This window comes from Eumetopias jubatus, unplaced genomic scaffold (genome assembly GCF_037043125.1).
Source record: "Eumetopias jubatus isolate StellerSeaLion01/CBP00866 unplaced genomic scaffold, mEumJub1_p1.0 scaffold_4, whole genome shotgun sequence".
Classification (NCBI taxonomy): domain Eukaryota; kingdom Metazoa; phylum Chordata; class Mammalia; order Carnivora; family Otariidae; genus Eumetopias; species Eumetopias jubatus.
This window is the reverse complement of record NW_028274810.1, coordinates 26,321,437-26,393,525: the sequence shown is the minus strand read 5'-3', so window position 1 is coordinate 26,393,525 and position 72,089 is coordinate 26,321,437. Positions and strand designations below refer to the sequence as shown.

The 72,089-nt window shown below is 36.6% G+C and overlaps 2 pseudogenes; one reads left to right on the top strand and one right to left on the bottom strand.

Moving 5' to 3' along the window:
- Nucleotides 1–21,403: 21,403 nt before the first annotated feature.
- Nucleotides 21,404–23,669, bottom strand: LOC114208067 (RNA-binding protein EWS pseudogene; annotated as a pseudogene).
- A 22,189-nt stretch (nt 23,670–45,858) lies between these two features.
- LOC114208082 (bifunctional 3'-phosphoadenosine 5'-phosphosulfate synthase 1-like) lies at nt 45,859–47,830 on the top strand (annotated as a pseudogene).
- The last annotated feature ends 24,259 nt before the right edge of the window (nt 47,831–72,089 follow it).

Below are 72,089 nucleotides of genomic sequence, written 5' to 3'. Positions count from 1 at the left end.
CAACTACCTTAGGAAAACATAAGCTTACCCTATTATCTAGAAATTTCACTCCTGTATTAGTATACAGGTATTTAGAGAGTGAGAGAGAGAGAGAGAGAGAGAGAGAGAGACTGATTTATATGAGAAATTGGCTCATGCAATTATGCAGGCTGAGAAGTCTCATGATCTGCCATCTGCAAACTGGAAACCCAGAAAAGCCAGTGGTATAGTTCAGCCAGAATCCAAAGGCTTGAGAGCCAGGAGGGCCAGTAATGTAAATCCCAGTCCAAGGGCAGAAGAAGATGAGATAAGATGTCCAGCTCAGTCAGTAAGACATGCAAAAAAGGTATGAAATCCTCCTTCTTCCATCTTTCATTCTATTCAGGCCCTTCGAGTAATAGACAATACTTGCCGTGCTGGAAAGGGCAATCTACTTTACTGAGTCACTGATTCAAATACTAATCTCATCTGAAAACAACTTCACAGACACACCCAGAAACAATGTTTAATTTGGGTACCCATCATTCACACAACTTGACACAGAAAATTAACAATCACATGTACACTCCTTTGAGAAAACTCTCAAACATGTACATGTACAACAAATATTCATAGTAGAACTATTCACACTTGGCTAAAAGTGGAAACAACTGAAATATCCATCAAGAAGAAAAGGGATAGAAAGGAATAAAACATGGGATTCAAGAGAGTGGTTACTATAGGTGAAGGAAGACAAGCGGACAGAATGAGAGAGAACTATATATATAATTGTAAGTTATAGTCAATTTTCTAGTTTTTAGTTTGGGAATTTGCTTTATAGGTGTTTATTAGAATATTAGGGAGGGAGAGAGAGAAGGAAGTAAGGAGAGAGGAGGAGAATGAGGGCCTTTCATATTCAATCATGAGAGTCAGGAGCCGAATATATCATATCAAAGGAAATTGATATGTCATCTGGAAATTATTAAAAATTTTAGGGTTTGTGTATGAAAATAATGTTAATGCAATTTTGCCATGTCTTTAATACCTCATTTGAAATTAAAATTATTTTTAATTAGCATATCCACAACCACAAATTCGATTAGCTTCTATAAGCCAATGACTCACAAAATCTGTATCTCCTGTCCAAAATTTGCTTGTTGGGCTCCTTAATCTGTATGTGGAAAGAATGACACACAGTAGCCTGGGGTTTAATATGGGTTGTATTTCATATCTTGCCACCTACTGGTTTTATCATTTTGTTTAACTTTCTTAAAAATAACTTATTTGTCCTTTAAAATCTCCTTTGATTACTATATTCCCTTACATATTTAAAAGGATTACAGCCCTGTAATTGTCAGATCCAGAAACCTCTCTCTCTTGTAAAATCATATAATGTCAATAACATCTACTGATTTCATTTCCTAAATACATATCATATGCCTACTATTTCCTCTCTTTCTCAATGACTTATTCAAAGTTAGTAAATAAAATTAAACTGATTTGGTGATTTTATTGAAAAATCTCAACACTGGGAGAACTATCTATATATCTCTACCTATCTATCTATATAAATAATTATAATAAATGATGACAAAAATTCCACAAAAATGGTTAAGATATTTTAAAATTTAAATCTAAATATTTTGTCTTATTGTCAGTGAGACTATTTTATTGATTTAGGTATAATACAAACATTTTTCTCTACTTTTCATTATATTAAACTTATAATGAAAAAACTTTTGAGAGACTACAGAGAGAAGAAATAATCAAAATGTGAATTATAACACATTATAAAACAAAAATTATCAGGCTATTATTGTTAAACAGATTATGCTTCATCAGTCTTTCCATTAAGGCAAGAAAGACATTTAAGCATCAGGTTAGAGTGCAATGTATATGAAACACCTTCATTGTTGTGGTAACAATGAAAATATAAACAAAATAAAAAGCATGCTTTTCTATGGGGATTGCAAAGAATGCTAAGTTCAAGAAAGTCTTGATGAACTAAATTCCAAATGCCATACTTGGGAACAGGTACCTGCTCTCTGTACAACTGGATGAAGGAATAGGCCCTGCTATTAGCAGACACGTTAATGGGACAAGGAGACAAGATTAGACAGAGAACTTGAACAGCTTTTCTGTAGGAAAAAGGTACAGATTGCATGCAAAATGACCTAGACCAAGAGCAGAGAAGGTTGGCGGAAAAATTATGCACCTTTATGCAGCACCAGAAAAGGGCACGGATATAAATAGGATTTGGCAAAATACTATGATGTAAGCAGCAAGGGAGATGGGCATACAAGAAACACAAAAATGCTCCAAAGCATACCTCAAAGCCAGTCCAAATAGGACTTTTTCACTGCTAGATGCAATGACACCTGCCAAACTGGACTGGAGTACAGTCATCATACAAAAGGATAGGAAAGATAGTGAGGCTTTGAGGAGGCTACCCAGGACAGGCTTGCAATTGAAGTACTAAGAAAATGGACTATGGGTATTTCCAGAATTACTTTGGAAGACATATCATCATGTCAGCTACACGAAGCACCCCAACAGCTCTACACTTAAGAGATAAAGACTGTTCATTCAGCAAATATTTGAAGGCTTCCTGCATACACGCCACTTAAGATTATCTGGTGACATTCATATGGATTTGAATCTCAACTCCACTATTTACAAGTAGGTGTGTCACTTAACTTCTCTGTGATTCTGCGCTTTCTTTTTTTTTTTTTTAAGATTTTATTTATTTATTTATTTGTCAGAGAGAGAGAGACAGGGGGAGTACAAGCAGGGGGAGCGGCAGGCAGAGGCAGAGGGAGAAGTAGGCTCCCTGCTAAGCAAGGAGCCCAATGCGGGACTCCATCCCAGGACCCTGAGATCATGACCTGAGCCGAAGGCAGACAGACGCTTAACCATCTGAGCCACCCAGGCGCCCTGCTCTTTCATCTATAAAAAACATCCTTCACAGAATCATTGTGAAGACTAAATGACCTAATTATTAATTAATTTAATCATTATGAAACATCAGGCAATCCCAAATTGAACAACATTCTAACAAAAATTTGACCTGTCCTCTTTGAATATATAGGTTATGAAAGACAAAGAAAGATCGGGTTCTATTCCAGATTTAGGGAAATAAAGAAACATGACAGGGGTGCCTGGGTGGGTCAGTCAGTTAAGTGTCCGACTCTTGATTTTGGCTCAGGTCATGCTATTAGGGTCATGGAATCGAGCCCCGGGAATCTGCCTGAGATTCTCTCTCTCCCTCTTCTGCCCCCCCCGCCCCGCCCCTCTCTTCACTCTTTCTCTCAAATAAATAAATCTTTAAAAAAATGACAAAGGCATGGAATAGATTCCAGACCAAAAAATGTGTGGGTTTTTTTTGTTGTTGTTGTTTTGTTTTTGCTTTTGCTTTAAAAGCACCAGTAGAACAATTCACAATAGTTGAAGAGCGATAGATTTGATAATAATATTGTACCTGTAATGTAGTTCTATAAAACAATGTTCTTGTTTTTAGGAAATACACACTGACTTACACAGTGGTAAAGGTTTTTGGTTACCAAGTTCCTCTCAAACAGTAAAATTTAATATGTGTATTATACTTAATATCTAGAGTTACCAGCTCTTTTCTTTAAAAGTTAACATTTCTACACTTCCGAATGATACACATATTTCAGAAATCTTAAACTCCAGTAATTCCAATTCCATCTTGTCTGTCATTGTTAGTTATCATTTTTAGCCCCAAAAGTGGAGATTACTATTACTGTTTACACAATGATTATTTGTTTAGAACAACCTACTCATTTTTTTACATTTACTCACCATTCTTTCTTTCACCCTACATTATTTTTCTGGGATCATTTCCTTTCTGCCTTAATTAACCTTTGAGAATTTCCTCTAATCAGTATATGGCAAATTCTTGTCTGAAAAACATCTTCATCTCAAACACATTCTGGAACCATAATTTTGCACAATGCAGAATTTTACATTGACAGTAATTGTCTCTCAGATATTATTTCCCTTTCATATGACTTTTGATAACTATAAGAAAGTCAGCTTCTACTATAATTGTTCTTCCTTGTTAGATTATTTCTCTTTTTCCCTCTGTGGCTAATTCTAAGATTTTCTAATGTCGTTGGTCCTCTACAGTTTCACTCTAATGTATCTAAATGTGAATCTCCTTTTATTTATCTTCTTTGGGTTTCATTTTTGATTCTTGATTCTGATCGTTCAGTCTGTAACCAGTCCCTATGTCGTCATTACTATTTTGCCTCCATTCTCTCTACTCTTTCCTTTGGAAATCCAAATAGATGTATCTTTGAATAACTACTCTTATCTCCATGGCTCTTACATCTTTCTCATATTTTCCACCTCCTTTATTTCTCTACTTTATTTGACAATTTTTTCTGGTTAATCTGCCATTTAACTAATTTGTTCTTCAACTATCTCTAATTGCTGTCTAAACCACTGATTTCATGTTCAGTTTCAATTATTATATATACTTTTTCATTTCTAGGAGTTCCATTTGATACCTTTTACAAAGGTACTGCCTAATCATTTTTATGGTTTTTTAATTGTTACTCTTATTTTGGGCCCACATTTTGCCTCTTGAATAATTTTTAATATAATCACTTTGTGTTCTTTATTTAATTCAAAAATTTGAACTTGGGAGGTTTAGTTCTCTTTTATATGTTTTTCTTGAACTCTTTCTCTTACCTGGTTTCCCTACATAATTTTAATTTTGGTTTGTATAAGAGACTTTAATCTATAAGTATCCAGAGGAGTGTGAATTGAGGTATAACCTGCTAAAGAGGGTATGTACTTCTTCCTGCCAGGCATTCTGGGCATGAAAAACCTAAGAACACTTTAAAATTATTTTTTACTTGAAATTTCTTGTATCACCCAGGCAGTGTAAGTGCAAATGCCACACCTTCATAAGTGTAGGACTATGGGTATAGATTCTCTATTTGCAAGTGAATGGATTTTGGTAGCCCTCATTTTCAACAAAGTTTTTGACTTTCAAGGGTCTGGATTTCAAGAGTTCCTACACTGTACTTAGGTGGATCCAAGGCCTTGCCTCCTTTATGGTTTTTTTTATTTTATTTTAAGATTTTATTTATTTACTTGAGAGAGAGAGAGAGCAGGAGCAGGGGAGCAGAGGAAGAGGGAGAAGCAGGTTACTCACTGAGCAAGGAGCTCAACATGGGGCTCTATCCCAGGACCTCAGAATCATGACCTGAGCTGGAGGCAGACGCTTAACAGACTGGGCCACCCAGGCACCCCTCCTTTACATTTTTTTAAACCTCAGAATGTTTCTCAAAGCAGGCCTAGCATTAGTTTATGCTCATCACGCTGGTGGCCATTTCTCTCCACAGAATTTTCCTGCTATTCTTTTTTTGCAAACTCAGCCAGAATATTTGACTTTTCATTCTAGTACTTTCAGTTGTTTGGTAATAAAACTTTTTCAAAATATCTAAACCACCTTATTATTAGAAGCAAAACTCAGAATTGTTTTAATCGCAGTTATATTTATGTAAGGTGTAGAGTGCTTATTCTCTTCAACTAGTTCATGACTGTCTTAGTCGGTTTGGGATACTACAACAAATTACCATAGACTGGGTGCCTCAAACAACAAATAATATTTATTTCTCATGATTCTGGAGGCTGAAAGTCTGAGATCTGGGTGTCAATATGGTTGGGTTCCTGATGAGGGCTCTCATTCTGGCTATGGCCTCACATAGTGAAGAGAGAGATCATCTCTCTCGCATCTCTTATTTATAAGGGCACTAATCCCATTTACGAAGGTTCCACCCTCAAAATCAAATTCCTTCCCAAAGCCTCACCTCCAAATGCCATCACAGTGGGGATTAGGGCTTCAACATATAAGTTGGGGAAGGGGAAGTGCAGGGGACACAAACATCCAGTCTATAGCAATGACCCAATACCATCATTTTCTGACAAAGGACCCTCTTTTGAGTTCTTATTTATTTTTCTTTCATTTTATTTATTTGTTTATTTATCTCCTTTCATTCTCTATCTGCACTTCAACTTTCTTCTTTCCTAATGGCCATTCATTTTAAAGTGTTTAAAGTATAATCTTTCATCTTTAGGTGTACTTGTAAAATATGCAACATTATTTTACATGCATATGTTTTTAACTAATGACATTAATGCTATTACACTCAACTGACTTGATTTTTACTCTGTCAACCCAAGCTGTTTATATGGTCTATCATGTGAGTATACTTCCATCTGTTCCTTTGCCTCCAATTACTGAATAGCATTTTACAGTGAGAACTATTAGTAGCATTTACCTAGATTGCCTCCAACTCCCTGTTACCACAAACAATATTGTAGTGAATACTCTAGTGCATGTTTTTTAATGGACACATGTGAGAATTTCCCTGAAACATATATTTAGGAGGACACTGCTGGGTCACATTTATTTATATTCCCAATTTAGCTAACTACTAACAGATTGCTCTTTAGAATGCCTGTGCAAGTCTACACTCCCAGAATGTGTATCTTTACACCTTCAAAGATTTGAGGGAAGCATCTTGTCTTATTCATCTTTCTATCTCTTACAATTTGCTCAGCACCTGTCATATAGTCTTAGTACAATATACTTATAAGCTTCAACCAGAAACCTAGTCCATAGAAATATGAAAAAAATTGTTTCTAAATGTTTAATACTAACGCCAACATTTAAGACTAATACTAAAGTAACACTTTTCATAAAATAAACACATAGTATGAGCATTATTGCAGTTTTATTTCCTTTTAAGCTTAATAATTTTGTTTTAGCTCACATTCTAATGTAGAAAAATTACTATCACTATTGCTTTCTTTCCTCTATCATATTTCTATGGATGACTTACTGACACAAGTCTTTTTCATATTATACCCAGTTAAAAAATCGTCTTAAGTCAATAATTCAGCTCAGTTTTCAAACTACCCATGCCTCCTACTAATCTTTATGTTTCATTATGATGACTTAGTTCTTCAAAGAACTTTGTTTTCTTCACTGGAACCAGGTGTATTGAAGTTGAAATTGTGTTACGTAAGAAGAGATATTTTCAATTCAACTTATTTACAATGTAACCTCTAATCTTGACAACATTTCTTGAAATACTGTACTTTGGAAAACTTGTAGCTTCAACTAGGAAAGCTAATGTTTTCCCCTCTCTAGATTGGTACAACATATCCCAGGTTTGGGGCAATAAACATATACGTCCCTGTTTCAAAGATATTGTTGCTATTGCAAATTGATGTTTAATAAGATGTTCTGTATTCAAATACTCCATTTTTATAAAGTTTCAGACCATAATGCTCCTAACAATAATGTGTGATTGAGATATGTAGAGACAATTTGTAGAAAGAGCAGTTTACCATTCACTTCTATTTCCTTTAAGATATATGCTTTTACTTTGTTTCTAGATGAATTTTTTTCTGCATACTTGCTATAGTCATCTTCAATTTTACAATCTTTGTCACAAAGTAAATGCATTATGATATCTTGTGCTTTTATGTGGCACTTTTAGAGCTTTTCATAAACATGAACTACTCTATACCCCCTGTGATTAATAGCTGGTTCTTATTCAAACTACCTGATTAAGTCTCTGTTGGTAAAATAATATTTTGTTGATCATAGCTTTAGTCCCAGCTTAAAAATTATCATTTCAATAAAATTTCAATTTCAATAAAACCAAGAGATCAAAAATGCTGCCTGAAATTATTCAAGTTTTTCTTTTCCAATATAAAGAAGAGATCCATCTCTACCTTGTTGTCAAGTATGTCAGAGTATATAATGATACTGAAAAAGGTTAGATAGACTACTGACTTAGAGCATAGATTCAATTGCTGGACTAGAAACCCAAAATAAAAGTTATTTAAACATGACAGAACTTTACTTCTCTCTCATGTAACAAACTAGACTGTAGCATCCCAGTGCTGGTATGAAAGCTCAACAGTGTCAGAGACCAGACTTCTATCTTATTGCTCTGCCATCCCTAAGATCTTGCTTTCATCCATGTAATCAAGGAGTAGACACCATGATATCTACATTCCAACTGGCAGAAGGGGGAAAAGAAGGAGGAAGGAGAGAAAAGGCATGCATCTTCCTTTGAAGGTCATGATTCAGAGGCTGAATATATCCAGTCAAATTCCTTTGACCAAATTTAGTCATGTGGCCACACATAACTCCAAGATAGACTTGAAAATGTCTTTATTCTGTGTGGTCAACTACCCAGCTAAAATTCAAGCACTCTATTAAGATAGAAAAAGGGAAGAATTGATATTGGGAAGTACATCCATATTTTCTATACACTGTAACTTAATTTCAACTTACATTCCCTATTCAGAATTGACAACACTTAAAGATGTATAAAAACAATCCTAACATTTTATTTACAGATGATTAAATAATGAGTTTTCCATTTACATGAAGATGCCATTTGTCAGTCACATACCTCCCAGATTTCCAACGTAGGGGTAAAGAGAGATAACAATTTTCTATCAGTGGAAGAACAATCCAAGTGGATTCAAAACTCTCATTTTTTATCTTCCAATGTTATCTTTACATTACCTAAAAAGGGGGGGTCTCTACCTTTAAAATATAATTGCTGTGCTATTCCTTATTTGTGGGTGAAACAGCTTCTATTTTGTGCCCAATGAGCATGATGCAGAAAAGGAAGTCTAGGTATTTCTAGACAAGTCTTGAGCAGGAGCAAAGCTCAGAAATGCAATTGGCAGGATGCGGGAGGAAAGCGTAGTTCTAACGGTATAGTATAATATAGGCAAGAAAACTGATGATTACAAACTCCCCATTTTTTCTCCTGTTAATGCTGTTAGTGCTCACCAAGACTCCCTTTAGTGGCCTAATACATCCACACCCTAACTGCTGCAAGCATTGGCTGCTGACACTCACATCTGCAACTTCTCCAGAAGACTGCCTTTAGTTGATAGCAACTTCTCCAGTTGACTGCCTTGCTTAGAGACGCCTAGGATTTACCCCAGACCAGGGCCAAAAACTAGCAGGGGATTTAAAAGCCTAGCCTCTTGCCTCCAAGGTGGGTCAAACTCTAATGTGATATACTCTCCAGAACTTCCATAGGATCAGGCTTGAGTCTAGACTCCTCCTAGAAGCATATCCTTCTTTACCTACTTTCCCTGTTTTCTCCCCCTCCAATAAATCCCTGAGATCCATCCTTCAATAATCCCTTGCATGAGAATTCCCATCTCAGGCTCTGCTTCTAAAGAGGCCAAATGAAGAATTTTTCTTTAAGTAGGCTTAATTTTCTGTTAATGTGAGATGTAATCAGACAGACACAGATACCATGCTCAATCCATGTCATTACCAACTACCATTCTGAAGAGAAACATCCACATATTTTCACTAATGATTTGTTCATTCAGAAAATGGATGTGAACATTATAATACAGACAAACATAGCTTTATTTAATCTTTCCAAGAAATATTTTTAGCCATAAAAGATGTAGTTAGTTACATGCCTAACACTAGTCAATAAATAACTTTGATAAACATATACAATAAAATTTTACCATAATGTTATAAGGAGAAAAAATTAATTACATAAAATGCAGTCATGTTTTCATGAGGTTAATGAAATGACATAGGTGAGCCGACTTCCAAGAACAGGGGCTAATCTCTGATTATGATACTGTATATCCAAATTCATATTATTGGAAGGTTTATTATTGCAAGTTGCCACTCTATGTGACTACTTGAATATTCTCAAGGTCCACAAGATAAATTTGGTCCTGGAACATCTCAATTCTGACTCTTGCATTACATCTAATGTTCAGTGTCAAGTTTACCAGTTTATAGGAAAAAAAATTTATTTTTCAAAAGCTCATAAATGTAAAAATTGCCGAGTTTAACCACATAGTCCAAAATTTTAGAATAATTCTAAGAAATATATACGTACTTACAAAATACTATTCCATACTTTTTATTGGGCATTTTTAATTTTAAACAAAATCCATTTCACTTGAAACTAAGTGATATTGATTCAAGAGATACTTATTAATTCTTGAGATTTGCATTCCAAAGACAAACACAAGAATTTAAAGTATGATTCTGGTTACTATTCACATCTCTCTTAAATGTCATATCTTCCTGTCACTACACAATGAGAAACCTCATCTACTTCTTGGTTTTGTATTCCATCTCTATGTTTTTGACTCTCATGCCATTTGTACAGCTTCCCTTTTTGCCTGCAACATTAACATATTTACTTATTTGTTCAATCCTATAAAATAATTTCAGAATTGCTACACCCATAGCATTACCAAAAACATACCGTGTAAGTAAAATTCATAATTTTTCTACAATTCTCTTTATCCTTAGAGTATATCCCTCTGATGACATATAGTCAGAATACAGCATTCCAAAGTTACGTGGATTATTTTTCTTCTTTGTAATTAATGAGATACAAATTTATTTGGTTCTGCTTGTCTTCAGTACCAGGTTTCTTTTCTTCAACCTTTTTAATTTTTTTGAATTTGCAAAAACACATGGCTCAAAATCAAAACTATATAAAATATATACTCAGAGAAATCACAGATCCCTATTCCTTCCACCTAATTCATGTGATAATCAGTATCATTATTTTCTGGTTCACTATACCTGTATTTGTTTTGGCAAAACTAACCTTATATACACATATGTATATACACATGCATATGTATATGTATGTGTATATATATGTATGTGTATGTATGTATGTGTGTATGTATGTATATGTGTATATATAAGCAAATATATTAAATATTTATTTATATTTGATATATAAAATTTTAAATATATTTAGATGTTTACTTACATTTAAGCATATATGTATACACATTATATATGTGTGTGTATATATATATATATAAAATTCTAAATTCTTCTTAGTTCTTAAAGGAAAGGTAGCATATTATACATAAGAATTTGCACCTTGTTTTTTCCTTATAATAATATAACCTAGAAATTACTCCATGTCACTTTAAAGAGATCTTTATCAATATTTTTATTAATTTTTGGATGATTACATAATACTACAATGTGAATATGCCAGAGTATATTTAGCTTTCTACATGGCATTCAAGTTTCTAATTTTTTGCTAATGTCACAATGAATAATCTTGTGTGTATGTTTACTTGTATTCCTGGGATTGTATCTTCAGACTGAATTCCCAGAAATGTGATTGCTGGATCAAAAAGTAAATGAATATATAATTTTTAAAAATAATCCCAAATTCCTCTCCATTTGTGGTTATACCATTTTGCACTCCCACTAGTAATGTATGGGAGTGCCCTTTTTCTCTACTCATCTAGAACAGTCTGTGGTCAATCTTTTAGTCAATTTGATCAGTAAAAATTGATACATCAGTGTATATTTTTTCTCTTGAGTGATACAGCACTCTTTTCCACATATTAAAAAGTCATTTGTATATCATTTTGTGTACACTATTCATGATTTTGTCTATTTTTCTTCTTTTTTCCTTTTATTCTCCATTTTAAGAGTTCTTTATGCATTAAGTCAATTTCCCCTTTATGGTTGGCATATTATTTTCCTAGCTCTATGTCATAGAGATAGTTTCATATAATCTACCAACACTAAGAAAACTTTGTTCAGAAAAAAAAGAAAACTTTGTTCAGAGACGACATGTTCTATAACTTTGTTGTTCAATTCACTCACTGCTAGCCACATGTAACTGAGCACTTGAAATGTGGCTAGTGCAACTAAGGAACTGAATTTTTTATTTTAACTTTAGTTAACTTAAAATTAAATAGCCACATATAATTAATGGCTACCTTACTGGGCAGCATCATTCTACATAGATACTTTAATTTTTATCTTTTGAATTTATATGTATATCTACCAGGAATTTACTTATAAGTGTGCAGTACCAGTCAGTTTTATTTTTTTCCATATGGACAATCAATTGATACAGCACCATTTATTGAAAAGACTGTATTTTGCAAGGTTATATCATAATAAATCAAGTAATCAGGAATACATAGTTTTGTTCCTGTTCTGATCCACTAACCTATATTTCAATCCTTGTACCATTAACACACTGGTTTAGAGTGGCTTTATAATAATCTTAATATGTGGACATATAAATCTTCCAACTTTATTATCTATAAGATACTATTTTTGGCCCTTTAATTTTTCAAATAATTTCTAAAGTCATATTGTCACTTTACCCAATTGGGAAATTGTAATCTGTATATCAATGTAGAGAGAACAATGTAAAACACTGAAATCATCTAATCTGAATCATGGCATACCCTTCCATTTTTTAGTTTTCTTTAATTTCCTGAGCAATATTTTGTACTTTTCTGTATCTTGCACACCATTTTTAGATTTATTCATATATATTTAAAATATTTTTATATTCAGTAAATAGTATCATTTAAAATATCTTGTTTTTCTTTTTATATTTATTGCTGTTAGCTAGAAATACAACTGATTTTTGTATACTGACTCCACATTTTTAATATTTGCCAAGCTCACTTATTAAAGTAGTGTATCCATAGATTTGTTTGCTTTCTTCAGTGAACTCAATCATATCATATATGAATAATGGAATTTCTTTTTCTTTCCAATGCCTAGTTTTTATTTCTCTTTCTTGATTTATTTCATTAGCTAGAAACTTCTGTATTGTTGGTCAGAAGTGGCAATGGACATTTCAGGGGAAATATTTCTATATTTTACTATTAAGTACAATATTTGCTCCAATTATTTGTAGATAGCCTTCACCAAATTAAAAAAGAAATCCGTCTACTCCTAGTTTATAATAGAGTTTATTATGAGTGAAATTGGAATTTTATCAATAATTTTTTCTATGTATTGAGATGATCTCGAGACTTTGTTCTTTCATTTTGTTAATGAAGAGAGGCATATTGTCTGATATTTTAAACTATCATTTTATAAAATTTCAAACTTACCAAAAGTTGCAAAAACCAAGAAATTCCCACATATACTCTTTTTTTAATTATGTTATGTTAATCACCATACATTACATCATTAGTTTTTGATGTAGTGCTCCATGATTCATTGTTTGCATATAACATCCAGTGATCCATGCAGAACATGCCCTCCTTAATACCCATCACCATCACCAGGCTAACCCATCCTCCCACCCCCCGCCCCCCTAGAACCCTCAGTTTGTTTTTCAGAGTCCATCATCTCTCATGGTTCGTCTCCCCCTCTGATTTCCCCCCCTTCATTCTTCCCCTCCTGCTATCTTCTTTTTTTTTTAACATATATTGTATTATTTGTTTCAGAGGTACAGATCTGTGATTCAACAGTCTTGCACAATTCACAGCACTCACCATAGCACAAACCCTCCCCAATGTCTATCACCCAGCCACCCCATCCCTCCCCCACCCCAGCAACACTCAGTTTGTTTCCTGAGATTAAGAATTCCTCATATCAGTAAAGTCATATGATACATGTCTTCCTCCGATTGACTTATTTCACTCAGCATAACACCCTCCAGTTCTATCCACATCGTTGTAAATGGCAAGATTTCATTCCTTTTGATGGCTGCATAATATTCCAGTGTGTGTGTGTGTGTGTGTGTGTGTGTGTGTGTGTGTACACACATCTTCTTTATCCATTCATCTATTGATAGATATCTTGGCTCTTTCCATAGTTTGGCTATTGTGGACATTGCTGCTATAAATATAGGGGTGCATATACCCTTTCGGATCCCTACATTTGTATCTTTGGGGTAAATACCCAGTAGTGCAATTGCTGGGTTGTAGGGTAGCTCTATTTTCAACTTTTTGAGGAATCCCCATACTGTTTTCCAGAGTGGCTGCACCAGCTTGCATTCCCACCAACAGTGTAGGAGGGTTCCCCTTTCTTTGCATCCCCACCGATATCTGTCATTTCCTGACTTGTTAATTTTAGCCATTCTGACTGGTTTGAGGTGATATCTCATTGAGATTTGGATTTGGATTTCCCTGATGCCGAGCGATGTTGAGCACTTTTTCATGTGTCTGGTGGCCATTTGGATGTCTTCTTTGGAAAAATGTCTATTCATGTCTTCTGCCCATTTCTTGATTGGATTATTTGTTCTTTAGGTGTTGAGTTTGATAAGTTCTTTATAGATTTTGGATACTAGTCTTTTATCTGATATGTCATTTGCAAATACCTTCTCCCATTCTGTCGGTTGTCTTTTGGTTTTGTTGACTGTTTCCTTTGCTGTGCAAAAGCTTTTTATCTTGATGAGACTCCAATAGTTCATTTTTGCCCTTGCTTCCCTTGCCTTTGGCGATGTTTCTAGGAAGAAGTTGCTGCGGCTGAGGTGGAAGAGGTTGTTGCCTGTGTTCTCCTTTAGGATTTTGATGGACTCCTGTCTCATATTTAGGTCTTTCAACCATTTTGAGTCTATTTTTGTGTGTGGTGTAAGGAAATGGTACAGCTTCATTTTTCTGCATGTGGCTGTCCAACACCACAAGGTCCCAACACCATTTGTTGAAGACACTGTCTTTTTTGCATTGAACATTCTTTCCTGCTTTGTCGAAGATTAGTTGACCATAGAGTTGAGGGTCCATTTCTGGGCTCTCTATTCTGTTCCATTGATCTATGTGTCTGTTTTTGTGCCAGTACCATACTGTCTTGATGATGACAGCTTTGTAATAGAGCGGGAAGTCCGGAATTGTGATGCCGCAAACTTGGCTTTTCTTTTTCAACATTCCTCTGGATATTCGGGGTCTTTTCTGGTTCCATACAAATTTGAGGATTATCTGTTCCATTTCTTTGAAAAAAGTGGATGGTATTTTGATGGGGATTGCTTTGAATGTGTAGATTGCTCTAGGTAGCATTGACATCTTCACAATATTTGTTCTTCCAATCCATGAGCATGGAACATTTTTCCATTTCTTTGTGTCTTCCTCAATTTCTTTCATGAGTATTTTATAGTTTTCTGAGTACAGATTCTTTGCCTCTTTGGTTAGATTTATTCCTAAGTATCTTATGGTTTTGGGTGCAATTGTAAATGGGATCGACTCCTTAATTTCTCTTTCTTCTGTCTTGTTGTTGGTGTATAGGAATGCCACTGATTTCTGTGCATTGATTTTATATCCTGCCACTTTACTGAATTCCTGTATGAGTTCTAGCAGTTTTGGGGTGGAGTCTTGGGTTTTCCACATAAAGTATCATATCATCTGCAAAGAGTGAGAGTTTGACTTCTTTGCCAATTTGGATGTCTTTGATTTCTTTTTGTTGTCTGATTGCTGTGGCTAGGATTTCTAATACTATGTTGAATAGCAATGGTGATAGTGGACATCCCTGCCATGTTCCTGACCTTAGGGGAAAGCTCTCGGTTTTTCCCCATTGAGAATGATATTTGCTGTGGGTTTTTCATAGATAGCTTTTATGATATTGAGGTAGGTACCCTCTATCCCAATACTCTGAAGAGTTTTGATCAAGAAAGGATGCTCTACTTTGTCAAATGCTTTTTCTGCATCTATTAAGAGGATCATATGGTTCTTGTTCTTTTATTAATGTATTGTATCACATTGATTGATTTGCAGTTGTTGAACCGACCTTGCAGCCCAGGGATAAATCCCACTTGGTTGTGGTGAATAATCCTTTTAATGTACTGTTGGATCCTATTGGCTAGTATTTTGGTGAGAATTTTTGCATTCATGTTCATCAAGGATATTGGTCTGTAATTCTCCTTTTTGATGGGGTCTTTGTCTGGTTTGGGGATCAAGGTAATGGTGGCCTCATAAAACGAGTTTGGAAGTTTTCCTTCCATTTCTGTTTTTTGGAACAATTTCAGAAGAATAGTTATTACTTCTTCTTTAAATGTTTGGTAGAAAAAAAAATGTTTGGTAGAATTCCCCTGGGAAGGCATCTGGCCCTGGGCTTTTGTTTGTTGGGAGATTTTTGATGACTGCTTCAATGTCCTTAGTGGTTATAGGTCTGTTCAGGTTTTCTATTTCTTCCTGGTTGTTTTGGTGGTTGATACATCTCTAGGAATGCATCCATTTCTTCCAGATTATCTAATTTGCTGGCATATAGTTGCTCATAATTTGTTCTTATAATTGTATTTGTTTGGTGTGGGTTTTGATCTCTCCTCTTTCATTCATGATTTTGTTGATTTGGGTCATTTCTCTTTTCTTTTTGATAAGTCTGGCCAGGGGGTTATCAATCTTGTTAATTCTTTCAAAGAACCAGCTCCTAGTTTTGTTGATCTGTTCTACTGTTCTTTTGGTTTCTATTTCATTGATTTGTGCTCTGATCTTTATTATTTCTCTTCTCCTGCTGGGTTTAGGCTTTATTTGCTGTTCTTTCTCCACCTGCTTTAGGTGTAGGGTTAGGTTGTGTATTTGAGACCTTTCTTGTTTCTTTAGAAAGGCTTGTGTTGCTATATACTTTTCTCTTAGGACTGCCTTTGCTGCATCCCAAAGATTTTGAACAGCTGTGTTTTTATTTTCATTTGTTGCCATGAATTTAATTCTTCTTTAATTTCCTGGTTGACCCATTCATTCTTTAGTAGGATGCTCTTTAGCCTCCATGTATCTGAGTTCTTTCCAACTTTCCTCTTGTGACTGAGTTCTAGTTTCAAAGTATTGTGGTCTGAAAATATGTAGGGAATGATCCCAATCTTCTGGTACCGGTTAAGACCTGATTTGTGACCTAGGATGTGCTCTGTTCTGGAGAATGTTCCATGGGCACTAGAGAAGAATGTGTATTCTGTTGCTTTGGGATGGAATGTTCTGAATATATCTGTGAAGTGTCTTTGTTCCAGTGTGTCATTTAAAGTCTCTATTTCCTTGTTGATCTTTTGCTCAGATGATCTGTCCATTTCAGTGAGGGGGGTGTTAAATCCCCCACTATTATTGTATTGTTGTCGATGTGTTTCTTTGCTTTTGTTATTAACTGGCTTATATAAGTGGCTGCTCCCATGTTAGGGACATAGATATTTACAATTGTTAGATCTTCTTGTTGGATAGACCTTTTAAGTAGGATATAGTATCCTTCCTCATCTCTTATTACAGTCTTTGGCTTAAAATCTAATTTCTCTGATATAAGGATTGCCACCCCAGCTTTCTTTTGGTGTCCATTAGCATGGTAAATGGTTTTCCACCCCCTCACTTTCAATCTGGGGGTGTCTTTGGGTCTAAAATGAGTCTCTTGCAGACAGCAGATCAATGGGTCTTTTTTTTTATCCAACCTGATAGCCTGTGTCTTTTGATTAGGGCAGTTAGCCCATTTACGTTCAGGGTAACTATTGAAAGATATGAATTTAGTGCCATTGTATTGCCTGTAAAGTGACTGTTCCTGTATATTGTCTGTGTTTCTTTCTGGTCTATGTTGCTTTTAGGCTCTCTCTTTGCTTAGAGGACCCCTTTCAATATTTCTTGTAGGGCTGGTTTGATGTTTGCAAAATCCTTTAGTTTTTGTTTGTCTTGGAAGCTTTTTATCTCTCCTTCTATTTTCAATAACAGCCTAGCTGGATATAGTATTCTTGGCTGCATATTTTTCTCATTTAGTGCTCAGAATATATCATACCAGTCCTTTCTGGCCTGCCAGGTCTCTGTGGATAGGTCTGTTGCCATCTAATGTTTCTACCATTGTAGGTTACAGATCTCTTGTCCCGAGCTGCTTTCAGGATCTTCTCTTTGTCTCTGAGACTCATAAGTTTTACTATTAGATGTTGGGGTTTTGACCTATTTTTATTGATTTTGAGAGGGGTTCTCTGTGCCTCCTGGATTTTGATACCTGTTTCCTTCCCCACATTAGGGAAGTTCTCTGCTATAATTTGCTCCAATATACCTTCTGCCCCTCTCTCTTTCTTCTTCTTCTGGGATCCCAATTATTCTAATGTTGTTTTGCTTTATGGTATCACTTCTCTCTCGAATTCTTCTCTTGTGATCCAGTAGTTGTTTATCTCTCCTTTACTCAGCTTTTTAATTCTCCATCACTTGGTCTTCTATATCACTAATTCTCTCTTCTGCCTCATGTATCCTAGCAGTTAGAGCCTCCATTTTTTATTGCACCTCGGTAATAGCCATTTTGATTTTGACTTGGTTAGATTTTAGTTCTTTTATTTCTCCAGAAAGGGATTCTCTAATAACTTCCATGCTTTTTTCAAACCCAGCTAGTATCTTTAAAATCATCATTCTGAACTCTAGTTCCAACATCTTACTAATGTCCGTATTGATTAGGTCCCAGGCAGTTTGTACTACCTCTTGTTCTTTTTGTTGCGGTGATTTTTTCCATCTTGTCATTTCATCCAGAGGAGAACAGATGAATGAGAGAACAAAATGCTAACAGGGTAACAATGTCCCCAGAAAATATACACTAAACAAATCAGAAAAGACCTGAAACCGGAGGAAAAGAAAGGGAAAGAAAGAAAAAAGAAAAAGATCAAAACAAACAAAACAAACAAACAAACAAAAAAACAGAATATGATCAAATATGATCAGGCTGGTGCATAGATCAGTGCCACACATTTTGGGTGTAGTTTTGTCTGTTAGGAGAAAGTGCCTCCCAAAATTTTAAAGAAAGAAAAACTTATATATGTACAAAAATAAGGGTTAATACAATGAAGGGATGGAATATGAATAAATTTTCATAAGGTGAAAATTATAAAATATTTTATAAAAGGAATTGATAAGAAGTTGGTTGAAAAAAGAAAGAAGAAGATTTTTAAAAAAAAGAAAAAGAAAAAGGGAGAGAATATGATCAGGCAGGAGACTAGAACAAAGCCATACACTAGAGATTTAGGGTATATTTTGATCTGTTAGAAGAAACTGTATCTCAAATTTTTTAAAGAGAGAACAACATATATATATATATATATACCAAAAATAAGGGTAACTACTATGAAGGGATAGAATATGACTCTTTCAGAAAGTGGTTGTTTTTCTGTTCAGAGAGCTGTTGCTATTCTTTTCTTCAATCTCCTGTTGAGTTCGTAGGTGTTCAGAATTGTTTGATCCCTATCCAGCTGAATTCCTGGGACCAGACGAAATCCAGGTCTCCTACTCCTCTGCCATCTTCCTACATATACTCTTTAATAAGAGATTCAACAATCATTTACAATTTTCCCCATTCGTTCTATTTTTTTACTCACTTTTACTCTCTCACTTATTCTAGAATATATACATTTTTTTTCTGAACCATTTGAGAGTAAGTTGGAGACATCATGTTCCTTTACCACTAAAAGTTCAGTCTGTATTTCCTAAGAACAAACACATTCTCATATATAACCAAGTTAACAATGCACATTAAATTGAACACATCAATTGCCCAAATAATGATTTTAGCTCTTCCTTTCCTGGTATAAGATTCAATGAATAATCCTAAACACATTGCTAATCCTAAATGCATTGCACTTAGTTAAAGTCTCTTTGTATATTTTAATTTACAAATGCACCTACATCTTTGATTTTCTTGACCTAGTTATTTTTGGAGCATTCTGACTAGTTATTTCATAAAGTGCTTCACAACTGAGTTTTGTCTAGTATTTTCTCATGATGAGATTCATGCTATGCACTTTTGGTGAGAATACCCAGAAAGTGAAACTGTGTCCTTCTCAATGCAATGGGGGATACATGATGTTACAGATGATACATAATGTCTGTCTCAATAACAGTGACATTAATTTTGATTACTTGGTTAAAATGGAGTTTGCCAGGTTTTTCTACTGTAAAATCAGAATTTCATTTTTTTAAAATTTTATTGTTATGTTAATCACCATACATTACATCATTAGTTTCTGATGTAGTGTTCCATGATTCATTGTTTGTTTATAACACCCAGCGCTCCATTCAATACATGCCCTCTTTAATACCCATCACCAAGCTAACCCATCCCCCAACCCCCTCCCCTCTAGAACCCTCAGTTTGTTTCTCAGAATCCATAGTCTCTCATGGTTCATCTCCCCCTCCAATTTCCCCCCCTTCATTTTACCCTAGAATTTCATTGATTTTTTTAATACTAAACAAAATATATATTTCTGTAAAAAGGCCAAGGTAGTGATGTATTATTATAATTTATATACATTGTTGAATCTGACATTCTAATATCATTTTAAGATACTTAATCCATGTTCATACAAATATTGGCAACTTCTGGTTTTATCAAGTTTTGTATCAAGGTTATGCTGACCTCAAAGATTAGTTAGAAATCATTCTTTCTTTTGTATTTTTTGAAAAAATGTTTTATAGATATGATTCTGATTTCATTTTACCTAAACTTTCAACTTGGGGGGCAAAAAGTGTTTATAATATTTACTGATTACATTTTAATGTTTTGTAGGCTTTATTGTAATGAATCCTCAATCATTCCTGATATTATTCATTTGTTCCTTTTCATTATTTTTTGGTAATTTTGCTATTTATTAATTTTTGTCATTTGGAAAAAAACAACTTTTGGTTTTGCTAATATTCTCTATGTTTCTTTTTTATTTCATTAAATTCTTTTATTATTTCCCTCATTCTACATTATGTAGATTTAAATTGCTGCTTTTTTGCTAGCTTCTTCAGATGGATCCGTGTAGACCATTAGTTTCAAGCCTTCAAATATATACTTCGAAGGATAAAAAAAATTGTCTTTTAAGATGGCTTTAGCTCCATACCACAAATTTTATATATTCTCTTTTCATTACAATTTAACTAATAAATCTCAAAATATTTTCTAATATTTTATTGACAATTCTTTTACTTATAGCTTATTTTTCTTTTTTTTAAATTAAGCTAAGTGAAATAAATCAGAGAAAGACAAATACCATATGATTTTACTCATGTGTAATTTTATTTAATTTTCAAGCTTTAAGGAATTTTCTAATTATTTTTTAGTTACTGATTTCAAACTTAAATCTACTGTGGTCAGAAAACACACTACATATTATCTTAATTATTTGAAATCTTGAAATTGCTTTATGTTAATGTAGTAAGCATATGAAAATTTTGTAAAATATTCTATGTGCACTTATGTATATTTGTATTATGTATATGTATATGTTCTCAATTATCAATTAGAGCAAAGTTTATTAATCTTTCTTTTCAGGTATTCTATCTTTATTGTTTTTGCCTGCTTCTTCTATAACTTTCTGGGAATTTTGTGTTAAAGTGGATTATATATTAATTTTTTCAGTTTTTGTTTTATAAGCTATATAATTTAGGTGCACACAAATTTAACATTGCTATGCATTCCTGGTAAATTGACCCTTTTTTATCATGAAATGCCTCTCTTTACCTCCAGGAATGCTTCCTGTCTTAAAGTCTGTCTATTATGTTTGATAATGGCATAGTTTACATAAAGTTTATTTTAGTTGCTGTTTCAATGTTACACCCTTTTTCTTTTTCTTTTTTTTTATAAACATTTGGAATTTTATTTAAAAAACAAAAAACAAAAAACAAAAAAAATCACAACCATGAACATTGTTACAGTTAGAGGCCCTCTTGGTTTTCCACAATGATACTGAGTATGCTCACAAGGGGTTCCCATTGTTTAGTCTTAGTTAAACAACCATCTTTTAAAAGAAGGAAAAAAAACTCGGCACACTACCATTTAACTTGTTTTAATGTTTCTTCACAAATGGTGAAAAATACTAAAGTACAGACAAGGAATAATCATAATGTTGTGGCCAACATTATAAATATGGAATTATAAATTTAAAACATTTTCTGGTTTAAAAAATAAATCTGGTAGTCAATGCAGCTCTGCAGGGTCTCTGCGTCTAGTAGGGCTGGTCTCTGCGTTCCTGACGGTGCTCGCCTTTATCCATTTTTCCAGGTCCTCCGCGCCCGCCTCTTCTTCCTTCTATCTGTTCCATCAAAGGTCCAGGGGGCCCACCAGGGCCGCCCCGTCTTCCTCCACCAAAGCCACCTCGGTCCATGCCCCGGTCACCACGGAAGCCCCCTCTGTCTCCACCACGGCCACCTCTGAACATCCCACCGGGACAACCGCGGTCCATGAGGCCGCCTCTTCCGCCACGCATGCCACCAGGGCCGCCTCTGCCACGGTCACCACCTGGGGGTCGAAAGGGTGGTGGAAGGAAGCCTTCAGGCTTCGGGGCCTTACACTGGTTGCATTCTGTTCTCCAGGCGAAGTTCTGGTTTCCACACCCCGGATTGGGGCACTGCCAGTCTCCAGCTCGGTGCTGGACATTTCCTCCTCCGGATGGGTTCCCGAGGGAACCCCGGGGCCCTCTTGGGGAAAGCCACCTCTGTCTCCTCCACGGCCTCCCATGCGACCCATGGGGCCCCCAGGACCTCCTGGGCCACCTGGACCTCCACGAAGAGGTGGCGGCATCCCTCTGCCCTCACGGGGAGGTATACCACCCCGCATGCTGTTCATTGGAGGCTTCTTCCGAGCAAGAGAAACCTTAAGTTTGCTCCCTTGAAAATCTTTCCCATCAAACCACTCCACGGCAGCCTTGGCAGTTGGTGGGTCTTCATAGGACACTGTAGCATCACCTTTGGGCTTTCCTGTTTCCTGTTCAAGTAGATATGGATCATGGGTTGTCCGGTTCTCTTGTTCATCCTAACAACTCCACACTGCTTAAAGAAGTCTGCCAGATCATCTAGAGTCACATTGTCATTTAAGCCTTGCACATAAATTGCACTGTTGTCAGAGTCTTCATCTGGATCTACAGGTGGGCCTAGATCAAGATCTGGTCCTTCGTCCATGGGTCCACCAGGCTTATTGAAGCCACCTCGCTCTCCAGCGCTGCCCATTCCACCACGTCCTCCTCCCCGCCCACCTCTGCTCATGCCTCCACGATCAAATCCCCCTCTTCCCCTGCCCCGGTTATCAGGGCCACTCATGCTCCGGTTCTCTCCTGGTCCGGAAAATCCTCCAGACACCTGCCCATAAACACCCACGATACTGGGGTGGTCCTGTCGGAATGAACTCTGCTGCCCGTAGCTGCTGCTCTGTTGGCTATATTGACTTGGAGCCTGGCTGTAGGATCCAGTTTGGGGGGGATAACTAGTGGGTGGCTGCTGCCCATAGCTGCTTTGTTGACCATAGCTACTCTGCTGTCCATAGCTGCTCGGCTGCCCATAGGTGTACTGGTGAGAGTAACTGCTCTGATCATAACTAGTCTGCTGTGTAGAGGAGTAGCTGGTAGGAGGATAAGATGGTGGTGCTGTGACTGGCTGCATTGGGTAGCTCCCAGGTACCTGGGGATAACTGTAGTTACTCTGTCCATATCCTAGGCTGGGCTGGTTGTAACCCCCTGTGCTAGATTGAGGTTGACTAGTCTCAGCGGGTTTGTTACCATCCTGCGGTCTTGCAGGTGCGGTGGCTGCTGGCTGCTGCCCATAGGCTGGGTAAGCAGGCTGAGTGCCATAAGCAGACTGAGCTGCATAGGAGGCCTGGGTGGTAGTGACCGTAGCAGTGGTGGTATCGTAAGCGCCAGTGCCGTACCCCTGGACAGGCTGACTGTATGCCTGGGGGGCAGTTGGAATAGTATAACCAGCAGGAGGCTGTCCATAAGAAGTTGCATAGGCGGTCTGCCCATAGGTCGCAGTGGTCTGAGCCTGGGTATAGCTGACATCAGTGGGCTGTCCATAGGTTCCATAACTTTGCTGCCCATATGCCTGGGTGGTCTGTGCATATCCTTGAGTGGGTTGGGCGGTGTATGCACGGTAGCCCTGCTGGGCTGCCGCTTGGCTGTAGGTACTGTAATCCGTGGACGCCATTTTCTCTCCTTCCTTCTCGTTCTCTCCTCAATGTTACACCCTTTTTCATTTACTTTACTTTCCAACTTCTTGTGTCTTTATATCTATTTTCATCTCTTATAAGCAGCATATGTTATTAATTGTCCACCCTGATAATCTTTGACTATTAGATAATTGAATAACTTCATTATTGATTTAATTAATTATTTATACATTTGGGTTTAAATCTATCCTCTTAATATTTTATTCTACTTACACTATATGTTCTAGCTTTCCTTTTCTCTCCTTTCTTGTCTTCTTTTGGGTTTATCAAGTATTTTTTAATTATATTTTTCTTCTAAGTTATAGACTTATTAACTTTTTTTAACATTTATTTCCTGATTTATTTTTTTTTAATTTTGTATTTTATTAACATATAATGTATTATTTGTTTCAGGGGTACAGGTCTGTGATTCATCAGTCTTACACAATTCACAGCACTTACCATAGTACATACCCTCCCCAATGTCCATCACCCAGCCCCCCCATCCCTCCCACCCCCCCCCCATTCCAGCAACCCTCAGTTTGTTTCCTGAGATTAAGAGTCTCTTATGGTGTGTCTCCCTCTCTGGTTTTGTCTTGTTTAATTTTTCTCTCCCTTCCCCTATGATCCTCTGTCTTGTTTCTCAAATTCCTCATATCAGTGAGATCATATGATACTTGTCTTTCTCTGATTGACTTATTTCGTTTAGCATAATACTCTCTAGTTCTATCCATGTCGTTGTAAATGGCAAGATTTCATTTTTTGATGGCTGCATAATATTCCATTGTGTATATATACCACATCTTTATCCATTCATCTGTTGATGGACATCTAGGCTCTTTCCATAGTTTGGCAATTGTGGACATTGCTGCTATAAACATTGGGGTGCATGTATCCCTTTAGTGTTTGTATTTGTATCTTTGGGGTAAATACCCAATAGTACAATTGCTGGGTCGTAGGGTAGCTCTATTTTCAACTTTTTGAGGAATTTTGTTCTTTCATTCATCTATCCTCCTCTGGACAAAATGACAAGATAGAAAAACTCACCTCAAAAAAAAAAGAACAAGAGGCAGGACCAACTGCCAGGGACCTAATCAATACAGACATTAGTAAGATTTCGGAAACTAGAGTTCAGAATGATTATTTTAAAGATACTAGCTGGGCTTGAAAAAAGCATAGAAGATACTAGACAATCCCTTTCTGGATAAATAAAATAACTAAAATCTAACCAAGCTGAAATCAAAAAGGCTATTAATGAGGTGCAATCAAAAATGGAGGCTGTAACTGCTAGGATAAATGAGGCAGAAGAGAGAATTAGTGATATAGAAGACCAAATGATGGACAATAAAGAAGCTGAGAAAAGGAGAGATAAACAACTACTGGATCACGAGAGAAGAATTCGAGAGAGAAGTGATACCATAAAGCAAAACAACATTAGAATAATTGGAATCCCAGAAGAAGAAAGAGAGAGAGAGGCAGAAGGTATATTGGAGAATATTGGCCAATAGACTCATTAACATTTAAAAATTATTTGTCTTTTTGGTTGTTCTCTATGGATTCCCTCACTTCCTAAGTCATATATATTTGTATTCCCAGACAATGCAAAATATTAAAACACTTTATTTTTTATTTTATTTTGTTTTTTTTAGATTTTATTTATTTGATAAAGAGAGACAAAACGAGAGAGGGAACACAAGCAGGGGGAGTGGGAGAGGGAGAAGCAGGCTTCCTGCTGAGCAGGGAGCCCAATGCAGGGCTCGATCCCAGGACCCTGGGATCATAACCTGAGCCAAGACATGTGCTTAACAAATGAGCCACCCAGGCACCCCGAAAAATATTAAAACACTTTAACTCCACTTATCTCTTCTCACTTTTGTGTTATTCTTGTCATGTACTTTGATTAAATGCCACAGTATAGTATTATTATTGATTTTTACAGTCACTATTTATTTGAATGTATTCACATTTTCACCACTTACCTTGTTTTCCTTTTTCCAATTCCATTCCACCCTATGAAATGATATTCCTTCTACTTAAGCAAATCGTGTAGCGTTCCTCCTAGTGAGGTTCTGCTGGTATAAAATCTTTTGTTTTTGTTTGTAAGCAAATCTCTTTTGTCAATTTTATTTTTTTAAAAGATTTTATTTATTTATTCATGAGAGACAGAGAGAGAGAGAAGCAGAGGGAGAAGCAGGCTCCCCACTGAGCAGGGAGCCCGATGCGGAACTCGATCCCAGAACCCTGGGATCATGACCTGAGCTGAAGGCAGATGCTTAACCATCTGAGCCACCCAGGAGCCCTCTTTTGTCAATTTTAAATGGCTATTCCCACTAAGAGAAGAATTCTAGTAGAGTAACTATTTTTTTTTTCAGCATTTAAAGCTTCCATGTCAGACCCTTCTGGCTTCCATTGTTTTGCTTAGGAAATAAATTCAGAATTGTACAACTGTTCCTTTCAAAGTAAGTTGTCTTTTTTCCTCGGCTATTTCCAAGATTTTTTTCTTTTTCATTACTTTTCATTAATTTTACCACATTTGCCTGAGTTGTCTTTGTTCTCATCTGGTTTAGGCTTCATACTGTTTCTTGAGTCTGTGGCTTAATATCTTTCATCTTTTTTAGGTAATTTTTGGTCTTTCTCAGGTCCCTCTTCCAGTCCTAAGAGTCTATTTATCACAAATATAGACTCTCTGTATATTAGGTATCTCTTATTCTCTTTTCTATATCTTCAGTCCTTTTGGATATTGTTTACCAACTTATCTTTCATAATCACTAATCCTTTCTCTTGCACCTCTTAGTAGCCAGTTAATGTAGAAGCTGACCACTTTAATGCAATTAGGGATTGAGCTATTTGTAAATGTTTTTAGGCTTGGTCTTCTAATTTACTATTATTCCTAGTATATACTCTTTCAGGAGACTTAATAAATGCCTAGAAAGTTTAATGTAATCTTCTTCCTTGCTTGACTTTTTACTCCATTTTTTAATCTCCAAATATCACTGTAATTCTCTTTCTTTTTGCATCTGTCTGCTTTTAGCTTCAGAGCCTTTCCACCCACATTGCATATGCATTAACTAATGACTCAGAGGAAAAGGCTGCCAAGAGTAACACACTTAACTAGTTTTCCTTCTCTCTGGAATCCAAGGTCTCCAAGTTTTGGGTGCCTTGATTGCTTTCTTGTGTGTTCCAACAATTTTAAAATTTTATCCAGCTTTTTTACTTTTACTCTCAGTGGGAGGGTAGTCTGCAATGAACTAGTTCTTCCTAGCTGGAGTATGAAGTTCTAGATATTTTTATAAGTCTATGTTAATGATAACTCCTCCATGAAACTTTTTCTTATCATCTCATCAGAGATAATCTCGCCCTCCACTAAATTCCTATGAATGTAGTAGTTAATAGGACAGAATCTGGGGCCATTTGAATCAACCTCCACCATGACTTTGGACAAATTATCTATTTCTTTTTGCCTTAGTTTTCTCATTTATAAGATGAAGATAAAATATGTATTTATGTCATAGTGCTGTTATAAAGACTAAATAAGATAATATATGTAAAACACATAGCAGGCATTACATAAGTAATATTGTTAGTAATATTATTAGTAATATGATGGCACCTTTCTTAAATACTTGTGATTTGTGTGCATATATACCTGACTAGACTGCACATTCCCTAATAGAGGACAATATTTTCCTCATATTCATTTATTTCCCAAACTTGAGATATTCCCAAATAAAATATCTATTCATTGCATTAATGAGTGAATGTAAAATTAATTGAATACACCCAGATTGGATAATTCAATGAAATGAAATGGTAATTTGTTTTGAAAGACCCATCGCAGGGGGAAGAAGTTTAGCTACTGCAAATAAGAACTGGATCTATAGATTTTCCATATCCATTTTAATATTTTTTTAGCTCCCTGAAAGAATAAAATTGTATTTATTTCATGTCTCCATCTCAGCACTTAGTTCAATCTTGGTTAATGAGACAATCAGTGTTTACTGAATGACTGAAAAAATGATCATTTTGTCATAATTATTACTACTGATTATCTAAAACCATCTTTATAAATACTTGTTTAAGTTTTATCATATCTTCTCCAAAATTAAAAAAAAGTTCTAATTTTTCTTTTAAAAGTCCATTTTATTTCTCTTTTTCAGTGAGTTGTATTTTACACTGACTTTATTTTTAAAGCTGCTTTAAATTATTCACATCAGACAGGTATGTTTCTGTTATGCTGAACTCTTAAAATGCAAGTGGTGCAGAAGTCCATAAACCAGCACACCAAATAATTTAAACACCTCACATGCTATAGGAGGCAATGAAAGATTTTCTATATTTTTCTTTTAAGCCAAGACTGTCCTTTTAAACTTTTGATCCTAATCTTTATTTTTCATAACATTAGCCAAAGTTTCATGGATTTTATTTTCTATATGTTGCTTTCCCAGATGTCCTTTGATGAAGAGAAGAAAATGTTCAAGAGTCAATCTGGACAACAGAGCACCGCACAGCTGTGCTGTTCCTTTTTTTTTTTTTCCCCCTCTGCCTTGACCTTACCCTGAAGAAAGTACTCCTCTAGGCTCACACTCCTGAAATTGACTGAAGTGTCTCTTAGGATATACTTTGGTCATAGAAAAAAAACTTATTTAAATTCCATTCCGGGTACAACCTCTCTTTATTTTATAGATTAAAGTGGAAGGTACCACTGGGAAGGGAAAGGGGATCATGAGTATTTAAAGTTTATCACAAATGAGAAGTTTGTGAACAAAGCCTGCCCATGAGACTGGGGTTTGCATTACATCACCTCTTGAAATCAATCTGCAAAAACGAGTGTGCACTGGACAATTATACCAAAAAAGAAAAATCCAGTACATGCCTCGTTATCACCCTGAGAAACACCAACACCAATGGTCTTTTTTAACCTCTTGATCACCTTTTGACATTTTTCCTTTAAGTCACATAGACTTTGGTGGCTCACACAACAGAAAAATTATTTTTTTAGTCAATTATAATTGATTTTTGTTTTCTTTCTCATGGGTTTTTTAAATGAAGAAAATACAAGAGAAAGATATTTCTTATATGAAGACAAGGCAAAGGAAATACCTGGCATAAAATGATTCATTGCCAATGTTATTATTTTATGGTAGCTTTTGAATAAAAGTTTATAATAACAATGTTAACCATTTATCTATCAACAAACATTAATTAAAACATGCTATATGCCAGACACCACAAAATGGTAATTGGATTTATACTTGCCATGATGCCAAGTCTCTATAGTCACATTCCAAGCTCTAATCAGCATCCAAACCATAAAACAATGCTACTGGGTGAGATTATATAAACCCTATAGTACAACTCCACTCCCAAGTATTCCTCACTTGCATTGCTTTCACCATACTACACACTCAAATCATGGTGTCTACTGGTGAATAAATGACATGTAATCCATTGTCCTAATTGCCATTGAAAACACAGTATCCATTCAATAATTGATTCATTTAATCAATAAACACTGTAATTCTACTGTATACAAGGACAACCTACATGAATCACACACTCCACTTCAGCATCCTCCATATTGTTGAAGTTATTGGATCTAAGACAGGGATCAGTGCATTTTCTGTAAAAGACCAAGAAGTAAATAGCTGCATGCTGCAGGTCACATATATCTCTCCTGCAGGTGCTCCTGCACCTTCTTTTTCTTCTTCACCACCCCCTTCCCCAACCCCTACCTCTTCCTCCACTTCCTCAACCCTTTAAAAATGTAAAAATCATTTTCAGTTCATGAGTTTTACAAAAACAGGCCTTGGGCTGGATTTGGCCAGCAGACCATGGTCGGCCTGCCCCTGGTCTAGGGGAATGTCTTTACCAGGGTATCCAGGTTAGTTTAACTCTCTTACTCTCGGCCTCTTTAAGATCCTCAGTCACCATGAGGGGAATATTGGCCTGCATGTTTCTCTTCCCATCATCAGGTTTCTGCCTCAGCCCTCAGAGGTAACTGATTAAACAAAGAAACATACATATATTTATAGTTCAAAGTCATTTTTCTAGTGAAACATAATCTCCATGGTTGCAATTCCACTCAAACTGAAGACCCCTTCAAAATTATCATGCAGTATGGTTTTTCTCCCATTGATTCAAATCTCTCTAACAAAATCTAGAATTTTTATTTCCTTTTCAGCAATATAATGTCCACTAAGGCAACCAAAATACAATTCTTAAAAAAACAAAGCACTGTGGTTTTTAAATGTCAATGCCTAACCTCTAGACTGTTCACCAACAATCCAAAGTTGTCTCAAGTCAAGGCTTGGAAAATATAGTCATACACAGACACAAGGGCAGACTAAGAAAACACACATGCACAGAGAAAGAAAGACTCTCAGATATTGTGACAATAAAGAAATTAGATTGAGTTTTGTATTATGGTTCTTGGAATCAGTATCATTTGTTTAGTGTTATATCTAATATATATATGGGTATGCCATATTATATTAGAATTAGGAATACTAGGTGACTGTATGAATGGGAATACATATTCACATGTAATAGACACCCAAATTAACAATGGTTTAAACAAGACAGGCATTTATTTTGTTCTCACATAAAAGTCCTGATATAATTAGTTTCATGACTGATAATGGCAGCTCCATAGATACCTAGGATCTAGGTAATATCTGTCCTGTTCTTTATCCTCTGGATGGGTCCCTCAACTTCATGGTCCAAGATGTGGCTTCACCTTACAAAGGACAGAAGAAAGCCCATATCCCTTTCATTAAGAAGAAATTCCAGAAACAGCATATTTCATAGTCTTCCATATCCCTGAGGCCAAAACTTAAATCTTAAGACCAAAAGTAGCTACAGAGTGGGCTGAGAAATACAGTGTTCTGATAGACATGAAAATGATGTGTTCAAGAAGAGAACCAACTGTAATCAGAAAGTTTTAAGACCATTTAGGGACATTTAAAACTAATGTAATTATGGTGAAGTAGGTGAAGGGGATTAAGGGTACACTTACCACGTGATGAATAGTGAGCAATGTATAGAACTGTTGAATCACTATTGTACATCTGAAACTAATATATCACTGTATGTTAATTTTACTTTAAAAATAATTAAAAACTTTTTAAAAATTAATGTTTTATAATAAAAAAGATGGAATTATCTATAAAGAAGAAAACTTAGAGGAACTTCTGACACAATAAGAATAAACATCTCATTAAAAGCTATTTGCAAATATTCAGTCAAGACTTAAAAACATGAATTAGAAGACACTAAATGGCAAATAAAATCACATAATATATTTTTACATGAGGAACATTTGTGATATTTTTAGCATTAAGAAGAGAGGGGATAGTTGTAGCTTTGGAATGTCCCCTCCATTCTCTTTTTGTCTGGTTCGCAGCATGCCCAGTTTCCTTTGGAAGACTCACTTCTATTCCACTGTGTGCACTCTTGGTATAAACACCAAGAGGTGCTTTGCCCAACTGATGGGCGTGGGAACTCGGTTAAGCCTATAAGGTTCTCTTCTGGAACACTGAAACCCAGTTAAAATGACACCAAGTTGGGAAAAGAAGTTGGACTGGTTCATTCCTGTGACCTTCTGATGACCTATCGACCCTATAGCTTCCCCAGTTCCCTTTCTATTTGGATCCTACATCTATATACCAATTTCTTTATTTCATTGAGCCACCCCAAATCATTCCAAGTAATTTTCTTTCTGCTTGTGCTAGAAAGCATTATATCCTGCTACTTACAAAAAACAACAACAAAAATCTAGTTATATCTGAACAGTAAATTCTGTACTGGAGGTATCTCTGTCTCTCTCTCTCTCTCTCACACACACACACAATAGGACTCATGAAAAAAAGAACAGAATTTACTCTAATTACTTTCTTTGATATGTGTTCTTTGTCTATTTTCTATTTCTGGACATATATGCTGAAGGATGAGATATCATACTCTAATCATAGGAGAAACAACTGGAGGAAATATTGGTAGCTAAGAAAGAAAGCATATGCTTTGTTGGATGGGGAAAGGTAAAATTAAGCATTTTTAGGCCAGATGGAATATCTACCCAGCAGCTTAATGATCTCAAGAAAGTGATTTTTCTAGGTTGTACACAAGCCTAATATTTTTTAAGCTCTTATTCCTAAGGATAAAATCATGCAATACAAATGAAAACACAATGCATGTATTAAATGCCTCTGGTTATATGAATACTGAGGGCTTTTTTAATATATATGTGTGTCTTCATTATTGCTCTTTTATTGTCATTTCAAAAAAGGATTTCTAATACAGCCCTCCTAAAAGGTACTTCAGGCTTAATGGCTATAGCATTTGTGAAAGTGTTCACAGGGTCAAATTGATTCAATTATTTTCATTTGGATGAAAGGAACAAACATTTTTGAGAGTCTACTATGTTGGTTCTTAACCCAGGTTGAATATTAGATTCACCAGGGAGCTTTTTAAAATGCAGATTTCCAGAACATTTAAAGCCCTCCTCCCCATCCCTATGTTTTTGATACATCTAGTAAGTATGTGCTAAGGATTGTGCTGTATACTTTATATATAACATCACACAGGGTAGTTCAGCAATTAAACAGCCAGGCTGTAGACCAAGATTTCATTCAAATCCTGCTTAATCACAAATTGACTAGATAACTTTGGGCAATTTACTTAACCTCAGTGTGCTTCCCGTTCTTCTGCTATAAAATGAGGTCAGTATTAGTACTTGCTTCATTCGGTTGCACCTTCTATGTAGTTAGCATTCATTATTGTGGATTACATAATAATTGATTTTAAATCCTTATAAAAACCTACTGAGGGACGCCCTGATGGCACAGTCGGTTAAGCATCCAACTCCTGTTTTCGGCTCAGGTCATGATCTCACAGTTGTGGGATTGAGCCCCATGTCAGACTCCAAGGTGAGCTTGAATTTCTCCTTTTCCCTCTGCCCCTCCCCACCCCCACACACTCTCTCTGTGTCTCTAATAAATAAATAAATAAATCTTTAAAATGATTTAAATTACTATCATTTTCACTTTCCATATAGGGAAACTAGGCTTAGAGATAAAAAATAACTTTCCCAAGATCATCTAGTTGCCACCAAGCTAAAATATGGTGTGTTTAGCAATGGTGGAGAATATACAATAAAAAATTACCGGAGGTAGTTTTGGTCATGGTGACTTTCAAATGTTTATAGAGCAGCTAGGTGGAGATACCTAGTAATAAGTTAATCACATAACATGGGTTAGGTCTCAAAAGAGTGGTCATGGCACAGGAATATTCATTAGGGGTGTCTGATATATAAATTGTGATCAAATCCATGAGTAGGAATGAGCCCAGACAGGAATAATATATAAAGGACAGCTGAAGGTTCAGGCATAGCCCTTGAGAACTCCAACACTTTATAGGACAAGTAGTCATGTCGAGATTAAAAGAAGACTAAGAAGCCAGAGGCAACAGTAAACTCTGAGAAAGTGTTAACATTTAAAGAGAAAAGAGTTTCAGAAAGGAAGTGTTAGTTAGAAGTGTTAAATAACCTGACAGTTCGAGGAAAAAAGGTGTCATATGGCTTGGGAAAGGGACCTAAGGCACAACAGTCTCATTAGAATAAATAAATGGATATAGCAAGTATGTATGCCCCTTAAAAATTTTGGTGATAAAGGGAAAGAAAGAATTATATATAGGGAAGAACATAAGATAGAAGGTTTTCAATGGAAAATAAAGGTATGGGTCTGGGGCTAAATGACCTTAATTTTCTCTGGCCACTTAATTTTGAATTGAACCACTTCTGAATAAGTACGCCATATGTGCATGTGTGTGTACATCCACATACATGTTAGAGGTATACATATTTTGAGGATTTTGTTCAATGGGCTTATAAAACTTAACCTCCTTGAGTCATAAAATTATTCAAGTCAAATGACCATACAAGTCAAAACTGAGTTGGAACATACTTAAGATATGACAAACGTTACCAAGTAGAAACAAAGGAAATTTATATCTTAATTTTAAAGTTAATTGTACATAGGAGAAAACTGAAGTTTTTCTTTTTATTTAATTCCCAACAGACTAAGGAGCAAACAAATTTTGGCAAGAAATTGCTGTCATCTTACAATGTCTTCAAGTACCTTTTCTTCACTATGGTGTTTTTGGAGAGAGTTTTAAGAATTTGATAATTGTATATTAATATGCCAAATATTCAAATTTCTAAATAGACAATGAATGATTCTTTTTTTCCAAAATGAATGTATGGAAGTGAAAGAAAAAGAAAAGAATTTGAAGAATATTTACAAAGTGTTAAAGATCATACGCCATACTTCAAAGATACATGAAGATCCCAGCTTCCTTACTCTTAAAGGTAGTATCAAAGTATCGCATGTAAACAATTCTTTTTACATATAATCTTTTTTATTTTAAAAACATAGCTCTATGAGACATGCCTCTGTGGAAACAGAACTCAACATAGAGTTTCATTCTATTTTATGACATATTAGAATCATTGTATTTCCTTTCAGTTCTGTGAATCATTTTAGTCCAAATGTGGTGAAGCTGGATTTGGTATTTGAACTATTTAAGGGAAAGTTTTAACTGTGAGCCAAACATACTGCTTCACTCAACATGTCACAAAGCTTTATTATCACAATGTTAAGAGAACCCAATTACTTAAGTGCTACTTGAATAAATTTAAAAAGCAGTCACAGTCTCTTTGTAGATGAACAACTATGAATGACCTCCAGTGAAAAACATATCACCTAAAGGTGGAATAATGAAAATGATATGGGTATCAATCCTATTACTATATGCCAAGAGATAGCAGGGTGGGAGGCTCCTGGAACAGTTTCACAGAGTAGAAGCTGATTGTCTCCCCAAATGAGATTACACTGAAGAAGTTGCAAATAAATGAAAGGAAATCATCTACCAAAAAGGATGTAACTGCATCTCATAGAACATGTGTGTAAAAGAAAGCATTTTATGTAGGAATATTTGAATGACTGGATCAAACAAATATTTGTCAATAGCCTCCTACTCAAGGACAAAAGTTGTAACTAAGTACTTGGTAAGAGACAAAAACAAAGCTGAATGCAACCACAGAGATGAATACAAATACAAAACTGAACTTCTGGCATCTTTTTGTTGAGTTGTATATCCTCTGACGGCAGAAACTGACTCATTCTTGTATTTTCTGAAGTGCTCAGAAAGTTCCTTGCTAATATTCCATGCTTAATAAATGTTTGTTATTTGGAAAAATGTGGGCATTTTAAGCATACAAACTTGAACAGTGTCTATCTTGACCTCATTAAACATTAGACATACATTAGCAAGTTCCTTCAGCATTCTGAGGTCGATTTCCTTCATTTCCAAATAACAATATATAGATCGAAAGTTTGTCATAAGAAGTAAATAATATAACAATTGTGATATCCTGCCTTAGCATCTCTTGGCAGAATGTTTTAAGATTCATAGTGCTGAACAAACATTAGTTCTACCCTTTTTTCCACATTTATGATTCCTTTTTAAACTCAATTCTTGATTTCCTCTGAAAACTCAGAAACTTTCATTAATAGTTCTCTTCCCTGATTCTGGCCCAGGATAGTCCTCTGTTACTAATTCTTGGTTTCTGATTCCTGGCCCTGCCTAATCTGGTTGCCTCACATACTTCCTGTGCACACATGATCCATTGTCCCAAGCCCCATCATCAGGTCCCTCATTTCCAGGACCACTCACTCCAGGAGTTCTTACACCACTCTATCTATCATCACTTGCCCCATGCTCCTCTACAGTCTTTACCTAACCCTCTGCTACTGATATTAACTCCTAGTCCTGGCTTTAACTTCCATTTCTCACACTGCTTAGTGCCTTATCTCACATCATAGCCCCCTCTGGGAATGTCTTTCTTCACCATCAACTCCATTCCCCACCCATAACTTTCCTCAAAGTGCAGTTCAAATAACACCTCTTCCAGAAAGGCTACTTGGATCTTAGAAACAAGGAGCAATTTAATCCTAAATTGTCATCTGGAGGGTGCTCCGTTCTTAAGTCTTTCAAGTGTCACTTTTACTCTGATAGGCTACATTGCATTGGGGAGACAGCATAACCCAATGAGGATCTATATGGTCTTTGAACGCTGGAAGATTTTGGATTGGATCAGTATCAGCAAACCTGTGTGACACTGGACTAGTTACTTCACCTCTTAGTGTCTTAGTTTCCTTATAACTAAAATAGGATTAACACTTACCTCACAGGGTGTCTCTGAAGATTAGATGCAGGTAAAGCATTTAGCAAAGTTCCTGGGATACAACAAATCTTTATTCAATGGCTATTGTTTTTAATGGGTTTGTGCGTGTGTGTGTGTGTGTGTGTGTGTGTGTGTGTGTGTGTGTGTGTGTTTTATTACTTCTTATATTACCTTGCAGCTGTCTGTGATATTTAATGAATGTCCAACTTGCCATAATTTCTCAAAAACTAAGACTTTTTGTCTTTTTTTGTAAATCCAACTCTTGACATTCCTGATTAAATACCTAATATGTTGCCATGCATATGTTAAAGCTGAGTAATTCAATGATGGATAAATGAATGATCCAGTTCACATCTATGAATGAAATTACTATTTTTATAGTCATGTCTAAGTACTACCACTTAGGGCTCAGAAAATGTACAACTACTAAAACTAAGTATTGAATCTTGAGACAATATGAAGATAGCCTTCGGGATTAAGATTTATTTACATCTGAATTTTACTTCATTTTGATATTGTCTGTATTTACTTAACTAATATTTTATTTGTTGATATTTTAAAGGACTTTATAACAATTTTAATAACTAATTTATAAAAAATTTGTAAGTTAAGTAAAATATACCTAAAACTTTATATATATATATACACATACATATATATTTGAAATATTAAAAATAATATTTTAAATTTGTTCATTTTTTCATTTGACTCCAGCTTCATTCAAACACCTGGGCAATAAGTAGAAAAATGAAAGGAGCAGTAATTTCCCTCATGTATTCCACCAATCCCATCTCTTGTATAGAGACATTTAGAAAAATGAGCCTTAGCATTCAGGTGATGTTTTAGTAGGAAAAGTTGTAAATTTCTTGACACAAAATATAGAGACAGTGGGTTTTCTACATAGTGTGCACATCTATACATTATGTGTATCTTAGCTCCACTGTTGTTCTTGGGTTAGTTGTTAGTGAACGACCATATGCCTTTTATCTATTTTTACTAGATCAATGTCTCCTATTTCACACTCTGAACTCTTAAAGTCATAGCATGAAACCTATATGACAGGTAATATCAAACTGCATTTTTATTGTAGTAAAAAGAAAAAAGGGAGAAGGAAATGCTAAAATGATTGATACATCTTGTAATTGTTTATTATGTGAATCAAAATTGTAAAATAATGGATGTTAAATACTAAGCAGCAAAGAACAAGCAACCATGAGCATAGTTCTCACTAAACCATAAATTTGTAAGATTTTAGGTCATATAATTAGGCTCATTTGGTGGGGAACAGCCTGTCCTTGCAAATTGAATTTTTTAAAATTGGCCTTCACCCCAAAGACATGACCTGTTCAAATGAGAAAGCTAGTAATTCCTAAGCATCCACACAGTTCAACCATAAACTCAAACTTCTCTACCCCATCCTGCCCTGCTTTATGCCCCTTCTATTGCCAATCTCTCCCATAACCCATCCCTGTCTTCACTCTTTTCTTAAATGTTCCAGTAGCTTCTAAGTTAAAAGCCCTACCTACAGTTATTTTCATCTTGTCACTTGTCTTATCAAAGGGAAGCTATCTGGGGCGCCTGGGTGGCTCAGTCATTAAGCGTCTGCCTTCGGCTCAGGTCATGATCCCATGGTCCTGGGCTCGAGCCCCACATGAGGCTCCTTGCTCAGCGGGAAGCTTGCTTCTCCCTCTCCCACTCCCCCTGCTTGTATTCCCTCTCTCACTGTCTCTCTTTCTGTCAAATAAATAAATAAAATCTTTAAAAAAAAAAAAAAGAAAAAAGGGAAGCTAGCTGTAATCTTTGTCTCCTGATGTCTTAGACAGCAGGTCTGGTCACCTGACTAGGATTATGTATCTGATGGAATACCCAAATGTCCCAATCAGCAATTGTATCTAAGGAAAAGTAATACTAATTATTGTAATATATCCAAATGTCTTAGAATCTATACCTAATCACTATGCAAGACAATAACATTTATGCATATCTTTAAGCATGTCAGTTTAATTTTATTAGACATTTAGTTTACTGTTAATATTGAATGCAGATCATGCTCATTTTATCTTTATGGTTTGTACCCATCTACCTCAGCACAAAACTTGAAACAATTAAAAGTGAACAATGATCAGGAGACCTGAGCTCTGCTCTGAGCTCTACTAGTAGGTAAAGGTCAACCTTGGCCAGAGCACTTAATTTCTTTGAGCATCACCTTCCACAGTCATGAAAAATAAATAAGACCTTGCCCACATAATTCACAATACTGTTATGAGTTAAAGTAAGAACATAGATACCATAGTTTTATACAAATTGTTCTATAAGTAAAAGTACCCTGTAGCATAAAAAATGTGAAACTCAGAATTAATTAATTCAATCAACAAATTTAGCTAGAACTCATCTTGTCAATGTTTCGAACCATTAAAATAATGCTTAATTGTTGCATTTTGCACAAAGCACTTTTATTGCTGGATCTAATTCCCTTATTGAATTATATTACACTGGATGTTGTCTGCAGATACTAATCATATAAATGGAGCTGTGTCACCATTAAATTACCATGTGAAATGTTTCAACATTGCCAAAGGCTGACTAGATAGAGTTTCCCATGGTTCCATAGCAAGACAATAACATACTGTTAATCTTTTTAAAATATGTCAGAACCATCAAAGAAAACCATTTCAAGTTAGTTCCTCATGAAATTGATAAGACAAAAGATAGTGACATCATTCCATAATACAGCCTCACACAATGGATAACTGCTATCAGTACATTCAGTACTGGTATCAATTAATGCTGATGTGCTACAATAATAAAAATTAACAAAATCTACCAGGAAAGTTTTGGATTTCATACCTGCTAAATTATTTGACTTGGAAGTTTGATACTAATGAGCAAATTCTTGTGAATCATCCTTCCTTCTTAAAAATATATTTTACTAATTGATAAAACAAAGCACCACCTGAGAGATGCAATTTTCTCCATGTGCTGTTAAATAAATTATGAAAACTTAAGAATATTTATTAAGGAAAATATATCTACATTTGGCATACAAATGTATATGGATAGTTGGCATATGCCTCTGTGAGTTCATGCTCCAAGACAGAAAAAAAAAAAAAGGGTTCCTAAAGAAAATTCTTTTTTCAGTCCTCTGAAGTTTTTCCACCATTTCACTGCTTTGAGCCTCCATTTCCAACCTGTAAAATGAAAGTTTACTGTGTTATGGTCCTAAATTTAATCAAGTAATATATGTAAAGCATCTAGCATCTTGTCTGGCACATACTATAGTGTTTGATTGTTGGTTTCATTCTTATTCCCTCCTTTATCTCTGGGTTCCCCAGAAGAAGTCAATTAGCAGTGTAAAGTCTTTTAAAATTCCAAAAACATTTGTTCATTCCTCCAGAAATGTTCATTAGTTCTCCAAGGATGAAATCACTATACTAATACTTGTCTAGATTCAACAGTAAGTGAAACATTATAATTCTTAGAAGAACTTAGAAAAAAAGAGGACATAGAAATTGTTATATCTTTAGCTACCACTTGAGATAGGGTATAAACTATGCACACAGATTGGTCATGATTTATAAGCATTCTGTGTTTCATAAATTCCGTGGCAATATCAATGATTTATATTTGAGAATAAATTTTCTAAAAGATATATTATGTATGGAGGTTAAGGCCACACACCAATTTGCATGGGCCTAATTATTTCTTTCATTTTTTCCAATAGACATTTAATAAGTATCTACCATATATAAGGCAACAGGTAGCCTCTGCAATACAAATGTGAAAAAAATGAAATATGAAAAAGTGAGCCATTATGTAAATTAACCTATAGAGCCACTAATTCATATATAAGTACATATTGTAATAAATCCAATAGAGAAAATACAACAGTGTGCTAAGAGTGAAGACAGTTGAGGCTTTTTATAATTTTGTATTTAGACCTTTAGGAAAACTTCTTTGGGGAAATAACATTGTGAGTCATGAAACAAAAGCTGAGTTAACCAACTGAAGAGTTAAGAGGTATGAGATATTTTTGCTGGCCCCATCTACCCTTTTCCTCTCCATTCTGGGCAGAAGGCTGAGCCATTGGACTGCATTAGTGGGCTCCCTTACCCGCTGGCTTCTGGTTTGGTTTGGGCAATGGGAGAAAGGATATTATAAAATGGGAGAGAATGAGTTTAGATATTTATTTTCCTAGTTTTTTCCTCTGTTGTATTACAGTGGATGACTGTGTCCCTCTGCTAAAGACTGTAGCTCTTGCCAGTTACCCTTCTCTATACAATCCTTTCTAGTTCTAGTACCCATTCCCTCCCATTGCCTTTTCAAGCTTAGGAGTAGTAATAGCCTTCCACTTTTAGTAGCCTCCAGGTACTTACTTAATATGGTGGCATGGGAGGAAGTACAACAGGAGAACAGACATTGGGAGAACAAATAGCTGTGTTGGTTGATTACTGTGACATCAATAATGATTATAATGATTATGAGATCAGCTGGATGCTTCAGATGACCCCACAGAGATTATCCAGGAAAAAAAAAAAAGTTGACAGTCATGAATTTCTAATTCAGAATCAGGGCTGAAAATCATAAAGCCCTAATGATAGCTCTGAAGGGTCTTTCATCTTCCATAGTCTCAGGGGAGAATGGATGTAAACTAAACCCAAAGCCTGGTAATAAGGGTTGTAGAATGGTGGTACAGATTGAGTGCTTAAATGTCCTGTGCTAAAATCAGGGTACTAGTGGGAAGGAGTAGAAACTCTGAGTGAATCTATTATGGTAGAAAATGACAAATGAAAACCCATGGAACTCCCCGCCTTCCTCCACATCTGTCAAGAAAAGTAAACCAAAAGCAATTCTGCATTCTCAGAGTCATTATAGAGGTTAGTAAAATCATCAAAGACTTTAAATATTCCTATAATATCCCAATTTCTTACAGCTGTATGTGTGGTTCACAAACGAAATGGGTCATGGAAAATGAAAGTAGATTATCACAGACTTAATCAGGTGGAGATACCAATCACAGGTGCATTTCTAGATGTGATATCTTTAATGGAGCAAATCAACCCAGCCTCTGGCAGCTAGCATGCAGCAATTGACCTGATTGACCTGGCTTTTTTTTTTCTTATACCCTTCAGCAAAGATAATCAGAAGCAGTCTGCCTTCACAGGTACAATACTTTTATGGTCTTGCCTCAGGGTTATGTCAACTCCTGTGCTGTCATAATATAGTCTTGAGGCCCCCTGATCTGATATCCCATAGAACATGACACTGGTTCATTACATTTGTGACATTATGCTAACTGGATCTAATGAACAGGAAGCCGCAAGCACTTCAGATGCCTTAGTAAGACATATGCATGCCAGAGAGTAGGAAATAAGGCCTACAACAATTCAGGAATATACCATGTTCTAGGGGTTCAATCATCTAGGGACTGTCAGGATATCCTCACCATAGTGAAAAACAAGTTGTAAATTGTATTGACCACCATGAAGAAGTATAACTTGCTGATGTTCTTTGTGTTTGGAAAGAACATAAACCATATCTGGTAACCTATTAGGCTTTCCAGTTTTTTCTGTGCAAAGTTGCCCTTTTCATTGGCATTGTAATTTTCTGGGCCCAATGGCTTTGTAAGTGTCTGAGGCAGAGATATCATATGAAGCTTTGACCAATCCCAATAGATGAATTGCTGCTAAGACCACTAAGAGTTGGGAAGGAGGCAATGCCCTTAGCTAACCATAGTTCTTTTGAAAAAGAGTTCTTGACTAGCTTGTGGGCCCTGATGTTGCCTGAACTTTTATCTATGAAACCCAAGTGATTTGTAACCTATAAATTAGAAGTATCTGATTCGCTAAACCATCAATTTAGATGTGCACTATAGCATTATATTGTAAAAAGAAATTATATACTCAGCTTGGGTGCCCAAACAGATTTGTAAGGCACGAGTTAACTTCATTGGCTGGTGGTTCAGATTTCCAAGATACTTGCTGATACAGTTTCACTGACTATGCTACAACCCACGCACATAATCACATAGGACTTTCTTATGATCAATCAATGGAGGGGAAAAAAGGCAAGACTACAGTTTATACATAGAATTGCTTAGTATGGGGCGCCTGGGTGGCTCAGTTGGTTAAGCGACTGCCTTCGGCTCAGGTCATGATCCTGGAGTCCCGGGATCGAGTCCCGCATCAGGCTCCCTGCTCAGCAGGGAGTCTGCTTCTCCCTCTGACCCTCTTCCCTCTTGTGCTCTCTATCTCTCATTCTCTCTCTCAAATAAATAAATAAAATCTTTTAAAAAAAAAGAATTGCTTAGTATGGTCATTCAAGCTAGAGCTGACAGTCACTTCAGTATAGTCCAACTCAGGAGTACCCTTGAAAGACAGTAAGTAGTGAGGGTAAATATCTCCTGTGGGCAGAAATCGAGGTAGTACATCTAATTGTCCATTTTGCATGGAAGGAAAGCTAGCCTTAAGTGCAGGTCTATAGTGATTCATGAGCAGTGGCCAACAGATTGTCCAAATGGTCAGGGACATGGAAAGAATAAAGCTATATGAGTGTTTATGAGGGAGGTTTATACAGAATTTCTTAGAAAGAGAACAAAGCGTGAACTTTTTTTCCCCCACCATTTCTCCCTCTGTGGAGAATGCTTTTAATAATCAGGTGTCCTTTCAATAAGCTGTCCTTTCCAGTGGCTATCAGTCAGCCTCTTTATCCAGCCATGCCAGTGCTTGCTCAAATGAGCCATGTCTAGAGTATTTGTGGCGGGCAGGAGTGAGAGTTATTCATGTGTTCAATAACATGAATTTCCCCTCATAAAGGCTGGTCTTGCTACCACTACACTAAGTAGCCAACAAGCAGGCTGATATAACACCATTCCCTAGAAAACTGGTCTACTTCTTGGTGGCAGTTGATTGCAATAAACATTTCTATCATAGAAGAGACAGTGATTTGTCCTCACAGACATAAACATATATTTCAGATACAGAAATTCCTTTACTGTCCACAGCACTTTTTCCAATACCATCCTTCCAAATACCTTATCTACAGCCATGGCATTCAACACAGTATAACTTTACAGTGGGTGACACATATTACAGCAAAAGATTACAGCAATGGACTTAGGCCCACATAATTCACTGACCTTACCATGTCCCCCCATCACCCAGAGAGCAGGTTGCTAAATAGAATAGTGTGATGGCCTTTTAGCATGGTTATGGAGTTAACTAGTAAACACCATGAGGGGGTAGGGTTCTAGCATAGAAGATGAAGTATATTCTTAAACCAGGAGCCAATACTTAGCACTTCTCTCCTACAGCCAGAATTAACAGATCCAGGGATCAAATTATACAGGCGAGGATGGTCCTTCTCAGTATTATACCAATAAACTACCAGAGGAAGTTTTTCTTCCCTTCAAATTTGCTTTTGGGAATGTTAGTGTCCAACAGAGGAAAGCTGGTATCCAATAATGGAACTGTGTATCCACTAAGATACAAAGTCATAGTCCTATTAAGTTAAAAGCTAAGATTGCCTTCTGAAATTTTTGGATCCTTGTGCCATGTAACAGACAAAAAGGGTATCACTGCATAGTCTGATGATAGATCATGATTACAAGTGGAAATTGGGTTGCTGCTACCCAGTAGGTACAAACTATTACTGGAGGCAGAAAATTCACTAAGGCATCTTAGTATTCCCTGAGCTCAATAATTCTGAACTAGAAAACCATGACAATCCAATAAAAATGGGATCATTAAGGATTCAAATCCTATAGGAATAAAGGTTTGGGTCACCCCACCAGATAAAGAACACTATCCAGCCAACATGGATAATAATGGGAACATAAAATGCATTGTGGAAGGCAGCAACCCAACTTAAGCTCCATGATTAGCTACAGAAGTAGAATCTATACCAGCTATATTTTATGTTAGTTAATTGTTTCTCTTACACTGTTTCCACCTCCTCCTCCCATTACCTTATATGAAGAACACTGGTGGTAGCTAAATTTTTCAGGTAAGATTTTGACCAAGTTAATATACTCCATGAGCAGATATTATATTAGTTCAGGGAACTTTGGGTATCCTCTGCAATGAGAAAACAAATATTTCACCTGCACAAATGACGAAAGGATGCCAAGAGGCAAATGTGTGTGGCTGTTCTGGGTATCTTCCATATAACCCTCATATCCTTGCTTCACCTTTCTCCCTGGGCTATGTCCCAGGTATGAATTGCATCAACAAGCTGCTTTCTGTTTCCATTTGAATTTCAACTGGACAGGAATTTAAGCGGAAAGAAGAAGCAAAATTTGGGACTTTTCTGTTCTCTGTTTATTCCTTATTATACCACAGCTTGTCAGGGGCTGTTTCTCTAAGATCCTAGTTTTTGTCCTGTGGTCTTTCCTATAGCTACAGGTCTCTCTCTCCAACTCCAGATTCTGTTAATCTTCCACTCCCTTGTTCCTTCACATCTATGGCTCACATTAAATCTTATGCATATGTGGACAATTGATTCAAGACATGTGAAGTATTGCTAAATAGTGGGAGTAAGATGCTTTCTCAATTATGCTTCATTAAGTATCTATATGGAGAAAACATCTCCAAAACATATAACCAATGAAGGACTTTTATCTGAATATATCAAAACTCCTACAAATCTAAGCAAAAAATAGATAACCCAATGGAAAAATACGCAGGGGGCCCAATAGGCACTTTTCAAAAGAGGCGATCTAAATGACAAATAATATAAAAAGGAGCTCAACTTTGCTGTAGTAAATGCAAATTAAAACCATAATGTGATACCACTGTACCCAAACTAGTATGACTAAAGATTTTTTTTTTAAATGACAATACTAAGTTTTGGCAAGGAGACAGGACAATGGAAATTACTGCTAATGGGAGTCTCAGCTGACTTAACCACACTGAAAATTCTTTGGCTTTACCAACGGACACTGAGCAGACACAAATCATATATCTTGGCAGGTCATTCCTACGTATAAATCAATACAACTCCATGCTTGTGTGCAACAACAAATGTTCAAGAACATTAAAAGCCGTGATTTTTATAATATTCCAAAAAAATAAAAAATAACCAAATGTCCCTAAATAAACGGTGGTATAGTCTTTCAATGGAATAGTATACATCAATGAAATGAACAAACTACAGGTACAGGGATGAATTTTACAAACATAAAAATGAGCAAAAGAAGCCAGACAAGAATATATTCTGTATAATTCCATTTGAAATGCAGAGAACATTTAACATTAAACTACAGTGTTTAAAAATACAACTTTAAGGACCTGTTTACCCTATGAGGTATGATAATGATTACCTTTAAAGGATAATGATTACCTTTAAAAAGTGGTACCAAACTTACAGAAATAAAAAGTACCATGAGAAAACAATATAATCAATTGTATGCAAACAAATTAGATAATTTACAGGAAATGGACAAATTCCTAGAAACAAATTATTGAACTGACTCAAAAGGAAACAGAAAATTTGAGATCTATAACAAAGATTGAATTGTAATTTTAAAACTTCCCACAAAGCCAAGCCCAGAACCAGACAACTTCACTGATGAATTCTGACATTTAAATATGAATTAATACCAACTCTTCACAGACTTTTCAAAAAAAGAGGAAAAGGCAATATTTTCTAATTCATTCTATAATCCCAGTTACCCTGATACCAAAACCAAAGATATCACAAGAAAACAAAACTAGCACACATACTTTTATCTGCCGGAGACCCACCAGCTGCGTCTGCCTGCTCCATCGACGTCCTGAGCGGGAGCTCCTGCTTACGTCAGTGCGTCAGTGCGTGCTGCCAGTTGCAAGGACTCCACGGCTTTTCGCCCCGCCCCGCCTTCTCGCCCCGCCCCGCCTTCTCACCCCGCCCCGTTCCCCGTCAGCCTCCTCACCTTCTCGCCTCTGCCTCGGGTGTTTCTTAAGAACACCAGCACCGGTGCATTCTCTGTGGCATGTAGGTCCCAGGAGCCTGTATGAGAAAGTCAAACTGAGCAGTTACGGAGCTGCGAAAAGCAACTAATGCCGATCAAGCTCACCATGTCCGCAGGAACGAGAGAGGTCAGGTAGTAGGATCCAGAGGGGGCTTTCGTGGTTGTATAGTTTGACAGGCTTATGTGAAGCAGGAAAGACCACGATGAATATAGCTTTGGAGGAGTATTTGGTTTGCCATAGTATTCCATGCTATACTTTGGATGGTGACGCAGTCACCGAGGTCTTAATAAAAATCTTGGCTTTAGTCCTGAAGACAGAGAAGAGAATATTCCATGCATTCCAGAAGTTGGTAAACTGGTTGCAGATGCTGACTTAGTGTGAGTCACAAGTTTTCTATAGCCTTATACTCAGGAGAGCAACAATGCAAGGCAAATTCATAAGGGTTTACCTTTTTTTTCAACTTTTTATTTAAATTCTAGTTGGTTAACGTGTAATATTGGGTTCGGGAGTAGAATTTTGTGGATTACCTCTGTGTGTGTGTGTGTGTGTGTGTGTGTGTGTGTGTGTGTGTGTGTGAAGTCTTCGTTCATGCTCCTCTGCGTGTTTGTTGTGCAGAGATGTCAAAGGACCCAGCAAAAAATCACAGGGCTGGGAAAATTAAAGGTTTCAATGGAACTGATTCTGTATATTAAAAAAAGTCCCCTTAATTGGTGCTGAAAACAGACTCCTGTGATGTAAATGACTGTGTCCAACAAGGTATGGAACTTCTACAGAAATGCAATATTGTACTTGTGGATGCCACTTACTAAGTAAAAGAACTGTATATACCGGAAAATAAACTTAATTTGGCAAAAACAGATGCAGAAATATTACCAGATTAATAAAATGGAAATGCAGTGGGTGCAAGTTTTAGCAGAAGGCTGGGCAACCCCACTAAATGGTTTTATGAGAGAGAGGGGGTCCTTGCGGTGCCTTCATTTTCATTGTCTTATGGATGGAGGTATCATTAACTTGGCATTGCCTGTAGTTCTGACAACTATTCACGAAGGTAAAGAGAGGCTGGATGATTGGTCTGCATTTGTTCTGATGTAAGAGAGCTGCTGTGTGGTTATTGTTCACAATCCAAAGTTTGTTGAGCACAGAAAGGAGGGTTGTGGTGCCAGACAGTGGGGAACAACATGCGAGAAGCACCCTTACATTAAGATGGTTTTGGAATGAGGAGATTGGCTGATTGGAGATCTTCAGGCCTTGAACTGAATTTATTGGAATGATGGTCTTGATGAGCATTGTTTGACTCCTATTGAGCTATAGCAGATATTTAAAAATATGAACGCTGATGCTGTCATTGCGTTTCAATTATGCAATCCAGTGCATCCTAGGTTGGGTCTAACCTCGTGCTCTAGACATGCTCTATTAATGCAGGATGCCTATAAGCAACTTCTGGAGGGTGGCTACGGGCACTCTGTCCTTCTTCACCCTCTTGGTGCCTAGACAAAGGACAATGATGTTCCTTTGATGTGGTGTATGAGCAGCATCCTTCAGTGCCAGAGGAAGGATTTCCATATCCTAAAACAATAGTAGTGGCCATCTTCCCATCTCCTACTATATATGCAGGACCAACTGGAGTCCAGTAGCATTAGAGAAAAATGGATGGTTGCAGGAGACAATGTTAACATTGTTGGACAAGAGCCTGCTGGCATACCTCATTCAGAAACAGGGAAGGATCTTTATGAGCCAACTTAGGGTGCCAAAGTGCTGACAATGGCCTCTGGCCTGATCACCTTGAAAATAGTTCCCTTCTGAATTGCAGCTTACAAGAAAAAGAAGAGTATGGACTACTATGACCCTGAACACCAAGAAGACTTTGAATTTATTTCAGGAACTTGAATGTGCAAACTTCCCAAAGAAGGCCAGAAACAACCTGAAGGTTTCATGGCTCCCAAGACCTGGACTGTGATGACGCAATATTACAAATCCTTAGAGAAAGCTTAAGCTGTTAACCCAGTCACTCCACCTTTGACACTTCACTGAATAACAAGAGGGGACCACATAGTTACTGTTGGCATTTCTTTGAGGTAATGTCTGTCTGGACATGCTTCCTAAAAAGAGACCATTTTCCTTAACTAATATTAGCTTTTGTCTGCCTTATGAGTTCTTTTTGAACCAGTGTAACACACGGCTGGTTTTAATGTATATTTTCCACTGCTTCTAGGTAATATTCCTATAATAAAATTTTAAAATCTTGTCTTTTTATATTATGCTTCTACCTCATGATTTTTTTTCAAACTGTTATATTAGTTGTAACCAGTAATATATACATTGAATCTCACTTTTCATCCCTTGAAAACAGAAAAAAAAAAGTCCACTGAACGGTAAATTTGGCTAGAACTTGTTTGTTGAATTTTATAAGGCATCTCTAACAATTAGGTTATTTTTCTACATTAAAAATATAAACTGCTTTCTTTCTTCCTTCTTTCCTATCAACCATTGATCTTCAGCTGTTATAATCTAAAGTAATCTTATGATCTGAGGTAAGCCCCGAATGAAATTTTTTATTCAATAAAATTAAACTTTTTGGCTTCTTAAAAAAGAAAAGAAGGAAGAGAGGGAGGGAAGAAGGAAGAAAACAAAGATCAATATCCCCTATGAATATAAATGCAAAATCCTCAACAAAATACTAGCAAACTAAATACAGCAATAAATGAAAAGAATTACATACCATAACCAAGTAGGATGTATCCTAAGAATGAAAGGTTGTTTTAACATCAAAATCAATTAATGTAATGCATCATATTAATATCATAGAGTGAGACTTGAGGTCCCATTAAGTAGGGTGAAAAGGTTTTCCTTTTCCTAGCTATTTTGTTCCATCTCCACAAATCTTTCCAATAATTCCTATTCTCTAATTTATATCTTTCTGTTCCTTGAAACCAAAGAATCTTTGAATAAGAATTAAGATATTTGTCTCTCTTTAGTCTCTCAAACTCAAAATATCCCTGTAGGACTTGTGATAGAAATGTTTCAGTAACAAGTGACAAAAAAATGAAATAAAATACAAAGTGCTAAACACAAAATGACTTAAACAATAAAGGAGATATTGACTTATGTAACAGAAAAATCGGAATGAGGCTTGATCTTGCACCTCAGATGAGATCTCCAAGGACCTTCTTTCTCATATTCTCTCTATTCTGCTTCTCTGTTTGTTATTTCCCCCATGCTGCCCTGCTAGCCCTCTGGGAGTTCCAGGTTCTGGTAATTTCAGCAAAATGTTTGCAGCAATTCCAGATGTCATATCCTCATAGGAAAACACTCAGGAAAGTTAGTCTCTTACAGACTGCTGTACATGTCCTGGGAATCAGTTCCTTTCACTGAAAACTGGAACTCATGTCTTTCCCTGATCCAATCACTGTGACAAGGTTACTATACTCTTTCTGATTGGCTTTTAGACAGGAAAGATCCACCCCAAAGCAGGGCATGCATTCAGTCGCACCCAAACTGCAAGGCTGAGAAAATGGAGGAAGCAAATTTCCTCCCCAAATATAAAAATATTCTTGGTCACAGCAAACAAACAAAAAACCCAAGTGGAAGAGAGGTAAAATAGATGCCAGGAAGACAATAAAAAATAATCTTCAAAATGGTTTCCAGGAAATATTCTATAACATGGTATCAAAATCATTCTATGTAGACCAGAAATTTCAAAAATTATTTCCGATAACTTTTCACCTTTGAATCAACAAAAAAGTTAACATCAGAATAAAACCTTCCAGGCTAAAACGAAAAAGAAAGAAAGAAAAGTAGTATTTTGTATTATCCTATATTGAATGATAGAGCAAAGGCTTGAAATTGTGATGATAAATGTTACCATGCAAAGTCAGTGCACTGAATATATCGTCTATTCCCATCTTTCATTCAAATTCCTTGCATATATCAGTAAGGGTCACTCAGAAACACCTACGTTAATCAAAAAAGAAAAACTGGTGTTGCGTGCTGCAAACAGCCTCTATTCCTGGATGAATAAATAACACTTAAAGTTGCTTGCCTTCCTTTATGTAGCCAATATCCTGCAGGTATTTTAAGGGAATAGTGTTCCTAAGACAGCCACAGAAAAATATTAATGAAAATATGGTGATGCATCTTATTAGTCTATGAAAAGATAGATAGTTTTTGCATTTTCAAATTAGTAGAATATTTAAAGCTACCTCCAAATAAATACATTAATGAAATTGTTTTGTTACTTAAAAGGGAAAAGGAATAGAATTATGAATTACACCGTTATCTTCATTTTCTCTCTTCAAATACACAAAGTATTTTTTTTAAAGATTTTATTTATTTATTCATATGAGAGAGAGAGAGAGAAGCAGAGGGAGAAGCAGGCTCCCAAGGAGCAGGGAGCCTGATGCGGGACTCGATCCCAGGACTCTGGGATCATGACCTGAGCCGAAGGCAGACGCTTAACCATCTGAGCCACCCAGGCGCCCTACACAAAGTATTTATACCTGCCTCCTGTATGCAATCAAACGAACAGAAAATCCCATGTTTGTAAAACCACAGACTATATAAAAATAGGTTTGATTTTTCAATCCTATTATGGTCAAGTTTGTCATTAACGATTACATTAAAATATGCAATCACCACGTTTTTGTTGGCAAAAGTATGATATAAAAAACATTATATGCCAGTCTTCAATTTTGTATTGATAAATGAGGCCCTAAATCAAGAGGATTAAGAGTAATGTACATTGCTATAAATATTCTGTAATATTTTCTTCCAAATCTAGAATTTGATGTAAGTATATTTTAATTCATTTATGTGAGTTTTTCAGTGAGTTTTATTTTAAAAAATAGGCTCATTTAAAAGACAAATTTTATTATTCTTTTGAAAAGGTAAAACTAAACGCTACAACCCTTTTCCCCCTATTAGTTGAATGCACATTTTAAACTCATTTTCCCCATGCTTTAGAGGATAAAAATACAATACCTGAGGTTTGAAGAATTCCACCTATTTAAATTCGGTTTTAAAATTACTTGGCTTGAGCTATGAAATGTTATTGATTCTTTGAACAATAGTATTTTACTCAAGGGAAGAATAAATGTGATCCGCCAAGGCTCTGTATACAGAGCATAGTAAAACCAGTTCAGGAAAAAACTAATAACAAAATTATTACATTAGTAAAAATTATTAGGCATCCTAATGTTTGAGTTCATATTACCAAGTAAACAAATGATTGACTAAAATTTACACCTTTCCTTATTCTGAAGTTGTAAATATAGTCTAATTTCCTCCAAAACATTTTAAACTATTAAACTATTGCTATCACAATTAGATCTTTAATCCACACAGAATTACTTATGGTGTTTGGTTAGAGACAGAGCTTCTCAATTTTGTTTCTCCATATTGATAACCAAAAGGTCTGAACACTAATCAATAGCCCATCCTTCACTGGTAGGCAGTGCCGCTTCTGCCATATATCAGGTTTCCATCTGTGCATTGATCTATTTCAATTCTCTGTTCACAGTTCCATTGGTCTATTTATCTTTCCTAGAACAATGCACAGTGCTTTTGTCGTTCATAGCTTATTTTATTTATAGTTTGTAATAAGTATTTGTATATGATAAGGAGGTCTCCTTATATTGTATTTGTTCAAAATTATCTTGGCTATTTAAGCCCTTTGCACTTCCATACATTTTATAATCGTCTTGTCAAGTTCTGTAGAGGTAAAACAAAAAAAGAAAGAAAAACCTTTTGAGATTTTGATTGGAATTTTGTCTTATTTCAATGGCTCACATAGCCAGGTTTGATGGGGCTGGGGAGGGTGAGGCTTAGATGTTAACCATAAATTCATTTTCTTTAATAATTAAGGATTACTGAGGTTTTTACTTTCTTCTTGAATTACTATTGGCTAATTAATTTCTCTAGAAAATTGAACATTTATCTTAAGTTTTCAAATTTAATGACTTAAAATTGTTTATAATATCTTCTTTAAAAAAACATATGTTTCTGGGGTTATGACACTGTTTTCACCGCCAGTATTTTTCTTTAATGGATTCTTTCTCTCTCTCTGTCTTTTTCTTGCTCAGTCTTGCCAGGGGTTTTCTATTTTATTAGACTTTTCAAAAAGTGTTTGGCTTTGTGGATCGTTTCTTTTATCTTTTTTTCTATTTAATTAATTTCTCCTCTTATTATTTTCACTATTTAAATTTACTTTGAGTTTATTCTGTTTTCCTTTTATAACTCCTTTAATTTGGAAATTTAGATTGTTAGTTTTCAAACTTTGTAAATCACAGGATGTTAAAAAATTATTTTAAGTAACGCTCTACCTACATCCCCTCAATTTTAAAATGTAATGTTTTCATCAATTTTCAGTCCTAAACATTTTCTTTTTTTTTTTAAGATTTTATTTATTTGACAGAGAGAGACACAGCAAGAGAGGGAACACAAGCAGGAGGAATGGGAGAGGGAGAAGCAGGCTTCCCACCAAGCAGGGAGCCCGATGTAGGGCTCCATCCCAGGACGCTGGGATCATGACCCGAGCCAAAGGCAGACACCTAACAACTGAGCCACCCAGGCGCCCTATGTCCTAAACATTTTCTAATGTCCACGGCTATTTGTATGTAGACCCAAAGATTATTTGGAAGTGTCTTTTATTATAATTTCCAAATCAATTTTTAAATTAGCATTTTTAATGATTTCTAAACTAGGTACATTTTAGCAGAGAAAAAAAAATCACCTGTTTAACAATTCTTTGACTCTTTCTAATAGCTGCTTAATAGTGTAGAATGTGGTGAGTTCTAATAAAAGTTCCATGTATACATTCTCTAATTTTTGGATATAGAACTGTATATGCTCCCATTACATCAGACTTGCTAATTTTGTTGTTCAAATCCTCCATATCTTTACTAGTGTTTTGTCTGCTTTCTCTATCAAGTACTATGAATGAGTTAAAAATTGCTTATTATGCATGTTAACTTATAATTTTACTTTATAATTCTGTCAGTTTTGCTATATATGTATTAAAAATATATTACATATATAAATATATATGTACATATATAAAGACTATGCTCTTGGGTGCTTATAAATTTAGATTTTTTTTTTAGTCTTTCTGTGGGAATTGGACTTCTATCATTAAATATTATAATATTGAATTGAATTGAATTGAATATTCTTCACCCCCCAGAAATATTTTTACTTTAAAATCAATTTTGTCTAATAAACTTACATAGCTATATTTTCATATTTACAGAGATATATTACCAAATTATTTTGTTTAGTGTTTGCCTAACATATTTATCCTTTAACTTTGCACTTTTATGTGATAACTAGTTATATGTTTTGTTATTTATCCAAACTTGAGATTATTCGTATTTTAACTTGCATGTTTACTCTGTTGACGTTTATTGTGATTACTAATACATTTTGAGTTAGTTCTACAACTTTATGTTTTATATTGATCTTGCTTTTTCTTTGCTTCTTTTTCTTTTCTCCTTTCCTGTTTGCTTTTGAATTGATCAGGTTTTTTACATTCATTTTCCCTCTACCAGTGGCTAGAAAGTTATATATGTATTATGTAGGGTAAAACTAGCTTTTGTAATAAATCCCATATGTTAGTGGCTTCATACAATACTAGACAGCTTACCTGGAGCTAAAGCAAATAACTGTTAGGAACAGAAATGGTAATTGATAAGTTGCTGAAGACTGAGTGTGGACTAGCTTGGGAGTTGAAACTCCTAGGAGGCCAGTTTTAGGTGGGCCCCCTACACACTTCCATGAGTTCAACTTCCAGTAGCCCAGATAAGAGAAAAACCCCCTCCTGTTTTGGAAAAGAAGAAGGGAAAAGTAACCATTTTGAATTATACCCAGAGCATTCTATTCTTCATGACAAAGCCTTGCCCTCAAGAGAAACTACTGTAGCAAGCATAAACAGGGACATAATATGATGATAAAGGAGTCAATTTTCCAAGAAGACCTACCAATATAATGTGTGCGCACATTTATATGCATATGGGTATACACACACACATATATGTGTGTATGTGTGCATCTACTAATGTGTATGTGTACATACATACACTCATGTGGTTATGTGCATGTTCATTTATATGTGTGTGTGTGTGTACATAGTATATCAAATTTGGTGTATCAGTCTTAACAAATGTAACATACTAATGTAAGATGTTAATAATAGGGGAAACTAGAATGAAGGTGGGGAAGAGTATATATGGGAACCCTTTGTACTATTGCTCAATTTTTCTGTAAACCTAAAGCTGTTATAAAATGTAAAGTCTATTAAAAAATCAATACTCTTAGCTCTCAGGCCTTACAAATTCAGGCTGCAGGTTAGATTTGGCCTGCAAGTACTAGTTCCTTGACCTTTGATCTAAGAAATCTTTCTGGTGTCTATCCCCAACTTCTTCAAGTCTTTTGGAAATGTCTTTGGTGAGGTATGACAAATTCTGTTGGTGGTAAAATCTCATTTTCGTTTGTCTGAAAACATCTTGATGTTTTTCTTTTTTTGAACAATGATTTAGCAGGAAATTTAATTGTAGGTCAACAGCAAGTTCTCCAAACATTTTAAAGGTAGTATACATCTGTCCTTTTTGGTTCTTGAAAAATCTGCTCTAGTTTTTCTTTTCTCTCCAATTACTTTTAACAATTCCTGTTTGTCTCCAGTGTTCTGCATTTTCTGGAATATGCCTAATTGTGTGTTCAGTGGATTTCTTGTTATTTCTGTGTGAGATTTGGGGAGGATTCTCAACTCTGCAGTTTTATATCTTTTAATAGTTCTGGAAAATTCTCAGCCATTATCTCTTGGAATATTTCCTCTATTCCATTTTCTCTTTCATTTATTTTGGATTCCATTTAAATTAAAACTTTCACTCTGAACTTGGTCTTTCTTAACCTCTTTCATATTTTCTACCTTTGCATTGCATTTTGTGTCATTTTTTTATATTTATTTGATTTCACTAAATCTCTTTTTAGCTGTCTCTAATTTATTTAACTCATCCATTCAGACTTCGATATCTGGATTTTTTTTTCCCTCAGAGTTCTATTTAGCTTATTTTAAAATTCTGTTGGTCATCTATTTTCCTAATAGTACCATGCTCTCTTAAAAATATTTTTATTGCAGGCTTTATTTCTTTAAATATTCTGAGCAGTCAAATTCTGATATTCTTGCTCATAACCCTTTGACATTCACCTCTATAAGCCAAAGTCTATTACTGGATGCCTGCAGCTCTCTGCCTGATTAATTTTTCCTGACCTCAGGAGCATACTCAGCCCATGCACAAGACAAATCCAAAAGCTGGGAGAGTTAATGTTCCCAGAAACATCCTTCATCCAATGATGGATGAGAAGTCAATGTCTAAATCAGCTTCCTTGTCTCTCATTTGGGATAACACTGAGGTATGTTCTGTCCTTTCTGGCAAAGTTCCTAGTGACACTGGGATCCAGTTGCCCAAAATAGAAACTGGTTTAGTAACATTATGTCTACTGACTTTTTTCCCTTTTCTATCTAATTTTCCCAACCTCCTACTGGTATATCCTGGGACCATCTACTACATAAACTACTGTATTTGAATTCTTCCTGTAAAATCTGCTTTGGGTGGGGGATGGAGGGGCCTCAAAATTTTATATTTACCATTTGATGTTCTCATTATGTGGAGCTCTTGAAGGATACATCTGCTGAGTTTTCTTTTCCATTCTTTTTCTCATGACTCATAAGGAAAAAAATGAATTATGCAAAAAATTATACAAAACAATTTCTATTATGGTGTGTGTGTGTGTGTGTGTGTGTGTGTGAGTGTGTTGTTTATTATTTTTTGAATTGTGGACTTATGTCTTGCATGGTTTATCTGTGGGAATCTTACAAGATTTGGGTTATGGTCTATTCTTTTAAGAGCTTTGTTCTTGCCTCCACTAGGGTTGCCAGAGTGTTATAAACCAATACTCAAATTATAATCATTTTTTAACTTGAATTTCCCAAACAATGCAGCATAGTGCTTTAATTGAATCCATAAGTGGTTGGAGGAGCTAGAGTGTCTCCATTAGTGCAGTTGAGTTGGGCGTGGTCTCCAAAACTGCTACAACTCCCATGGAAAGCATAGAAACCATTACAGATGCTAACAGATAAGATGGTCACAACTGCCGCTGATCAAACAGAGGCCACGGCTGGGGGTCTCCAGGATGAAGCAGCTGAGGGCCCCAGAGGTGTGAGAGGCCAACCAAATTTGAGAAAGCACATAAACATTATTCAGTGTATTGGGTCTGTGATACAAATTGTCAGAAAAGAACTTTCTTCCACCTTAAGCCCAGGCTGGTATAGACAACTTACTTTTTTTTTCCCCCCTTCCTGGCTTACCTTTTTCATCAAGGGTAAGCGCTTTCATGTACCTTTCTTTATTAGGGGTCTCAGTTCCAAGACTTCATCTTGCACAGATCTAGCACCCTTTCTCCATTCAAAGTTGGGCCATTACCACCCAACCCGGGCCCAACTATAGCCTTAGAATTAACACTAGCCTATAAACATGTCTTTCAGCCTCTCTTTTCATTTTTTATTTCTGGCAATTTATGTCATTTTCTCCGGACACTCTTCTATGCATTCCAAAAAGCTTTTAGCTTGCACTTTTAGCTATTGTACTGAGTCTTTTAGGTTTCTATCAGATTGCTGGGAAATGATAAGTATTTTTCTTTTGAAGAAACATTTATTCGCGGTTCAGCAAATCTTTGGGTTTCACTTGTTTTCCTTCTGTTAAATTGAATTAAAATTCAGTTCATTACATGTTATTAAAATGAACATTATCATTGATTATTCTAATTTTCTTATATTTTTATTTACACTTTACAAATTTCCTATTATGAACATATCTTTTTCAGGCTCCTGAGTGGCTCAGTCAGTTAAGCGTCTGCCTTCGGCTCGGGTCATGATCCCAGAGTCCTCAGATGGAACCCTGTGTTGGGCTTCCTGCTTTTCCCTCTCCCTCTACATCTCCACCTGCTGTGCACTTGCTCTCTCTCACTCTCTCCCTCTCCAATAAATAAATTCTTTAAAAAAAAAAGAATATGTCTTTATCTATAATTCAAAAATATTTAAAAGTATAAATGTACAAATACATACATGTCACCTAAGAACTATAAGCCAATTTACATGAATAAGGGTTCACTTAATCTGAAATGTTAATCTACATCAGTGGTTCTCAGCCGTGGCTGCACATTAGAATCAACTGGGGGAACTTTTAAGAAATGGTAATGTCAGGGTTTCATCTCCAGGGAGTGATTTTATTGGTGTGAGGTAAAGTCCACATATGGGTAGTTTCATGAGCTCCTCAGGTGCTTCTAATGAGCAGTTACAGGCTGAGAACCACTGACCTAGATCTGTTTAGAGAAAGACCTCTCTGCAAGGAGAGAGAGGGGACTAGACTTGGAAAGGACAGATTCAAGGATGGTGGAGAATGTTCACGGTGTGAATGAGCATGCGCTCGCTGATGGAGACCCAGTGCTTCTCTATCTCTACAGCTGGTGGCTCTGTTCTCTAACTACCAGTCTGAGCTTCGGAAGCGAGCACGACCTATGTCCTGTGTCCCAGTTCAAGAAACCAGCTCCTCTGGCTCCTACAACTTAGTCTCCACTTTAGCCTTCTATTCAAAGAAATAGATTTCTGTTACCAGCTCTTCAGATCAGTTTCCTGCCTTAACAACCAGGATTCCATCCTTGCTCTCTCAAACAGGGGCTCTTTTCGTCCTGCTGAATCCCTTTAGTGTTCCTACTTTGTAGGTGTTAAGAGCTCTCAGTTCTGAAGTCTCGCCAACCTGAGCTTAAGTCTTAGTTCTGTCGCATGCCACGACCTTAGGCAACTAACTTGACTTCTTTAAGTTTTTGTCCATAAAATGGCTATGGTAATAGGGCCTACATTACAGAGCTAATATGATAATGAAATGTAATAATGAATGTAGTGAAATGTTCTGCTGTAATACCTAGCAAACAATAAATTTATAATATCATCATTGGTGATATTATTATTATTATTTAGGGACTCCTTCAAAAACTCAATTTCTCCTGCTGCCTCGTCTCAGTCAGGGTGACTTCCAAGTCAGTCACTGCATACTGCCTGCTTTAAGACACTCTGACACCATTCTCCCCCTGCCTGCTCTGGCACCACTGGGCACTCCCTAGCTTAGACCACACATTCATTTATTCACTCAGTATTTATTGAGTGCCTAATATATGCTAGTACCTTGGCTGGAACAGAGGATACACTGAGTAGCAAAAATTGTCACAGCCTGAAATGTCACTTACCACATCTTACCTTATGTTCTATAATAAAAGACAGAATTATGTGAATTTTTCAAATGTCCCCAAGTTACTGCTGAGTGATGCTTGCTCACTTTATCCCTCACCACACACACACCATCAGGGATTATTGATCCAGCTGCACATTTTCTCCCATTCTCTTTGCTAACTCAGCTCCCAAATGCTGGTTTCATTATAGTGAACAGATCTTTCCTTACCATCTCCATCAGGTCCTTTTAAGATCTTCTAAGATTCTAGGCACATCATAGCATAATATCAAACATATTAGAATATGCCCACATCACGCAATAAATGCATAATATAATAACTCTATATAAATTGGGCTGAGCTGCAGTTGGAGCCAAAATTATTTTGTCAAATCTCACTCTATCTTAGTCGAATTTTTGCACACCCTAGACACTGAGCCTACACGTCATTATCCTTGCCCCACTCACCTTACCGTCCTCTCAATCCTCCTGTTCTGACCTGGCTCTCCCGAGAACATGAGAAAGAAGAACTGAGTAGACAAGGTATTCACATGAAAATTAGGAAGATTCAAATTTTGCCTCCTTCGCAATTTTGTCCAAGTCCCTGATAATAACTGGTATCAAATGCCTACATAAAAATAGCCAATTATATTTAGAAGGGGAAAAAAACCTACATTCTTTTTCTTAAATGAGTCCAATCTAGTGGGAGCAATTTTTAGCATTTATATAGTGCTTGATATATAGTGCAACCTCACTTTCTTTTATTTACCCCTTAACGTTATAAACCAAATATAATTATAATCCCCTATTATATATGGCACAATTAAAAATCGCAAGCCTATAACTTGCCCAGGATAACACAGATAGTAAGGGAGAGAGCCAGCACCTGGATACACATGTGGTGTTTTGATACCCTGATTCTTTATTCTACAACCAACTTCCTGTGTAATACGGTGTTCCCTGGTGGAATAGGATACCTCCCTCAGTGCGACTAGGAATGTACGCATATACACTCTCCGAGTACCACTTCTAGCTTCTTAGAGTCTTTCAAACATATCCCTAAAATGCGAGTGTCTGCTGGTTCTAAACACTGAGTGGATGGAATTGCATACACATATGTCTGTTTAGTGCCAGGACATTCTTTTAATGTGGCTCCCATGTCTTTAGCAGAAATCCAAGAACAAGAACCTCCAATCCCATTTCAAATTTTCACTGCATCAAGGCCAACCTTCCTCTTTTACCAAAGTTGTAAATGTATCCTGCAGTTTTAAACCAAATAATAACCATCCCATACAGACTGGGTCTAACTTCAACATTATTGCTTTCTTTTTTTTTTAGGCCCATAACTGTCTTAAATTACTATCCCCTCTAGCATTGGCAATGCTGTAAAAATTTCAGGGACAAGACCTTACTGCCTACCACTGCTTCCCACTTTATTGTCAGTGGCAATTTCAATTCATTTCTGTGTCACTGTCACTCCAACTTCTATCTTCAGCTCTATGTGGTATCCTAAAGTTCAGAGTTAATGTAGAAACCATTGCTTTAATAGAAAAATAATGTTCTTTGACTTTTTCTCTAACATTAATAGAGAGCCAGCCAAGGCCAGTCTCCAAATTCAGCAAAAATAAAATTCTTTCCAAATGCCAAGGGGCTCTTCACTGTCTTTGTGTGAGTTATAGTGAGGCAAGGATTGTCATTTACTTGCAACAAATAAGAAAACAGAAGATTTTAGGAAATGAGTGGACTCGTTTTTCCAAGGCCTGACTTCGGTTTCTTGTGTTATCACTGAATGGGTGGACCTCTGACTTCTTTCTAAGCTTCTCCCTCTCTTTTCCTCTCCCCTTGCCCCCTTGTAAAAAATTGAGATACAGCTATTGCCATTTATTTTCCACCCAGAGATGCTATAAGTTTGAGCCCAGTGGAAAAAAGCATGGTACAAATTGTTACTGCTGACAATGGGTCTGATCTTGTATTGAGCTAAGATGAACAAAATGCTCTCTGGGGAAGAGAAAGGCTCACCTATGTGAGGTAAATGAATTCCTACATGGCTCTAGGGAATGACGTGATTGTTGTACAATATACGGGTGCCCCAGAGAGTTTATTATCTTCAGCCTATTTGTGGATAACTTGCCTGACTTGATATAGAACCAAGTCAATAATAATGTCTTTTTGGATTTACACAGAAAAATTGGGTAATATGTGGAGTACTTTGTTTTTATTTTGGTATCAATAAGTATCTTATAAAAGGTATAAAAGAAGGGGTGGCTATTTCTTAGACCCAGCATCTGTCCCTACCTGGCTTTTCACCCCAGCCTAGATTTGTGGGAAGACAGTACCTGAATTGGCACCTAAAATTAAAAAAAAGGGGTGAGGAGGAAGGAAACAGAAAGCAGATAGGACTTAAATGTCTATAGCAGTTTCCTCGTCCCCAGTTCTCGGTCCCTTGCTTTCTCTCTCCATAGGGAAAATGCACTGGAAAGAAGGAAATCATAAAGTGAGGGATTTACAAAACTGTAGTTATTTCTGGGCGGCTGATAGAGTTTCTGGTAATAAACCACAGATGGGATGAGTCATGTGACATATGGTCTTTATACTCTGTGATACTTGAATCACTCAGGTGAACTGAAGGAATCAATCCATATTAGAAATAGGGCCTTTGCAGGAAAATACCACTGTATGACTCCCTTACCTCTTACCTGTATCTGAGAATGAAAACTTATTAATCCTGGCTTCTACCTCTCTTTTCATGCAGCAAATATGTTAAACAAATAATTATGTCAGGCTAACAATAGGCTAACCACTTTCCCAAACACTTGGAAAATTATAAATTAGTCATTGGTGAAACAACCTTTACTAAGGGTTCCCCGAGTCTTCAAAGTTGTCCATTCTTCATTTAACCTATAAGCAAATAGCTTTTCTTTTCAGACTCCATAATTTCCACATAAAATTTAAAATTTAAAAGCATGATGGCATTTTTTTCTTTAGTCTTATAGATGTTTTTTTGTTGCTAGTTCTTGATATATGTTGAAGTAGATTTTCCCACTTCCTATCATGTTCATTTCAAAAGTGTGCCATTCCCAGATGAGACGGAAATGTTTCTGCTTTACCTTAAACAGATTAAGTGTTCTTTTGTTATTTTGTGTTCTTAACTTTAAAATATATAGCAAAATAGGAAAAAAGGAGGAGCTACTTAACATTTGGAAAATTATTTTTCTATCAGCAATACTCTGCACTAAAAGTAAGCAAGTGTGAGTAGTGATTGGGACTAATAAGTCAAGAATTTCTGGCTACAAATAACATAAAACTCCAACTGAAGACATTAAATCATTGAAAATTAATTATATCACAAAGCAAAAGTTTGGCAGTAGACTGTTCTAGACTTAATTCTGCAACTCCACAATCTCAGCTTTCTCTATGATTCTCTTGGATTTTGTTCATGGTCACTAAATGGCTTCAATGGCTCCAAGTATCACATCCTTACACAAGATTCAAAAATAAAAACACAAGCTTTTATTAGACATTTCTGTTTAAGGGCAAGAAAAAGTTTTCATGGTGCTTCCAAGGGACTTCTTCTATTTTAGTGACCAGGGCATCCTTATATGTCTGTGTCTTTTGCTAACTTAAGAATGAAATTATGGCTGACCTCAGCATTCATCCTTCTAGGTTTGGGAACTGACTCATGAAGAACTTGAGATCCCAGTGCTTGAATAAAATCAGGATGCTATTAGGAAGAATGAGGGGGGGAGCTATTTACCAAAGGAGAGGGTATGGTTGAGGAAAAGCATCAAGGGATGGGGCTGTACTCTGAAGCTGTTACCATGTCTAAGGTGTGAAGAGGCAAGGGCATGAGAGAAAGGGCTATGAATCATGGGCTACCTGGCAGGAGCTGTGGCCTTCCAGAGAGCGAGGCAGCCACTTCACTGCAATCCTGCTGGGAGGAGCAGGGGAATAAATACCTCAATCTAACTCTCTTCTCCCTCTTTAGTCTCTTCTATTGGCAGAACCTACCCAGGAGCCAGAGAGTATGGGAACCAATGACTTGTGCTGTGTGTCAGCATCCTGGGACACAGAGCAGTACTGTAGAGTTCAAGAAGTCTATAGTGTGGCTCAGGAGAAACAGAAGATATCTATCATAACTGTCATTAATGAAGCACTTATCCTGTGCCAAGCAGTATGATAAGTGATTTATATGCATACAACAGGGATTTGGCATGGCAACATTAACTGCAATAAACACCCTCTTTACCATACATCCAGGAAAGAAATAGCAGCATTGTTTGTAAAGACCCTCTGAGGGAAAATTATGTGACAAATGCCCAAGGTTGAGTGGAAGAAGCATGGAGGGATAGAGGTTAACAATTGTGAACCCGCTAAGGGGGAGATCCCCCAAGTCTGGGAAGGGTATGGATTTTTCAGCTGATTTTGCAAATAGTAAAGATCCATACCCAGCTGTTTTAGCTTTCTCAGAAAATGTATTATACACTTAAGAGTTCTCTCTAAGGACCTTGGAAAGGAATGGTTTATCCTATACCTAGGAGCACTGAAAGCCTAAGTTCCAAGCCTTAGCAAAACCCCCACACCCAAGATTGACACAGAGATAACAGAACCTCTCATATTTGAGTGGATCATATGGACCTGGATAATGAGCATCCAAACAGCAACCGCAACGGGTTGAGGAGTTATGACTTTTCTTCTTTCTAGCCACAAAATACAACTAAGACTCTAGGCAATCTTTATCTGTGACTAGAAGCAGAGAAGAACAAATATGAATGATGATTGCCTCAATATCCTGGTGAATGGCTACTCAGAGATTTAATTTTCATTTTAAAAACATTTCTTATACACAAGTGTGGTGGAGTAAATCAATATCTTCAAACCTGGAATCATCCGTTTTATCATATCAACTTTGTGAAGGAAGCATAACTATTTCCCTTTTATCAATAATAGGTTTGAGGTGGTTTAAAGAGTTCCAATGACTTGTCTATGATCATACCACCAATAAGTGGCTGTCCTAGGGCTTGTACTTGGGTCAGTGTGCTCCAAGGTCTCTGCTATCAATGACTCTCTTATTTCAAACAAAATTGACTAGGATGGAAATGTGGTCATCTCAGCCAGGCATCATGAAGCATTCTGCACAACACACCAGATAATTCCATTGGATAAATACTTACTGCTACTGTGCTTTAAGTAAACAGCAATCCAAGAGAGTTTCACTGAATCTTTATAACCACCATCCCTCTTGATCATTACATTTTGCTCCTGCAAGGCAGCCAAAACGTTACCACAACCACCACCACCCATCCCCATTTTATAGGTGAGGAAACCAAAGTTTAAAAAAAAAGGAAGGGGGGAAAGAAGAGAAGAAGGAAGGGAGGAAGAAAAGCTACCTAACTTGAGGAACCAGGACAAGAACCAAAACTCTTTGACTCCTGGTTCTGTATTCTAACCCCTCTCTGCTTCAAATACAACAAATTTTAAAAATCAAAAACAAAACATTGGTTTCTCCTTCCCAGAATACAGACAGTGATTTAGTGTTTGTGCAATGAAACTCAACAGGCAAAGAGGTCTGTATGTATCAGCGTGGGAATGCCAACAGACTGCTAATGGGTAAAGGTCAGACAAGGATCAGTGACTCTTTGAGGATCACTTACCTTTTCAATATGGATCAAAATCCTTAGTATAAACTGTTAAAATGCCACATCTGCCATATTGCCCCTCACTTCCATCAACAATATCAACAGGAGTCAGGTCTCCCAACCCTGCTAGGACTACAACTCCAGGCTTAAATATTGTATCTGTGACATACGATTTTTCTTCTGGGCCATATTATTTCAGCCCAAGAAATCTTTCCTTCTCTCCATCTCTGTTCTTTTTCTTCTTGGATTGATTGATCTTGATTGAGGCCATCATAATTCCCTCAATCTCACAAGAACAAATTTGAGTAATCAGCCTTGAAACTATTTTTCATGATTCTTCAGAGCCATTGTAAGCTCTAGTCCATTTCTGAAATGCCTCGTAAGTCTTACTCCTTCCCCACCACCATCCTCTAGTCCAGTCTTATACATTTTTTTTGCCTGACCCCTGCCCAACCTTTCTCTGATCTCTTTACCAGAAGTCTCTCACACTCCACTTTATTAAAGTTGCTTTAATTAAAAACAAATAAACAAACAAACCTTTTTTTATCACTTCAGTCCCCTGCTTAAAAATTTATTCAACGATAATCACCTGTGTGTTAAAACCTAAGTTCCTCAGAATGGCCCACAAGACCTTCACAATCTGATGCCAACTTCCCTCACCAGCCCCATCTCTTCCCATTCTACCTCCTCTGCTTATATTCTCATCCTATTAAATTTCCCTTAAGTCCCTGATTATATCAATCTATGCCTTTGCATATGCCCTTCCTTCTGCCTTTACTTCCCTCTCTTAAATTCTTCAGTTCCCTACCTCAAATTCTCCAACTTATCCTTTGAAACAAGCTGAAGTATCATCTCCCCCATGAAATCTCATCTAACTCCTTAAGCATGGTTAATCAGTCCTATGTCAGTATTATAATAGTACTTTGGCATGGAACTGGGGGTCACAGCTGGAGCTTATGCTGTTTATGGTGGGATCCAGCTATATCTAGGCAAGGCTGGCAGCTTGGAAAATCTCTGTGGAACCTCTTTGCATGAGGAGCCAGGTGCCTTGTACGTGTCAGACCCAAACACTGACCAGATCCAGTTTTGTGGGAGGTGATACTGGAAACACAGCACTGGGTCTATTTCTCAGATTACTCCCTCTGCCCCTCCCCTGGTGGTCCACCACTACCCTAAAGTCCTGTCTAAATCCTTGGGAGTGAAGGTTGCAAAAAATACAAAAATTAATTTCACTGATAGTTCTGTGGACCACTAAAATTATGACTCACAGATTGTTTGATCATAGCCATGAAAAATAAAATGAATTTTCCTTAGGGTTGTATGGAAATAGCTCCATAGAAGAAGCCTTGAAATGGCATTGCTAGAAGTGTCCATTGCCTGCCTCTCTGTGGTAAGGGGCACGGGGTAGAGGGAGAGAAGAGATGGGCTACAAAAACCCATCCCGTGTAGTTATAAGACAACAAGAGTTTTCAGCCAAGGGTGTCCCTGAGTGGGGCTGAAGCAAGAGAAAGGTGGTGATTGCCTCAAGATAGTTTTTAAAAATGTACTGATGGATCCAAATAAGATACACCATAGGGACTTTCACGCATTAATTTAACCCTTAATCGTGAAAGTCTACCGTGTGCCCTCATGGTACCAGATGCTGAGGACATGGAAGAGAACAAGGTAGGCACAGGAAGGTGAAGATAGGTAATAAACAAGTCCACAATGAAAGGGAAAGTCCACTGCAGTTATCAATAAGTGCAATGAGAAAAACAAAATGAGCTGATGTGATCGAGTTGGGGGTAAGGTTAGGTCCTGTTGAGGAGATGTCCCTTGTGCTGAGACCTGGAAAACATAAAAGAATCAGCCATGTAAGATCCTGGGAGAAGAACATTCCAAGTAGAGCAAATAGCTGGTGCAGAGGCCTTAAGAGAGTAATAAGCTTGGCATTGCAAAGACCTGAAAGAAGATCATTGTGGAAACCATAGTGAGCAGAGAGAGCAGTAGGAGATGATTCATGATGATAAACAGGTATTGAGTCATGTAGGAAGTTTTAGAACCTGCTCAGCAGTTTAGACTGTATTCTGTGTGTAATGGGAAGCTATTAGAGGTTTTAGCTAGGAATTGACATGATCTGAATTTTGTTTTTAAAGCTTCACCATATCTACTCTGCAGAGGGTAGAAGGTGGAGGGAAGGGGCAACAGAGAGACCAGTTTAGAGGCTATTGCAGTATTTCAGGCAAGTAATAGTGGGTGCTCAAAGAAAGTAGCAGTGGAAAAAGGGGGAAATGTGGCTGACTTGGAATGTATTTTTGCAGGTATAATGGACAGGATTTGCTGACACATTGGATATTAGGGTGAAGAAGGGAGCAGAATTAGAAAACACTACATGGTTTCTGGCTAGAACAACTCTTAGAGAAATGACTGTTGAAAAGGGGAGAACTAAGAACAGGTGTGTGTTGGGGTCAGGGGAGCAATGGGCTATTAATTTCATGCCCTATTAAAAATCTAACAGATTTGTCAGGCAGGCAATTGAATAAAAATTCTAGAGGTCAGGAGAGAGGTCATAGTTACAGAATTAAATTGAGGAGACATCAGAAAATTGTGGGTGTTCAAAGTAGTGGGAGCAGTTCTGGAAAACAGTAGGGGAGCCTTGAGGAAGCAAATTGAGGTCCCACAATCTTATTTGTTTTGTTAGGTAATATTAACATTCTCCTTAATAGGGGAATGTTCCTCAAGAATGGAATGAGCTGCAGGAAGCACCAAGCCAAAAGGACAGAGGTCTGAAGCCAGAAAAACACTTGTCAAATCTTCACTGATCTTCTTTTTTCTTTCTTTTGCTTCCCTAACCTATCATTTTAATACCTCCTAAATATCCTACATGCCTTTCCTTGAAGATGCATAACTTCCTTTGGTCTTTGAACTCCTGTGGCATCTTCTTATGTGGTTATAGTAATATCTGGGTAGAGCTAGAAAAATGTACGTTTTTTAATTTAATGAACAATATTTATGTCATTTGAGAAAGATATGTATATATAAAATGGCAAAGTGTCTTCCTAAGGGACTAGTTTCTAGAGTCAAATAGGGGCAAAATTTCAATTATTCTTGAAAATCTTTTAAATTGCCCATATAAAGCAAAAATACATGATATCAAACCTATACAGACACAGATTTCTCAGGAAGTCCAAAGCATCCTGCTTTTCTTCTAGTATTAACAGACTGCTGCTTCTGAGATTGAGTACTAACTAGATGAACCCGTGGACTGTAGCAGAAAATAGTAGCAGGTAGAGATGAATTTGTGAATGTTCAAAAGATGTATGAAATGTCTCCATGTTATATCTAATACTGGTCTAAGCATCTCCATGGCCAGATATCCAGATTATAAAGGAGATTTCTCCAGTAATAATGGAGGAGAGCTTTATGCACTAAGGTGTCAAGAGTGCCGAGCACCCAGAAATGAGTCTGCTGAGAATATGTCTCTGATTCAGGACCAAAGACTGAACTTGCTTAATACAGAACACAGATGTGGTAAGGTGTGAGAATGTGTAAAGCCACAACACAATAGTCATGTCACATTTGCTCATAATTTTCTAAAACAAATTTTATACTTTTGAGTTCCTACTGGCAAAAAAATTGATCTTCCTTATCACTGAGGCTGCTACGCAAAGACTCTGGGATTCTGTGTGGCCAAACTCTCTGAGGACTTTCTGGTTTCCTGCTCAGAAGTTTCACTGTCCATTTGCTTATTGTTTAAGAGAGCAGGATCTCTTGAGAGTTGGGGCTCCAATACATCTCTGTCACGTACAAAGCATCCACATTCTTGGATGCACCAGTCAGTTACTCTCCTCAGATATTCCACTACCACCCTAGGCAGGTACGGTATACAATTCTAGAAAGTACATAGTCCAGACCTGACCTCTCCCTTGACCCCTCTTTACTCCACAGTGGTGCCTCTACTTTTTTTTTTTTAAGATTTTATTTATTTATTTGAGAGAGAGAGAGTGCATACAAGCAGGGGGAACAGCAGAGGGAGAGGGAGACGCAGGCTCTCCGCTGAGCAGGGAACCCAACATGGGACTCGATTCCAGGACCCTGAGATCCCATGACCTGAGCCAAAGGCAGACCTTAACCAACTGAGCCACCCAGGTGCCCGAGGGTGCTTCTACTTTTAAGCTCACTCTCAGCTCCATCTGTATTACTGCCCCCTCCAGGGAAGATCCAGCAAAATCTCTTCATTTAGGTTGGACTTCTTAAAAACCAAAGTATCTTTTCTTGTGTCCACAGTACAAAAGAACCTCTGACCGGGAATTACAAAGCCTTGATATATAAGAAGGAAAATTCATAAATTATCCTACGACCATATTTATGGTAGAGGGAAATGGCTTTATTGAATGGGGATTGCAAAGTATTTTACAAATACTGACAATGGGTATAATCTATTAAAATTACAAACACTACAAATCCAACAGCTTTCTCCAAATTTAGTCCTTTGAGTCAGGCTTGAATTAGCAAATTTCCTATCCCTACTCCTCAAGAGTACCACCCAAGTCAAAAATTCTTCTAAGCCTAGGCAAGTTAGAATGGCTTTGTTCCTACTACACTACCCTGGAAAAAATGAGGGGCTTCAGATACAAAATACTGGTGCTCACAAGAATCTAAGCCCATTTTCATGCTGAATTTGGTGAAAACCAGGATGCATTCCAGCCTGCACGCAGTCTGGTGGGACTGACAGATTTGTAGATAGGACACTTACTATGTTGCCACATATTTTACCTGTCTTCAAACCTGTCTGTCCCACCAGACTATAACTTCCTGTAGACTTAGACTAACAGCCAGGCATACAGAGGACATTTAATAAGTGAAACACATTGCCATGACTGGGACAAGGCTTTTCCCACTTAGTTTTCTATTTATTTGTCATGACACCTCCTCTTGTAACTTGAGGCGCTCACTTATTTCTTAGATTCTATGATCCATTTACCTACTGATCTGGTGGGGCAATTTCTTTGGAGCTCTCCATGACAAAGTCAGTCATGCCTCAGCCCCTTGGCCTTTCTCCCTGCAGGGCTATTCCAGAAGCTATAGAGGATACTTTTTTATCTTAGGTCCGCTGCTGTTCTCTGGTTGACTCTGGTTTAAGAATGCTCCTATAATCCCATTAGGATCAGCTCTACTCCCACTGTTCTTTACACAAATCACTGTTAGATGGAAGACAAGAAATCCTATCACTTTGGTTAACTGGGTCACTAAGAACCATAGCATTCCTATGCTCCTGCCCTGAAAGCATAATTAAAGCCTTGACTAATTAGTATTAAAGTAATAGGTTAATTAACTAACCTAACTTACCACGAATCAAGGGAATGGGTCTTCTGAGGGACCGTGGATCATTTTCCAGTCAGTATACAATATAAGGTAATATACATACATACCCCTAGGGATGCACTCATTTAAAAAAAATTAAAACTCTTTATTATTAGCACTGTAAGTTGGAGGTTACTTGCTTACTTGCTTATTTATTTATACTCTGCCTCTTCCCACAAAGAACTGGGCTCAGAGGACATTAGCTTGCATTTGTACTGCAGAGTTCTTGCCATAATTATGAGACAAGAAGGTATTTAACATGTTTCTTACTTGCTCTGGGTTATTAGTAAGGCCGTGATAATTATTTTAGCCGAGTAATGCAGAGGCTGCTATATCTGATTTCCACATTACAGATACTTACTAGTTATCTATGTGACTTATCACATGTCATTTCACTTCTCTGGACCTCAGCCTCCCTGCCTGTAAAAGGAGGCCAATATATTAAGACCCCTGCCAACTTGAACATGGTCTGTTCCATGCAAGTAAAGTTTCTTTTGATTCCTAAATCCTCTGTCTTACAAACCAAATAGATGTGATGTCTATTCTGCAATACACAGTCATTTGTGTATGTGCAACTACTCACAATCATGGCCCCTCTTGAAAGTTTTCATCATACAATCTCCAAAACTGCTTAGTGAGAAGGCAAAATAACAAACTGCCTCTATCAGGTGATTTCAGGAACACAGGAGAGGATCTGCCAAAATACCTACCTTACTCAGCTCTAATGTCTGAAGTTCTACACTTAATTTCTACAGTGTAAGGCTCTCTGCATCTATCTATCATCTGGCATTGACATGAATGAGTTTCCAAAACCATTTCCTTAACCCAGAGTTAGAGTTAGAGGGGGCCAAAGAAACAAACAAAACAAAACAGAAATGAAAACAAAAACACATTATGATGTTGGCTTGGAGATAGCAGTGAAAGAAACCAGAGTAAGAACAGGGGAACCGGCATCATCAGCTTCTTAGTATTTCTCAGGTGGGGCACCATAGTTTTGCCCCAGGCCAGCCCTGCTTTCTCCATGCTAAGAATCTATATCTATTGTTGACACTCAGGAACTCGTAGTGGAAAAAGTAGCACTAAGCACTAGATCTAAAATATAAAGGAGGCTATGAGATCTCTTGTCCTAAATAGGCTCAAGAATAAGTTAGCTTTCTTTTAGTCTGGGATTGTTTAAAAGAAATCCTCAAAAAGCCTCGGGGTGGAGATGCCTATAGGCATCCCTGCCAGCACAGTGTTTCTCTGTTCCTTGACTGCTGAAAGCATCAGCAGGTGATTCACATCTGACAGCCACAAATAATACCTAAGAACATATCCGTCCTATCTGTGAAAATAGATTCCACAAAATCTTCAAGTTGTTTCATTATGTTTTAGTCTTTGTCACCTGTTTGTAGTAAATAAATGTAGTAAATAAATAAATGTAGTAAATAAGTCATAACGTAATTATACTAAGTGACAAAAACCAGACAAAAAAAGCACAGATTGTAAAATTCCATTTATACAAATTCTAGAAAATGAAATTCAATTTATAGTGACAGAAAGTAGATTAGTAATTTTCTGAGAAGTAGGGAAGGGAATGATGGGAGGGAGGAAGGGATTAAAGGGGGGGTGGTTGAAACTTGGAAGTTGATGGATATGTTCATTATCTTTTTTGTGGCCTCATTTCATAGGTCTGTGATATATATGTCAAAGCTTATCAAATTATACACTTAATGTGCAAATTACTGTACATCAATTATATCTTAATAAAACTGTTTAAAAAGTGAAAGGTAAATATTTAGAAAGATAAGGAAAAGGAGTAATGGAAGAAATAGTAATCTTCAAAAAATTCAAAAGTAATGCAAGAGAGAAGATATAATCACAGTACACTGCAGATCTTCCTCAACTTATGGTGGAGTTGCATCCTGATAAACCCATCATAAATTGAAAATATTATGAGTTGAAAATGCATCTAATACACCCAACTTACCAAACATCATAGCTTAGCCTACCCTACCTTAACTGTGCTCAGAGAACGCTTACATTAGCCTAGAGTTGGACAAAATCATTTGACATGAAGCCTATTTTATAATAAAGTGTTGAAGATCTCATGTAATTTATTGAATACCGTACTAAAAATGAAAAACAGAATAGTTGTATAGGTACAGAATGGTTGTCAGTGTATCGGTTGTGTACCTTCGCATGGTCACATGGCTGACTGGGAGCTCCAGCTCACGGCTGCCCAGCATCCTAAGAGAGCACTGTACTGCATATTGCTAGCTGAAGAAGAGATCAAAATTCAAAGTACAGCTTCTACTGAGTGCCTATCGCTTTCACATCATCATAAAGTTGAAAAATCATAAGCAGAATGATCGTAAGTTGGGAACCATCTGTATTTGACTAACTAGTGAATGATATTCCTAGAGTTATGGACATGTAAACACTGAATATTTATTTTACCCAAATTATGATATAGCTTTATCCAGAAGAAAGGAAAAGGAAATACAAGGTGAGGGGCAGGGTGGAGGAGCATGTAAGAGTGTTGATTGTCTTGATCTACTACAATAAGAAGTCAGGAGGTAATGCATTAGAGTTATTATATCAAGAAATGTGGGATATGCAGATTATATAGAGATATGGAGGTAAATATCAGAAAAAACAACTACAGAAAAAAAGAAAAAACAACTAGAAGAGTTTATAAAAACATTTACTTCTTAGGAGTAGTACTGGGGGACAAGAAGAAGTAAGACAGAAGACTGCTGGTTTTATACACACATGTATAACTTACGGTGCCATTTTACCATTTGACTTAAACAATTGTTGGCAGGCAATGTTCCATGAATATTTTCATATTTCTGCACAGCCTAGACTTTATAGTTGAATGGAAAACATGCCTTGAAAGTTAGAGAAAGTAAATTGCTCTGGATAAGATTTAGAGATTTATCTCCCCTAGAGCCATTTGCTTATATTCTAAGAGTAATAAAACCCAGAGACAACTTTCCCCTGTCATCCAGAGATATT